We start from the raw sequence: 72,089 nt of genomic DNA, 5'->3' as shown, positions 1-72,089 counted from the left end.
GACATCCGAGATTGTGGGCTCCACCGCCGTTGTCGCTCTTCTCACCACCGATACCATCCTCGTCGCCAACTGCGGCGACTCTCGCGCTGTTCTCAGCCGCGGCGGAAGGGCTATCCCTCTCTCTACCGATCACAAGGTTCGTTCGTTCACCGATAGACGTTAACCAACCAAATAATACTAATTAACAAGTTTAAGACTCGACTCGAGTCCATAAGGTGAACATGGTGAGAAGTATAGCTTCGCAGAGCTTAATACATGAAACTCTGAAGCTCTCTGGATTTTGCTCATGGCGAACGAACATGAAACAGCACAGCAAAGGATGCTCCATTCTCAATGACTCTCTCATGGACGAGAAAGGACTTTTCCGTGACCTTTGCTTAGTACATGCACGTGGCACACATGCCGTGTTAAGATATAAATTCCTTGTCTTCATCATGTGATCTTAGCCATCTGATTATGGACTGGACTGTTTATTAACCGCACGTTATGTTGACTTCTGACACACCTACTTGGTAGTCCTCAGAGATTCGTCACCCACCATGTGGTCGTACGGTCTGATATTATTATTTGAATTTTGACAGCAGAAATGGGCTTTAGCTTCGACTCGGTGTTACCTTTCCTGGCCCGTGGGCTACCAATCCAGATCCTCTATGGCGCGCTGCCCCCAACGGCCCTGTGCTGAGCGCAATAATGGCCTTACCCCCACCCGTTGGGGCATCCCACATCGTAGAGGCTTCCACCACTATGGGGTCTTGTTTAGGGAGGATCATAATGTACGCAACCTTACCCTTGCTAAATTCGAATCTGTGACCTCTTGGTCAAAATGGAGCAACCTTAACCATTGTACCAAGCCCGCCCTCTTGATTTGCTAGGTAAGAAGGCACATTTCAAAGGGACTGCGTTTTTGTTGAGGATTGTAATCCGCTTTGTCACTTATATTGTTGTGATGCAATTTTAATTTTCAGATACGGGTTTTTAATTTTGTGACAGCCAGACAGGCCTGATGAACTAGCAAGAATTGAAGCAGCTGGTGGCCGTGTTATCTACCTAAGTGGAGCTCGAGTGCTTGGAATCCTTGCCATGTCCCGTGCTCTCGGTACTCCATCCTTTCTACCCTTTCCTTCATTCACAATTCAGACTTGACTTAATTGATATCATTATTAATTTTGTCCAATGGTTTTTAGTTTCTATTTCCAAACCTTCATTCTTGATGGGCCCCTTTTTCTCTGGAATACAACTGTATGGTCATTGAACACATATATGGATACACTCACAACCACCTGAGAAAGAGAACACATAACCCATAACCCCAAAGATGTTATTTGTTGGTTTGTAGTAATGCCATTTAGAGCTCATACACATTATATGCCATGTTTTGTCTGCTCTTCATTTCTGTTAATTCTTCAAAGGATATGTGTCACTCTTTCATGGCATCACCTAGTTGTTCTGATAACAGGACCACTGTCATTATTTTTGTATTAATTATGGATTTATGCGGTCCCAACCCAATGGTAGGTAGGCTGTGCTTGATGGTTGACACATGGGTTCAATATACCGAAACACCTGTCATACATCGGTTGGCATAGATGGAATAATTATATTTATATATTTGGCTCTTTTCAATATGACTTTTTGCCACGTTGTGTTGACATGGCCGATCCAGACCATCTCTCTCTCTCTGGTAGACCACTTTCACCTATGTGTAAAACATCCATCTGCTATGCCCACATCATTCATCTTGGTCTCTCTAACCGTCTTATGGTTACTTAACTTTGTTGTGTAGTTATCTTGGTCGTTACTTCTTCAATATTTCAGCATTGGAGTGTTCTAGTTTAATGTTTTAGGATGATACAAAGCAATTGTATATTATTTAAAATATGTTAAAAAAAGGTTCATGAAGATTCTTTCAAAGAAAAATAGATGGCAAGTTTAATAGTGATAGGGAGATACAGTTCATTATTTCTTATTTTATTTTAATGATAATACATGACAGTTTGTAGGCCTAACATGTATATATAATGCCATTCAAAAGCTATAGCATTCTTCTTGAACACCTTACTACAATTCCATTACCTTAAATATTTCTCCACACAATTCCTCATGGTAATCTTATTCCATAACCAAGTTCTCTTACCAAGTTGTTTTAATGTATCGAGGACGTAGTAGCCTTTCTCTGTCCTGTTTTGCGTATAACATATATCCTTCTAAATTTATTTTTGTTCATCACTTCATTGAATGATTTTATTGTATTTTATTTTTAAAATCACACTCCAATTTCTTTGTCTTTTTTTGTTCCCTATTTTTGGTTAGGAGTTCAGATGGAATTATTTTGTCTACCCAGACTTTCCAAGTGCGGAGAAGAACTTTTGTTGGGATTAAATCTATACAGGTTTGGGTTTGGCACTTCAGACAAGCTAGGTCCCAGGTTTCCAATTAGAGCATCAAATGTAATAAGTTGATACAACTGGCTTAGCATCCTAATGCCTGAAAGATCACCTTGGATGATGATTTTGCCTCCCCCTTTCAAATGTAACAGCACAGTATATGCCCTTTTTGGAATCTTGACAATCTCTTCTGTTCAATCATTTAGATCTTCGATCAAGATTTGGACATCCACCTTGTGTCTACTCGAGACTGCGGCTCCTTTTCTGACTCAGTGGCTAATTTTTCCATTACATGTCTACTTGGCTCAGAATCTGATCTCTTAACTGCTCCGTGGAACATATATCTTATTTTTTTGAAATACAACGCTGAATTCAAAAGGAAAAAGAAAAAAAAAAAAATTAAAACCCTAAAATCATGTTTAACTTTGTACTGAATAAAGATTGTTTACATGATAATGAATGTTTTAATTTGTATGCATCCAGTTAGACAGGGAGAATTCAAACCAAAACAGGTTGGACTTAGGAGTGGATACCTATCTCAAATCCTGGTTTGGTTAGGCAGTCATGGACACCAGCTCACCATCCAACACAGACACAATCCATCCAATTTTATTCCACCCCTATTTGAGAGGAAAGCATAAAATACATAGAGCTCAGTCAGGCTCAACACTGCCAACTCACTCTACCAAAAGGTCAGCTTAAATGACATTATAAAATAACATCAGGTGGATTGCTTTACTATGGGCTGCAATTTCGTTTGCTGCTTCTTGCACCTTTCCTTCATGTAGACCAACTGAAAACACTCAAAACATTCCATAACCCTTCTGATATCTTGAATTATGACATCCACTTCCAATTATGGTTTTAAACTCATATTGGATCATCTAGATGATGTTCACATCACCTCCAAAATAGCTCCTTTAATTCCTACATGTGTTGCCATCATACCTACTGTCTGCTGCGTTCCACTTCAATCACAGAAGAGATCTTAGAGAGTCTATCTTGGCATTCCCCACCATAAAACTCCTACTATGATCCCTGGTGATCAAATATCTGCCCAAAATTCTCTTTCTTGCGCGACCCACTTATGGGTTTAGTGCCAACAACCTGGACCGGCCATCAACCCAGTATGGATTCTGGGTTGATCGCTTCCATCACTCTGTCCCACAGTTTGAACCATGACATCCTGAACAAAGTATTAAATCAAATCAACTCAGCCTTATCACAACTAAATTGTCGACTACATGGATCCTTACCATCAAATCAGCTCCATTCAAAGTTCTACTTGATACAAGGCCTAAGCTATGCATGTCTTTACTCACCACTTCTCTCATAGTGGTGGTGAAACTTGAAAGACCACCACCACTCTGGGAACATATCAATTGAACAAACTATTAAATGTTTGAGAATCTTCATATCAATTGATTTCCTTTCAGATGCTGGGCCAAAAAGCAACCGAACAGTTCGAGGCCTGATTTCCAGTCCCTGCCCCAGAACAGGTGATATCTTTTCTAACAAATTCCTTCTATTTTTTTTGGCAGGGGGGAACAAGGTAAATACTTAAAAGAAATTCATGGTGTGGATAATCTTTTGAAAATGATTTTTGGTCTTGGTAATTACTTAGGCGGGGCCATCCTAAAGTGGGACCTGATCCGCATATGATGAGATATGGCAAGTACAAGGGTCCCAAGTGTTCCATGGGTCTTTATCTCATATCCAAGACATTACCATTAATTCAATGACAAATCTTTAAAAAGATTTTGTACTTCTATTTCTCTGTTCCAAAAAAATAATGTTGACTCTGTTTATGAGTTAATAATGAAATAAAACCCTCAGGGAGCCATTAGTGTGCCAAGAGTATCCTCTGTGGAGTTTCCCTTGTGGTGTGTCTGAGATTCCAACCATAAAATATAGGAAAACATCTCTATGGGTATTTGAATATATTTAGATGGACTAAACAAACGGGGGTGCCAATTTTTTTTGTTAATTACCCTTAAGATGCCTATTTCTACCATGTGATTTGGGACCCTTGTGGGGCTCCACAGAGAAGTCTCCACTAGAAACACTCTGCTTGATGGAAATATTCAATGGTACCAATTATTGATTTTTGTGTTTTCACCCATGACAATATTATGGGCAAGTAGAAGTGGAATGCCACATAGTGGAAATTGGGGGTGCAGAACTGCCTTTGCTATCTGTATCTCATACTGCTTTCTTTTTAGCTATGTTAATCCATTTAAGCTGTATTGGCTCTGTGGACTTTTAGTTCAGGGATTACAGTTCAAATACTTAGTTACTTACATGTTAACTACATTCAGAGAGTGAAAATTAAGCTGGAGGTCTAAACTATTCAAGGGAGTAGGAGTCGGGAGATAAGAAATGTGATGTTGTGATGAGAATGATCTCCACAATATTGTGTATCAAATGATGGATTCTGATAGCTAGTGGTGTCATTAATAACTGATTTCATATGAATTTTAGACATGATATTACTAAAACATCGCTGCTCCATGTGGTTTGCTAATTTGCCTATTATTCGCAAATGTGTTAGTAGGAAAATAACTCCATAGTGTTAAACAATGAATAACTCCTGATTGAAAATGTATCATGCTCCATAATTGGCTGTATTTTTTCATACTAAATTTATATATGGACAATGGACATGCCTTTCATGTGGCAGAAATAGGTCTGCCAACCAGGGATTCCTTCCTGGTTGGGCCAACCACAACCTGCTCCGTGAGCAAAAAATTTCATTGTATTCACACTTCGAACCTGAACTATACCCAAACTTTTTCCATGTGCTGAATTGTCAACCATACTACAGATTGATGTGAATTCATCAGTGGAGTCTATCCAATCCAACTTTTGTTTCTTGGATTTATTGGGGAAATGACAATAAGGTACAAAGGAAGGACCAAGAAATCCCCCAAGATAGAACCAAGGAAAATTGTAGAAAACAAGGGAAACAAATTTACAATTTTAGAATGGAAAACTAGCCCCAATGCATAATCTTGAGCAAACTCTCTTTTGGTTTGCTAGATCATCTGCCACATCATTTGACTACCTCAATTCAATCTAATGTTAATTGAGTGATTGATTCTGACAGCTGCTTAGACTCTCAGGTTCAAAATCCAGCTGCATCAGCCATATTGAGTTTCATGTGAATTTTTCGTTATGCAATAATTATCAAAACATGGCTTTCGCCTTGCTTTGTGTTCTTCCCCATCTGTTTCAATGTATCCTGTGATTAATTTTAACAGCTGTTTTGATTCCTATAATTCAAATACAGATGTATAAACAATGGTGTTGCATGTGAATTTTAGGCATAAGAATCATACTCAAATATGTCAATAAGGGCCATTACCCAGCACAGGTCCCTCTTCTGCAGGGTCCTGGGTAGGTTGAGTTTGGAGACGGTCCTAACCTTTAGCATTTTTTGTACGAAGTGATCGCTCTCAAGACTCGAACCTCAGCATTTGCTTTCAAAGACGTTTACTTAAAAAAAAACAAAAATAATCCTCACGCAGTACTGCATACTATATATCAAGAGGGCCTAAGCTTGCCCTGCTCCATCTCGAACTTTGGCCCCTGCTGGGACCCAACATGAGGTTTGAGCAAGGCTGTGCTCTGCCCAGAGTGAAGTTTAGGATGGAATTGGACATACCATACCCAAACTCAACCCAAAAGCAATACATTCAGATTCTTCTTTTGGTGGAAAAATACATTGAGACTTGACTCTGACAACATTAGCACCTGGAAGGCTCACCCAAGATTTAATGTAGTATAAGCATCTTGATCCGATAAACATAAAGGTTGTAGTTTGTTGCTACATGTCATAAAACAAGTGTTGTATTATAACATATTACCATACATAACAAAACATAAACTAAGTTTTTGCATCTTTGGAAAACTTTTCCCAGTTCTATGAGGAAATTAGTTGGCTATAAATATGCAATAAAGAAACTAATCACGTTTCACTAAAATAGGAAACCTAAATGACAAGGGTTTAGATATAAGAACTTACCTACTCTGCAAAGGTGCTCTAACACATTCTTCTAGTTTTGGCACTGATTGCTGGTATAGGTGACTACTCATGTGCCACCTACTCATTTCATCTTTCACCTTCTAGTTTCTACTTTCATTTTAACTGCATACTTAAGGGTGTTCAGCATTGATGATGATTCCAGTTTGGACGATTAACTACAAACCAGAATTGAATTTATTCCATATACATCGCAAAATGTGGCCTCGCTTGCTAGTGGGGCTGTTAAAGACTTCCAGTTCACCCCTCTTTCTGAGTAGTGATACTGAGCTTGATTTTGAGATCTTCAAGTTCTACCATTGCATTCGAATGGGAGGATATCTCTATCAGAACAAGGTGGCTATGGTCTTATTTGGTTCCTGTCTAAAGGTCGAACAACTATAAGGTTGCGTGTGGATCAAATTCTTTCCTATTATTATATGGCTTGCTCACAACAGCATGGAAAGAAAATATTTCTTTCACATATGTTCTGATAGTTCAGACTTTTTGACACAGACACTGCTGATGTTGTCTCTAATTATATATCATTTCCAACCACTAATTATTGGGACTTGTCATGTTTTTAACAGTTTGCTCCCATCAATTGTGAGTGCAGGGTTTTAATGTTTTGTTCTATTATTTGTTTATTCAACAATTTTCACCAATTACTTCTATTCAGTTACTATGAAAGTTGTCCAGTATATTCCACGGGAATGTGGTTGGTTTTTCATCTCTGATATCCACCTCTGGTTGGTTTTCCATCTCTATCTTTTTAATGTTGATCCCTTATCTTTGTTATTGAGATGATGTTTATTTAAAAGATCTTCCTATATACTCAGAATATTTGTTATCCTATGCCTTTGCCTTGTAAGGTAGTCTAATGTACTACATTGATCAACTCACTAATTGATGGTGGGAGATCTTTCAGGTTTAGAAAAGTGTTTAAGAACGTTAAAGAAAAAGCTGTATGCTTTGTCTGAGCTGCTCATCTGATCATTTAGTAGATAAATTTGTCTCTAATCAACAGCTTCTTTATTATAGGAACCAATGTCACGGTCAATTATTTTCGTGCATATGATACTCTATGCTTTTGAGAATCACTTGAAGCAAATGACATTTATGTTTAATATGTGAAAACACACTGTTCATGTTCATTTTTTACGGGCAACACATTTGCATTATGTTAGAGGAAAAAACCATTTAAATTTGGAGTTCCAATCTTCTTCAGTTTACACAGATAGAAGATTATTTTCAATTCAAATCATTTGGACCTCAAGCACATCTGATATAGATTCTTTTGTCAATTCACATGGGATGACGAAGGGTGTGTAGTAATTATAAAAGCTATTCCATATTGTAGGAATGGGACAACAAATGCTCTTGTCAGGTTTTTTTCCATGCTGGTTGGAAGTAGAGTAGTAAACTCTCTAATGTGAAGTTGTTATCTTGACTTTTCAATAGATTGTCTGCATGAGAAACTTTCATAAGATAGAAAACTTTGATTATGATTATGCACCAAATGTTGCTATTTGTATAAAATTACCAATTAATGTTTTGCTCTTCTTTCTGCTCTAATATATGCATTTTCAAATAGGTGACAAGTATCTAAAACCGATAGTAATCTCAGAACCAGAGTTAACAATCACAGAAAGGACCCCTGAAGATGAGTGCTTGATCCTTGCAAGTGATGGCTTGTGGGATGTCCTCTCAAATGATTTGGCTTGTGAAGTTGCTCGCAAGTGCCTCCACGAGGAAGGTTCCTCCTCTACTGCAGCCAGAATCCTCAATGCAGAATCTCCGGATGAAGATACTGGGACAGAACAAATGAACCAATCGAGATGCTCTCTTGCAGCTGCGTTACTTACTCGCCTTGCGCTGGGACGGAAGAGCTCAGATAACATTAGCGTCATTGTCATTGATTTAAAAAGAGGTTGAGATGGAACGAATTGGAGAGGTTCACTACCCAGTTCCAACTTTGAGCGAGAAAGAGAAATAGAAAGCTGTACAGGTTTACAAAAAAGCAGAGAAAGATAGATGGGGGTGCGATATTTAAATGCAGATGAAGTGGAGGTTATGTTCTCTCGAGCTCTACTATTTAATGGATCCCCATTAAAGGAAAGTGTTTATGTTTGGTTTATTAATGACATTCAAATAGTTGGAAATAATTTAATCGATTAGAAGGAATTTCATGCAACAGCAAACATGGTTTCAAAAGGTTTCGCCATTGCTGATGCATTCTAGATTGGGAGTTGGGAGTTGAAACTATTGATGTGTCAAGGTCCAAGACTCGAGAGAGGAAGGCTTCTTGTAAGATTAAAATATCATGGGCAGCAAGTATAAGACTAGAAACAATAAATAAATAATAAATACAAGACTTATCTGATTGGTATGACAAATAGTATCGCACCGAGTCAACAATACACGTCCTCTTGTGTAATCCGAACAATAAATGGTAGAGTTGAGTCGCATCAAACGATGCTCTCCTTAAGGTTTTTAGATGCCCCAATTCGCAAACTGGGTGACCATGCATCTATACCTTCAAGATGAAACAACTCTCTAATCACATAGGTTGCGGTTCCAAATGTGATTACAAAGGGTGTCCAAAGGCTATATTCACTAACTCATCGACACTAATCGATTACATGGAAAAAACTAAAAATGCTTCTAAAATTAATTTCAAAAGCAATTGTTGGAGAATGAGCAAGACCCCTCTCTTTATATAGGAGAGGAAGAGACACCACTAAGGGATGTCTCCAAGAGATATGTCCGAACTCATGTCTTTTCCCATAAGGCTTGTTTGTTAGCCACTCAAACAAGTCTTCCAATAGGCACCTATTAGCTATTTAGGTGTCTATTAGGAAAGCACTCAACCCTCCAACAAAACCGTATTTTGAATCTTTAATTTTAAAACAATTAAAAATCCAACAATCCCCACGATTCAAAATACCGATAAAACAAAACACCGAGTTAGTGAATATATTAGACCTAGTAGGACACATCGTTGCGGTGTCTTTCGGACTTGAACCTACACTAGGTTTGATGAACTTCGCTACAGAGTACGGGTGAAGTCGACTTCTTGAACCTTTCCTCATTGGCGTAGCCGCAAGCTCACCATCCATATCCTACCACGACCTTACGTGACTTAACCCGTTCATGACAAAATTGGACATTTTTAACCGGCCTTGTCCCCTATCTTGGTCTCATGGACGTTTAAAGAGTTCGCCTTTAAAACTCTCATCGGTGGGCGGCCTCACCTCCTACATCCACTAAGGTCAACCAATGCGCACTACGTTAACACACCCCCACATTTCGTAGGATTTGGCTTGATTAAGAGTATCTAACTCATCCTCATTTCATTGTGGTGGTACTACTTTCCCATGTAATCGAATGAGTAAATTTTAGTAGTACTAGTCGGTCATCTGGTGACTTCGCTTTGTACCCTTTGAACCTAATTCGGAGTTAAACCTCTTCACATAGGTTGGGTGTCCATCACATGACCTATGACACAGCTTTAAACTCATTCCTTAAATGTATACCACAATAATGGTCGAGGCTATATAATAGTATTAGTCATTTTCTGTCCCGACTATACTGAGGATAATGCTACCTTCCTTAGCCTCACCGGATATATGTAATCAAGACATATTAGTCTTTATTTCTCTACCATATCCTTTGTATTTCGTAACACAATTTGGCTTTGGTCATCACCATATATCTATCATTTATATTCATAGCCGTATGGCTCCAAATCCGACTTTCTTACGAAGCCATAAAAATAAAATCATGGTGGAACCTATAACTTAGGCTTATATTACCGATTCCATGAATCACACCCACTAACACATGTTTGTACATGCCACCTTTGAACCAAAGTGTTGTTTCAAATACGTTCCATATGTACTTGACTTCCTTTCCAAGTAGAAATCAAACATTTTACTTGAACTATCTCTTTGAAAAAAGAGAGACTTTGCATACGAATACACGCATTCTCATAATAACCCCACATTTTGGGTTTATCACTTTTAGAGATATAAGCCAAATTAATATGAGAATGTCCTTGTGAGAGAACCGTGACCCCCACACTTCCATACTAATTCAACCATGCAACTTTACTTGCATATCAAATTATAGCTTATCAATAAACAATCATGAAACCATGCACTTATATATATATATATATATATATATATATATACATAATTACATGCACAAATACTTGATAGAACAAGCATTCAACCAACATGTATCATATATTGTCACTTGTCTTAATAGACAACCAATTAAGGTAGTCAATCTAGTACATGGCTTTATTAGCCAATACATACATAGACTTTCCATAATCCAATCTAATATCAAATATAAGAACCAAGCCTTCAACTTAAACATCCAATTACCGATAACATATGATGCAACATATTGAAGGGCTGAATAAATCAATTTCCGACATATAACGTTGTCCATTAGGCCCATAAGTGAAAGTATCACGATCCCTCTCAATAAAAAAAAATTTGCATCTTGTAACACAATAATCGAGCAATACCGATTGCGTGTTCACAATATTATATGCATACAAATACTTGCAAATATCCATATAAATGAGACTTACGATCAACTAACTCAAATAACTTAATTACCCATTGGCTTGAAAAGCCAACAAACCAAACCAATAGACGAATCCACATGGTTTGAACCGCCAAAGATCGCTTAAACAAAAATTGGTCAGTCTTATGGAATTTCTACCCCATAGAATATGCCCATACAACCAATAAGAAAAACTCAAAAATTCCATGAAACATTTTATCAATGACCATAATGCAACACATTGGAATTAAAAACAATCCAATCATTTATTAAGACAAGAGATCGTGAACTTAATCCATTCTAGGAGACAGAATTGTAGTGAAATTGAAAATCAAACCTTCGTGATTGCACTTCTCAAAGACAACTAGATACGGTACACACGCTATGATTTACCAACACCACATGGTGACCAAACTTGTCAACCCAAACATGTGAGACCAAAGAATAGTGTACTGATAAAACCAAAAGGACCAATTGGTGTAGGTGTGAAACCATGCATCCTTTACAATTATTCCAACGGTTGTCATGACAAAGAGTCACATATCAACCGATCATCCTTTTATATCTCTAATAAAGAGGAATTTAAACACCACCTCTATTCCAAAAGTGGCAAATTTGCTCACAACTATGACGCCCACATTCCACAATCTTCGATTACAGGCTGCCCATGTAAAGCATACATGAACTACCGATCGAGCGTAATCGACTTCTTCTCATATGGCTGTCCACACGAATGCTGTGCCAAACACAAATCAAGAGGAGGGACTGGTCGCTTCCCACATAAGCAAAGATATCAATCTCCTTTGCCGTGAGCAATCGCACACGGCGGCGCAGGATAGCGCCAATTCCCTCCTTGATTCCTTTCCACGACAAGTCTACTGAAGTCCTTCTTGATTTGAAGGCGGCACAGCGTATCTTCGTTGAACGGCCTCCTCTATGCCGATTCTAAGCGGGCCCGAATCGTAATTTAGAGTTTCCATCATTTCCGTTGAGATTGGAATTGAAGCTTGAACGTGGAAGAACATAAGCCGGCACGCCTCCAATAATTCTAGTATACATCTCGACGCCCACATAACTTTACCGATTCTCTCTTAGACAAGAAACAATCAAGCACCCTCTTTCTTTTGAAAAACCACCACAAACCAAGTTGATTTCAACCGTTTCACACATAGGCTTTTGGGTAAATGCCATTGACTCGCATTTCATGTCCAATGAGAATGATACATGTGAAAAATCAAACTTCACAAATACTTGTGTTGTTTGCTATGTTCAGTGTATGTAATAGAGACGCTCTCCCTTTCAATCCCAATAAATATAGAAGAAATTTTTTCACATAGGAAATCAAGCAATTCTACAGTCTTATACCCATCTAAAAACCTTAAGATTGTAAGATTAAAATATCATGGGCAGCAAGTATAAGACTAGAAACAATAAATAAATAATAAATACAAGACTTATCTGATTGGTATGACAAATAGTATCGCACCGAGTCAACAATACACGTCCTCTTGTGTAATCCGAACAATAAATGGTAGAGTTGAGTCGCATCAAACGATGCTCTCCTTAAGGTTTTTAGATGCCCCACCGCAATCTGGTGACCATGCATCTATACCTTCAAGATGAAACAACTCTCTAATCACATAGGTTGCGCCAAATGTGATTACAAAGGGTGTCCAAAGGCTATATTCACTAACTCATCGACACTAATCGATTACGTGGAAAAAAACTAAAAATGCTTCTAAAATTAATTTCAAAAGCAATTGTTGGAGAATGAGCAAGACCCCTCTCTTTATATAGGAGAGGAAGAGACACCACTAAGGGATGTCTCCAAGAGATATGTCCGAACTCATGTCTTTTCCCATAAGGCTTGTTTGTTAGCCACTCAAACAAGTCTTCCAATAGGCACCTATTGGCTATTTAGGTGTCTATTAGGAAAGCACTCAACCCTCCAACAAAACCGTATTTTGAATCTTTAATTTTAAAACAATTAAAAATCCAACACTTCTTGGTCGGGGATCAGCGTATGGGTGGTTTCATGCGCTGGCTGGTTGTTTCGTCTTCCAAGTCGATAATGGTGCAAATCGGTAACGGTTTGGGTGATTTAAATTGGATCATCAGTGTGTATGAGAGAGAGAGAGAGTGAGTGTGCCTAGGGTGCAAGGGAGATAAATAGCATATTCACTGTGGGGGTTTATGTGTGGAACTGTCGATGCTCTTATGGTAACAAAAATCTATAGAAATTATCATGTCATTATTAAAAGATAATGATATTGTTACTGTTCTTTAACCCTATAACAAATTTCCCATCTTTACCAAAAAAAAAAAAAATTTCCTATCTTGTGGACTCTATTCATTCAATTCGGCTATGTTTGGATGCTAAGAAAAGAAATAACTTGTAGATCATATGGTTATCGAAACTACTACCTTTACCCTTGTTGGGCTTGGGCTTGGGGCTGGGCCTGGCAAACGGGCTCTTAATCTTCAGAATGCCAGCTGCCCAAGACGAGAATTATTGACCGACGGGAAACTCGTATTGTCATTTTGTCCCATTAAAATAACATTAAAAAACAAAAAAAAAAAAACGAAAAACTAGAATATTTTGAAAGCCAGCTCACCCACCTCATTTTGAAAAAGCGACATTTAAATGTCTGTGTCTGTGCATGTGAGGATCAGATGCAAGCGTCTCTGTGTTTTGATTGGATCATCCGTAGATCCAACCTAAACTTACAAAGTCTATACTTTTTTATCACCGAGAAGTGTTGTTGGGAACAGTAATGGAGGTGCCGGCCATTGCGAATCTGGCGGTCCTAGCCCTTCTGATAACCGCAGCTGCTTCTGCAACTACTCAATACACTAACCATACCGTCGGAGGCGACTCTGGATGGTTCTTCAATTCCACCAACAAGTCCCCGTCCACCGACTACACAAAGTGGGCCGCTTCTCAGACCTTTAACCTCGGCGATTATCTCAGTAAGCCAATGCCCCCCCCCCCCCCTCTTTCCCCCTTCTCTTAAATCTTAACAACTAGATACCTTGGTTTGATTATTTCCAATTTTTATGTTTAATTTTTCCAGTTTTCAACACGAATGGAAATCAGACGGTGATCCAGACGTATAACCAGACGGTCTACCACAACTGTGACTTCAAAGATGCAGCAGATGGAGATGCGTTTCAGTACGGTGGGGGGAATACGTCGGCGAATTCGTTGACGGTGCCGGTGCCGTTGACTCAGGAGGGATCCAACTTCTATTTCTCCGATGCATACGATGGCGTGGATTGCCATAAAGGAATGGCATTCGAGATCACAGTGGAGCACGGGCTAGGACTACCTCCTAGTCTCAACCAGCCCCCACCACCGCCTTACGTGGCGCCTCCGTCCCCCGATGCTCAGTCTCCGTCTTCTTCAACTTCGACCCCAACCAACCAGCAAGAGAACTTCTACAATGGCGGCTTCAGCTTCTCCAGCTCTCCGGTTCTCCTCATCCTCGCCCTTTTATCTGCGTTTGCCCTAGTTTGATTGACTTTGGTGGAAGGAGACAGACCGTGTTCCCTTCCCTTCTGTGTTCTGATTATCTTAGATCCTGAGACCATCCACTGGCCTGGCGATTCGGCGAGTGGCGTGGGAAATTTTTTTTTTTTGCATTTTTGTTCCCAAAAATTTTTCCCTTTTAAATGGGAGAATATGTTTATACATCACGGTATTATTATTATTATTCTTCACGGTTACACTGTTAACTTGGGCATCTTATTGGATTTCTTGCCAAGGCGCATGGATTTTCAACATCTTGGAAAATCTAAACACGCATTGCGTCAGTTTGATTACAGCTAAAATTTAGGCTGTGTTTGGGATGCATTTCCCTTTGAGAATGTGAATTCTTATTCTCAAAATGCAGAATGCTGTTTGGTACTCTATAACAAGAATGCATTTGAAACCATAGTAAAGACAAGAGGAGATAGGAATTTTGGGGTTGGGGTTGGGGGGGGGGGGGGGGGGGAAGGAGAGGTGTTTGGTGGAAGAGGAACAGAGGAATGTGCTTGTAAGGTAAATTAAATCTGTTGTTTTCAATATTGGAGGCTTGGAGCCTTTAAGGCACCAATGCTGGGATGTGATTAAAAATTATGTTTTTTGGCTTTTTATTTGAACCAAAGCTTATTATCTAATCTCTTCCCTCCATCTGTAGTAATTGAAAATTTGAAATCACTACTATCCCCCTTAGTTCTAATCCTTTAATGGACCATCTTTCACCCCTATACCAAATCCGGTGTCCTTTCCATCAAAACTATTGCAACCTTCTTACTCTTCAGAATACACATCAGAATCCATTGGATAGGAGGGTTTGGAATGATATTTGGAATCTATTGTATCTGGGGAAGGTTTTTTCGAGTGGGCTCATCACTAAATCACGTCTTAAACCAATACTTCAAGTTGAGGACAAGTGTTACTATTATAACCTCGAGGTAGAAACTAATTGATATTTTTTGCTATCGTGTGATTTTTTCAAAAAATTTGAGCAATAGGTTCTGTAAGAATTAGAAGAATTAGAATTGAAAATCTTTATGGATTTGGTCTCATGGACTTAGTTAGATCTCTTGTCTGTAAAAGATTTTAATAACTATAAATATTCCCCCTCTCCCTCTCCTATCAAAACAAAGGATATCAGTTTATAGTTTCTCTGCTTCTACTCGTCTCCTTCTTCCTCCTCTGCATTCTTAGTTAATGATCTGGTCAAGACCGAGTAATCTCCCACTTCCAAGATGCTTGCCTTCTCATCCAAGTGATTCTTTGCATAAGCGCCAACCTTGGAATCTAAAAGAGAGAGTACCAGAGGATTGCAATGTGATCGAGCTTTTTAGTCACTGGAAATAAAGATAGAGAAGGGAGCTGAGAGAAGCTTCGAAAAGGCTGTTGCCTCCATTGCTCTATAGATCCGCACTCATTTATTGGCACATTCCAAGACAAGGCTCGATCTTAACCCCATTCTAGGATTCGGAATGGGAACATCAATCCAGATCCTCTATGGTGCGGGCTGCCCAACGGCCATGCTGCGCAGACACAAGGCGGTGCGCAATGATCGCCTTACCCCTGTTAGAGCGTCTTGCCCGAGTGGGGGTAAGGTGGTCATTGCCCACCATCTTGTGTCTACACAGCACGGCCGTTGGGGCAGCCCGCGCCATAGAGGATTTGGATCCATGGGAACATATACCAAACTGTGTTTTTATAACTTCAGAATGCATTTGACTTAGAATCCATTCTAAGAATGCATTCTAGACTTAGAACTCATTCTAAGAATACATATTAAAAAAGAAATTTTTGTAATCATTATTACCCCATGTGACTATATCACTAAATCCAAATCATTCTATATTTGGGTATTAAACTTCATTTTACGTTCCATCCAATTTCCTTTGGTTTAATAAGTAAAATAAATTTTACATATAAAATATATCATCATTAAATATGGTAAGGAATTTAAGTAGTTTATACAATCACATGAGGTAATCATTACAACTTTATTAGGTGTGAAAATTTTCACTTACCTTCCCTTCAATTCCCCTTGCAACCAAACGTAGCCTTATTAGTATATTGTAACCGTTAACGTATGCATTAGTTAAATTTTAAACAAATTTGACTTCCCATATGTGATTATAATGTCCAAGAGCCGTAATTTATCCAATCGATGAAATCATTTTTATGCTTTTTGTTTTTCAGTTAAAAAAAAAATGAATGCAAGAAGTGAACCCAAGGTAAATTTAATATGAACCTTTAAAACTGAAAGGGGAAAACAATACACTATAGTCATTTGGCTGTGGATATCTTTCAGGGAGATTCTAAATCTATCCAACTATCATTTTATGAAATAATCAATCCATCAGGATTGAAAAGTGGCAAGCATGATTGAAAAGGTTCATAGTGCAAGCACAAAAGTCTACTAAGCGTTACCTTTTCAACCTGATTCGTTTAGAACTCAAACAATGCTACTAATCGACTTATATAGGGAGAAAATTTTGTTGAAAAGCATTTTAGGGACAAGCAAACATGACTATAAGGACAAAAAACAATATAGGTAGCATAGTTGGAAAACTAGGTTTTTTGAATTGAATTGTCCTTTCAAAGACTTGGAGTTGGGCAAGTCATGTTTTATTCTAATTTTTTTTTAGGATTTTTATAATTATCACTCTCAAATCTTTCCTATCTACTATTATCCCTCTCAAAAACTTTCAAACAACTGTTACCCTCCTCTGTTGCATGTTAATGACTAGTGACCCCACCGTTACAAACCCATAATGGAGGAGGTTAGTAATGATACTTCACTGTTGTCACGAAATATATCGGATCAAAATGCCCTTCATCCAAACCCTTCCTCTTCACTTCCTCTTCACTAGAACATCGTCGGCTTCCTTCTCCGGCGAACACCTCCTTGCTCCATGACGACTTCCTTCTCCGACGAACACCTCTTGCTCCGGCAGCGACCATCTGTGCAAATAACTTCTTTTATGCTCCTTCTTCTTCTCTGCTCTTTCTCTGGTCCTTCAACTGTCAAACCTTGATACATATGGAAGCACAAAATAATCGTGGAATAGGTGGTTTGGAGAGGTCGTCTCCTACCTCTGGAAACACAACAGTGGAAAGGGAAAGAAGAGTGATGGTGGGAGAGCTCTCTCAGGAAGGCTTCGATGGACCAGAAACTGAAGGAGATGTTGGTGATGATGATTCCTTCTGAATGCTAATCTTCAACAGTCCAATCGGAGAGAAAGGAAGACAACCCAAACTCCGTAAGTAATTCCAGGTGGAAGGGTTTCAGACCAGATCTGATTTATGGGTTTACTCACAATAGGAAAGCCGAATGGATGGGGGTTTTACTGTTTCAAAGGGCTCTTTCAACCCTAACAACACGGAGAAAATAAAGGAGAGGAGATAATGAAGGCCGAAAACAGGACCTACTCTTACCACCAGAAACAAGGGAGAAACCAGAAATGAAGAAGAAATGAGATAGAGGAAGAGGTCACACGACCATTTCTATGTTACCAATCTGGCACCATAAACAACTCATTAAAAATTTCATTCATTATCTCTTCTCTCCTTTAATTTCCCAGTTTCGGTTGATTTCTTTTATGGGTTTGTTTTGCTCTTGATTTATACAATTTCTTTCAGGGTTTGTTTTGTTCTTGATTTGTTCCTGAAATATTAGAGTTTGATGGATGTTGTGGGTGCAGGAGGACACATCAACCTAGCTATGACCTTCGGTTTATTCTTGGCAAGGAAGCTATCTTTGACCAGGGCACTATTCTACATGGTGATGCAATGTCTTGGAGCCATCTGTGGTGCCGGTGTTGTGAAGGCTTCCAAAAGACTCAATACCAGATGTTGGGTGGTGGAGCCAACGAAGTCAGCCATGGCTACACAAAGGGTGATGGTCTTGGTGCTGAGATCGTTGGTACCTTCGTCCTAGTCTACACCGTCTTCTCTGCAACCGATGCCATGGAAGAAGAAGAAGAAGAAGGAGAAGAAGAAGGAGAAGGAGGAGGAGGAGAAGGGTTGGTGATTGAGTGGGGGTATTTTACAATTACTACCCCAAAAAGGCATTTTGCTCCTAGAAAATTCGTGACAACGGCGCACTTTCACGACTAACCCTCTCCGTTATGAGAATGTAACGGTGGGGGCCAATTAGTTATTAGTATGTAATAGGAGAAGGTAGTAGTTGTATGAAAGTTTTTAAGGGGGTAATAGTAGATATCAAAGTTTTTGGGGTGAGTAATTATAAAAATCCTTTTTTTTTTTTTTTTTTTTTAGGAAACAAAAATTTTGAAGAGGAAAGAGATAGAAACATGATAGCGTTGACGTAGACCATTCTCTTCGAATTGGGAAATAGTAGAGAAAATTTTTTCACTCCGATTCAAATTTGGTCTAATAATTTCTTAAACCTAGGTGAGTGATGCGAGCCTTCATGACTCCTAACTAAATTTCATGTGTCTTGTTTTTTGAATAATGTTCTTTGTACCGGAGGCACAGGAACACCCAGAGACATTGAGTGAGCATAATGACCGGCTCACCCCCTGACGCCACCACCCCGCCCCATGTGTTTGGTGCAACCAATGCTCCGTATGCTCTTGAGTAGACAAAATCAGGATCCAACTCCTCTCTAGGGAGCCCAACTCCCAATGAGTGCCCTAGGGGGCAACCAAGGGCTGGGTTATGCCGCACATATCTCATCGCACGTCCAATCAACTATTGAGATGTGTGCGGTACAATCCAACAGCTGGATGCCCCCTGAGCACTCTTTGGGCGTTGGGCTCCCTAGAGGAGGAGCTCAATCCACAAAATCGAGATTTTTTTATTTTATTTTTTATTTAAAGGAATGAAAAACCTGATCTTCCAAGTTCGAACCATGACAGGTGGGGTGGCACACGTCGTTGTTGGAGGAAATCATTTGGAAAAGCGTATGAGAGGAAAGTGGATGACTGGAAATTGGAGAGTCAAGGCATCAACGGCCTCCACTTAAGGATAAATAGTGAACTAATCATCAATAAAAAGGGCAGAAGAAGACAAGTAGTAGATTGTTTTTTTCTGGTAGTGAGAAGACAAGTAGTAGATACTAGATAAAGAAGAATAGAAAGAAACAAACAAAACAAACCGAACCGAACGGACATGTAATTTAAGTAGCAATTATTTAATTAATTAATGGATTGAAGTGTCCACTGTAGGATATATATTAAGTAGCATTTGATTTCACTTCTTGACGCACTCTCTCTGGAGTAAATGCAATGGCAATACTTCAATTTGCAGAAGGAACTGAAGTGGAGCGTGACTGATTGTTTCAGTTTTTGTTCCTTCCTCCATGATCCTCATTTTACTTTGTTTCTTCTCCCTTGATTTCTTCTTCTTCTTCTTCTGACGATGTGGTCTTAATCTCTGAGATAGAGATTCTCTACTTCTTTCCTGTGTCTATGGAATTCGATTCTACTGCTACTTTTGTTCGAGAGTTCTGTTTAAACATCTGAGAAAGATGGGTTTGATTTCTGCAATTCTAATGGGGATGGTTGTAGGCATCGCTTTGATGGTTGGCTGGCGTCACATGATGAGGTACCGCAGCTCCCAACGTATCTCCAAGGTGCCATTTCTTTTCTTTTCCAAATTCCTTCAAAGTTCTCGTAATTTCAAAGGGAATTGCTTGAAAATTGCGTTTTCAGTTGTTCCTCCAAGTAGTCGAATTCTATTTTGGTTACACACTTGACGCAATTCTCGCTTATGAGATTGAATGGTTTGAGGTTCTCAATATTGTGATGTTTGAGACTGATTTGAATTTGGCAATGTCGGGTCCTTAAAAGAACCATTACAAAGGACCTGCAAATGATGCTTATACTACTCTGTTTAAATGTAAATCTATTGAGTTTTTTCATTGTATGAACTGTATATGTATTGTTGGGCCAGGTCGGTCCTTTGTTATAGTATTTCTCTATAGGCTGACTGTAGTCTTTTAATCTTCCTCTGCCCTTTTAGATTCTTAGTTTGCATGTCACCTATTTTCGAAATGACATGAAATGTCTGGTAGAACTTACACTTGGTTTCTTTGGGGTTCTCAAATTTGGTTCCAAATTCCTTCATTTGCTTGATGCAAAATAGTGGACTATTTATTGCTTATATAGTTCTTGGCCTGTAGATACTAGATTCAAATGCTTGTTATGGAATTGTGACCCGTCCGGCCATCCAAGTTTACCTTTTAACTGATACTTTCAACTTATTCTCATGTTGTGTATTTTCTTCATTCTTTATCTATGGCAACTTCGAACCACTTCTTTCCATGGGGAAATATATCTATGGAAAGGTTCATTAACCTATTGCGTCGGGATAGATATTTTCAAGCTTTAGCATTCCCTTAATTGATGCTGAACATTTAATGCAGCTATGTTATTGGGTTTTTTTCTTGGGGGTACTTTGTGAAAATATTCAAGCTTTCTGATGTTTCTCTTCAACCATACAATTATTAATGATGATTGAATAAAATTATTATTTTGCACGATTGTTGTAAAACATTCTTGATGCCATTGGTCATATTTCCTGTCATCACCAGGCCGTTGATATAAAACTTCTTGCATCCCTTAGCAGAGATGATCTGAAAAAGATTTGTGGCAACAGTTGTCCTGAATGGATATCTTTTCCTGAGTATGAACAGGTCAGTTTTCCCTTATTTTATCTTCGTGCTGGGTTGGTTACTGGTTTTTTTTTTAATGCCAAACTTACGTGTAGTTTTCTCTTCTCAATAAATCATCTCTACATAGTTTATGACCATTATTTTTTTTTGCTTCTATGAATATGTTACCTACTTGAATAATTAAAATTCAGTACAGATATGAAGTAACAATTAGTGAATTAGTAGGGTACCTTTTATACATTTGAAGCACGCCATTTATACAATATATGATAGCTTTCTCATTCATAGAATTCTTTATTTTAATTGTTTTTTCCCCCTTTCATATGCTTGATTCTTTCTTTTCTCAGGTGTACCAGTGTTTAATATGCATTTTCAGGTTGATATTCTCTTCATACCTGTGTTTCAATATACGTTCTCATCCCCAATTGAAGTTTCAGCTTTCCTCCACTGTATATTTCTTTAGGAAATTGTATATCTCTGGTTTGTAAAAATGTAATCACGTTAAGGCGTTGAAGGTTCTTCAAACTTTCAGTTGTAGATTTCTCCTGGCCAAAATATGTAATTCCTATAACTTGACTCTAATACAAGTTAATGAATGTTAAATTTTTTTTTTTGAATGCTGTTGTTTGACTTGTGAACTGGTTAGTTAACCTATTGCTTTCTCATGCATGAAGTGTTATTGCCTTGAAATTATTTTGAATCTATTAATTCTTGTTCTTCATGTTTTTGTTGTATTTGTTTGATCCGTATATGTCATTTCTTTCAGGTGAAATGGTTAAACAAGCAACTGGCCAAACTCTGGCCTTTTGTTGCAGAAGTAAGCTTCTCTTCCTTTTTGCTGAATGTTCAACAGTTTAATTTTGTTACCATTTGCTATTTATTTAATGCTATATTTTTTTCTCAATTACATACATTCCCCATGCTTTTCTTTATTCAGTCTGGTATAGTCATTCCATTGTTGGTTATGTTCTTTGACTGATTTTGGAGCTGTGGTTTTGTTTAAGTAAATATTTATGTCAGTGTTTCATCAACATTCCTTCCATCAATAGTGTTTAAGAGTATTGCTATTATGGTTATTGTGTTAGTGTTACCGCAGGGAGTATTTTGGGATATAGTTGTGAGTTTGATATTTGTTTATGTACTGTTTAGTAGTACTGCTTAGTTATTAAGAGTATAATTGTAATTGTTGTTTTATTATAATTTATATAGCATCACAGGCGTCACGGCTTGGAATTCCTGACCAAACCGCGACCCAGTTTTCTTCTCAAGGCTTGTGGCTCTCTTTCTCTCCTCTCCTTCTTCTTCCTTCTATTTCTCTTCTTGTGCTAACACTGGTTTCCAGTATTTTTACTGCTTCAAATAGCATTTCTATATTCTGATTGCATTTGTTAGGAGTATTGGCAAATAGGTTGTTTTGAACATAATTTTTTATTATTATATAGCAATTGACATGGAATGAAAGGCTTTCAGGCAGGGAAAGAAAAAGGGAATTGGATTATTAAGAACTTCATGGTTTCTTCCTTCGTATTTTCTTGCAATATTTCTATTAAAGTGGCAGTTGAAACTATATTTCTGTGGAGTTCGAGTTTTGAATATATTGGGGAAGAATCGTTGTTGCATGTGCATTGTTTTGTTGACAGCCTATTATATTTGTGCTAGCATGGCATCAGTTTCCAAATTTAATTTTTAGAATGTCCTTGTTCCCAGGCAACTACAGTGATCATAAGAGAATCTGTTGAACCATTACTGGAAGAATATCGACCTCCAGGAATTACATCACTGAAGTTCAGCAAACTCTCTCTTGGAAATGTAGCACCCAAGATTGAAGGTCTGAATTCACAATTATTTTTTAGTATTTATGATGGTTAATTAACCATCCTAGTCTATATTTTGAATCTTGTTAGCTGTGACTTGCAATTAAGGAACTTGGGGGGGAGACAATCATTTAAGTCTGCTTAGTTTGGTTCAATTTTACAATTGCTTCATGCCTATTTAATACTTTTCACTGGTGAGAGTGAATAATAATGCAAGTATGTTACATATTGGGTGGAAAAGGTCATAAATCTCAGAAATTTTAATATAAATTTGAGGGAGATAATGGAAGACCAACCGGGATTAGATAATGTTTTGTTTATTTCAATAATCAAGAGAACAATCTAAGACTTATTTATACCACAAAAATTCCACTAAGTAGGATTTTTGATAAGGACTTAAATTATACTTAAAGTAAAATGCTTCATGGAAGGACTAGGTACTTGAAGTCAGTTATAAGATAGGGCATGTTATTGCTCAATGGATGCAATATCTCAGCATTGAAGAACTGAATTTGAGAGAAGGAAGAAATGAATGATTGTGATCAAGGGAGGTACGGTTGAGGGTGGTCCTAGCATTAAGCTGATGTAGAACACTCAGGTCTCTGATATGGAGCTGTCAATGAAGTGTTCAATTACAATGTCCCCCTTTAGTTTTCTTCCCAGAGACTAGGGTGAGATATGATTTGAAGAAAAGTTCCTTCCCCTTCATTTTCTTTATTTTTTTTTTGGCAAGGATTTAAGACTCAGGGATTTCTTTCCTTATTGAACTCCACCGATCCAATACAGATGGGCTCATACTGCCCAATTCAGTCTGAATTTTGAGTGATACACTATGGTATTGGTCTGAGATTGGCCAATCCGTGTTGGCGATTACAATACGGTTTGGCTGATATGCCTGATGTGATGCCGATACCTGAAGCCATGGTTTCTGGTGCAGCTTTGGGAATTGAAGAAAAGTTCCTTTCTTTTTTCTTTAATCATCCTGATATAGCTCGGAAACCATATCATCCATGACTATGTCTTGATTATTTTGCTTGCTAACAGTGTGCATCTACTACCCTGCATTTGCACAGTTGTCTTTTATACTATTCACCTTCGGCCGAGATTTTACACTAAATAATGAATTAATTTATGCAGGTGTTCGTGTTCAGAGCCAAAAGGAAGGTCAGATTATAATGGATATTGACTTCCACTGGGGTAGTAATGCTAGCATCATTCTTGCTGTGGAGGCAGCAGTTGTTGCTTCTTTACCCATTCAGGTTGGGAAATTAAATGTCTTGAAAGCTTAGGTACTTGGAGGGATGGGAAGAGGTTGGATTCAGTATGAATTGGGGTCATTTCAAGTCTGTGTAATTGAACTTAACCTGAAGAAAAAGATGAATAGAATAGAGGGAGGATAGGAACCACTTAAAGCAGTTTAGATGTTATCACTAGTTTCTTTGGTTTGCTTGTAATCTAGTACCGATGTGTGTTTGTGATCTCTGACCAAATGTGACCTGGACAGCTGGACCTTTGTTAAGATATACCAAGACCTCCTCAATAAGGGTGTGAGGTCTCTAATATGGTGTTTACAATCTACCCTATATGCATGGAAGGACCCTTTTTATTGAATATTGGCAAGTGGACACTAGGTTCTGTAATATAAGTGAAGAAGAAGAAGAAAGAAGAAGAGAGGAGAAGGAAGGAGAGAAGCTGCACAATTGGGGCTGCAGTCATTATTTTGACTGCTCCCAAAACAATATATTAAATAGGGTAAAATAATAAACAAAACAGAGACAAAAATACCCCTATTAGAGGGATCGTGAATAAGAGCTGATGCTAGCTCCCTATTCACGACTCCTCCCCCTTACTCCTAACACTCCCCCTCAAGCTGGAGCATAGATGTTAATCATGCCCAGCTTGGTACAAATATAATATACTCTCATACTTCCCAAAGGCTTGATGAACAAATCAGCAAGCTGCTCCCCAGTGCAAATATGACGAGGAGAAATAATCCCTTGTTGCAGCTTCTCACGAACAAATTGACAATCAACCTCAATGTGTTTCGTTCTCTCATGAAACACAGGATTCTCAGAAATATGAATAGCCGCCTGACTGTCACACCACAATAGCATAGGAGAATCATCACCAAATCCAAGTTCAGTCATCAACTGTTTAATCCACATGAGTTCACAAGTGCCATGAGCCATAGCCCGATACTCCGACTTTGCACTAGATCGAGCTACTACAGTCTATTTCTTGCTCTTCCATGAAACTAGGTTCGCTCCAACAAAGACACAATAGCCCGAAGTAGACTTTCGATTAATAGGAGATCCTGCCCAATCCGCATAAGTAAATCCATCAATCCTTCTATGACCATGATTAGAGTATAAGAGACCACGCCCTGGATCCGTCTTAATATATCGCAACACCCTTATAACTGCCTCCCAATGAGCTGTCCGAGGGGCGGACATAAATTGACTTAGCACACTGACAGGAAAAGAGATGTCAGGTCTAGTCACAATCAAATAGTTGAGTTTCCCTACAAGCCTTTGATACTTCTCTGGATCATCCAGAACATCCCCATCCTCTTCCATAAGTTTCACATTTGGATCCATAGGAGTATCCAAAGGCCTAGATCCCAGTAATCCTATCTCTGAAAGTAAATCAAGCACATACTTTCGCTGTGAGAGCGAAATCCCTTTCCTTGATTGAGCTACCTCAATACCCAAGAAATACTTCAGTCGTCCCAGGTCCTTAGTCTGGAATTGTTATCCCAAATATGTCTTCAAGTTCTCAATACCTGAAGAGTCATCCCCTGTGATAACAATATCATCTACATAAACTACCAAAAATATCTTCCCAGCATCTGACTGCCTGAAAAACACTGAGTGATCACTCTCAGACCGAATCAAGCCAAATTCCAACACAACATCTGTAAAACGGCCAAACCACGCTTGCGGTGACTGTTTCAGCCCATACAAAGATTTCCTCAACTTATACACCTTACCAGACTCCCCCTGAGCAACAAAACCAGGAGGTTGCTCCATATACACCTCCTCAAGGAGGTCCCCATGCAAGAATGCATTCTTGACGTCTAGTTGAAACAACTGCCAGTGATGTATAACTGTTATACCCGCACCCCGGGAGTATAATTAATTATTAATTCTTCCCCGTGACGTGTAGTTATCACTACCACGTATGCCGGTGAGTTGTTCTCCTTTGGTGGTCAAACCCACTATATTGACCATAGTACGAGTTTGCTGTGGAAACTAGTCGGGATCACGAGGTTGCACCTTGACATGTCGAGGGTAAGTAGTTGACCAAATTTGTTGTGTGCTTACGCCTCTCAAAGCCCTCGAAGTGTGGTCCAAAGGCCACGACCTCTTATGTTGGGAACCACCTTCCTACTCGCATCGGAGAGCGAGGTTCTTGGCCGCCTCCGACCACGCATCCAATGCTGCGACAAGGACCCTTGTGGGTGAGACCTGTGGCTAAGGTGCTTTTGGTGCCTGCCATGTTTGACCCTACCCAAATAGACCTAGGTTACACTTATGAGGCCTTATCCAAATAGGTCATTAAAAGTGATTTTTATATGAGAGAGAGGGGTAAGACTATTCCTTAGTCCTTTTTTTCTTTCCTAACCTAATCGTGAGGAGAGGAGAGCTTTGAAGAGAGGAGGCGAGCGGGGAGGAGAGCTTTGAAGAGAGGAGGTAGCAAGGGAGGAGAAGAAGGAGAAGGAAGGGAAGAAGAAGAAGGAAACGGCTGCTGGGTTTGGAGCTTTAAAGAGGGCACATCGTGTGTACCTCAAACTAGGTAAGCCAAGTGCCATTTTTCCCCCTTTTTTTCTCTCTTCCCCCTTGCTCGTTTGAGCTTGGGTGGTTCTTTGGTTGCAGCCCCAAGATGGGGATTTCTTTTTGGAAACCCAAAGGGTTAGCTCGAGCCATGTGTAGTTTCCCCTTGTAGGATGCTATCCCATTTTCATTACAATCCTATAAAGACCTCTATTTGACCTCTTGCTGAATATATTTGATTCTAAAGCTTCAACCACCAAAGAAAACCCCAAATCTGAATTTTGAGTTTTTGATCCTTTAAACCCCCTTAAATCTTTGGATGTTGGGTGTTTCTAAGACCCAAATAGACTCAAGACACCCCCTCCCTAGTCCTTTGAGGCTTAGAGAACCAAATGGGACAACCCCGGGCTTTTAAAGACCTTGAAATCACACTTGGGTTGCATCGGAGGCGGAGTCTGCGTGAGTCCGATGTTGCCTCCGATGTGTCCTGAGCTGCAGGGAAGGTCGGAGGCAAGGTCGGAGGCAAGGCTGCGTGAGTCCGATGTTTGCCTCCGATGTGGCCTAAGCTGCGCGGGAAGGTCGGAGGCGAGCCTCGCTGAGTCCGACGTTGCCTCCGATCGCTTTTAAGGCTTATAACTTATGTAAACGTGGGGTTTCTCTATGAGGCCTCCCTACACTCTCTCACTCTTATTCACTTCCATAGGCGCCAACATATGTGCATGGAGTGATTTTGAGCGGGAATCGTTGCGCTTATACAAATTCCATTTGAAGTAATTGGTGAGTGGGTTTGGGTATTGTTTGAGCTTGTTTACTATTGCTTATTCATGCATTTATGAATTATATTGTGACATTATCATTCAAGCATGATTGCATATTTGCATTTATTCTTATTCGATGATGATGATTTGGATGATATGGATTTGTGTTGGAGTTCTTGTCTGGAAATCTGCACCGGAACCCCGTATTACGTGGAATTGTATATTGCATCTCATTCTTGCTGTCGCGCCGTGTTGTCTTTGGTACCGGTGTTAGATGGAATGGGACGTTGACACACCCGGATGTACCTCTCAACACGATAGGATTCATGTAGTATATCCGTGGTTAGGCTCGGTTCCCTATGCTACGACCTTTACCAACGGGGTTTAGGTGTTGGGTAGCGAGCACCTCTTGCTGTGGAGAGTTAGAGAGGCCAGGCTAGGGGTAGTAATGGTTATCGGGTCTGCCTGCGGGTGGTGATGACTACGACCGGCGCGGGCTCCATAGTAATAATTGAGGTTGCATTGTGGTGAGAATGGAAGGATCCACATGTCTTCCCGAGTTATTGCGATGGCATATACCCATTGACTTAGCATTGTGTGTTAGGTGGTAAATGAATTAATAATAGCATGCACCATGGACTATTTGTGATTGTGTGATTGTGCATCCCCTTTTCTCTCTCACTAGCTCGGTGGAGCTAACCCCGTGTACACATTCTTTTTAGATTTGGATGCGGATGATTCTTGTGGAGCCGAGGCCGTGGCGAGGATCGTGGCGATGGTTGCCCACAATGATTGTGCTACGGGCTTCTTATTACTTGGGATCGTTCCGTTTTTCTTATTTTTTTAGAGCATTGTGCTTTGTATAAACTTTTATGTTTTACCTTTTTGGTATCTACTTGATGGTCATAGGAATTTTGTAACTATGTTACTTATTATCATTAGCTTGATGAACATCTTATAATCATTTCATTTACGCTTCATGAAACTCGACTGTCTTGGAATGTAATATTCTTTGTCTTTCGCACTCTAATATTATTGTATTTTAATATTAGTTTATGGTATGAGTTGGCATGCATCGAGATCCTGGCGGTGAGGTGGGATGACGCGTGTTACCCCAATCATACCCCGATATTGTATTTTATCCCTTGTTGGGATTGGGGTGTGACAACATGGTATCGAGCAATGATGCTCTGCCGCCATCTTGCGGACTCTTGATTTACTCTCCACGAATTAGGTTCTAAACTAAAAATCTTGAAGAACATAAATGATTGTGTGCGGACATAGGAGAAGGCTGATTGTGGTGAAACAAGGACTTAGAAGATAATAGGTAACATGGAACTTAGGACTTGAACCTTAGGTGTTAAGCTACAACTATGTAATTGCTTGGTTGAGTCTTAAGTAGGTCATAGATGGACAGTTATATGCTATAATTCATAAACACTAATGAATCAATCATAACTAAGCACAAATATCGGAATGATTTAAGCAAGAGATAATTAATCAAATACATCGAGATACATATAAGATTAATTACAAATATCCAATTGTTTAAATCTTCTTGGGAGGCGATCATATTCTTCCTATTTCAACATTCATGATTTCATCTATTCCAACAAAAACATATGATTCCATCCTGCTTCAATCAAGAGATACCAATCTAAACACCATAATTGTTCCAGATTCTCTGTTTGGACATAATCGCTGCCTTTCCCAACTCGAATGCAAGACCCCATTTGTTCCAATTCGAAACATTTGATTACGGTTATCTCGGATTAAATATACAAGTCTACCCTTTCTAAAAGTTCCCGTTGTTCATCCTAAGACAAGAACTAGAAGAACGATCCGGGATAACTTCAATTTGTTGAGAGAAAGTTGGGATAGTCATTTGCACCACCACCACCATCGTGACCAAGAAAGGTGTTGATGTCATCTACCCCTCTCTCGATACCCTCAGGCGCCGAGTCCGGTTGAAGAGTTGCTTCGTGACCTCATCGAAGCATCCACCACTCGCAGTTCGATCGCTTGATGGTCGTCGAATGTCGATACCTCCCACCGATGAAGGTATAGGGATTCCTTCTAGGTGAGCAGTGGTCTTCTCTTCCCAATGAAGACATTGATAATGCCGCCAAGTCTTGCAAGTGAAGGCTATAGGAACCCCCTTTACATACGAAACAACCCGATAGTTTTGTGTACCCGTTCCAGTGTTCAGACTTGCATAGAAATGTCGGATGAGTTTTGGGTAATATGGTTCGGGGAGGTTGAGAATGTCGATCCACCCCATGCCTCGAATCTCGCTCCACATTGTATGCTTTGAGATCATCCAACACTACATTTCGCCCCTTCCACTATATTTTTGAAGCGGAAGTAGTCTTGATAAAGCTCTTGGTCCTCTATTTTTGAAACCAAAGTGGATCTAGGACGGTTGGTGCAACTTGTTCCACGCATGCAAGCCGTGTTCTTGGAGCCATTGATTGTTTTAACTGCGCCAAAAGCCAAGTGGATAGCAAATTAATACCTTGAATGCTAAGGCCTAAGTAGATGATCAATGTAAGGTTATGAGGTTTAAAATCTAGCCTTTGATTCTTTTCCCAAAGCAAATTAAATTACAGCAATATTCTTAGGCTAGAAAATTCTGATTTTTATCAAATTGTGATCTAAAAAGTTGGGGAAAAAGGAAAGGCATGGCCATTATGTGAATGACATGATAAATAATGAAGATTCATGGTCATAATATGCCTAAAAAGTAATATTTTATACAAAATAGTGGGTTCAAGCAAGAAATGGGTTTATTCAATCATGGAGCATGCCTTGAACTTCAAAGAAAATTTTCAGATTTTGTGGTTGAAAGTTTGAATCTTGGGAAACAAGTAAATATGATTTGTGACAACTCAGAGAATGTAAGCTAAGCCCTATCTAGTAAGACCGAATCAAATATGGCAAAAGAGAAGAGGAAAGATTCTAAGGATTTTATCAACAATCATGTATACAAGGAAAATATGTTTGAAGATAAGACAATGTGATAATTTTCTATGAGATTTTATGGCATGTAAAAGAATTAGATTTGAACTTGGAGAGTTTTCCCAAAATATTGTGAATTGAGGACTTTACCACAACCAAAACCTGAACATAATCCTAGTAAAATTCAACTAGACATGACAAACATAGCAACAATCTCTAAAATGTTTACAAAGACTTGAAAATTTATAAAAGATGCAATAATCAAACAAGGATCCAACAACTTAGTGTCATTGATCAAATAGGGCTTGATTTACACCTAAAAACCCTAGTTTCGGCCAATCGATTTTGGCATGGACTTAGTGTACATGGCTATGGGATTACAAGCAAAATCAAGACATGATCACAACTTGAGATGATTCATCCCAAATCCAAGAAAAGAGGAAGTAGAAATGGGAAGAAAGCCATATCTTGAACAACGAGAGTTGAACCTTGAGGCTTGAGATTACAAGAAAATCACCTAAGGGAGTTTGAACGGAAGTCCACAGTAGAGCTTTTTCTCCTCGGTTATGTCCTTTTCTTTGGAGCCAAAAATGAGTTTTAAAACTCGTGGCTCTGTTTTGTTAAAATTCCACGAGCAGACGAATGAACGGATCCACTTGTCGTGAATCCGCTCCACACAAAACTTGAAATTATCATTTTAAAACGTGCGGATCAACGAACGGATCCACACTCATGCGTCCATCCGTAGATCCGTTTGACTTCAACTCTCTCGGCCTTTGAGACTTCGAGACCAGGACGAACGAACGGTTTGCATTCCACATCCGCCCGTTAGTCCGCTCTACCTATTTTCACGGAGGAGCCACGAATACACCCGGAGGGCGTCGCTCGTGAGTCCACCCGATTTTCTTTTAAGATTTTGAGCCTATTTTGGAGACCTTTTGACCACACCTATATGTGATGATCTTGTGCCTATACCCTAGATCGGACACCCTGTTGTGTGACCCATTTGTGGGGACCACATGAGTCTAGTTAATACCTAAAAAATTGAAAGAGGTTAGGACTTGTACCCGATGGGCGTTAATAAGAACTAGCAGGCATTGGTAGCTGCTGTGACTCCTCTCTTACCTAAAAGGAGAAGAGTTACCCTTGAGGATGAAGATCCTTAGACCCTATGAATGTAAGGACTCAAACCTTATGGATAGGGAAACCTAAATCTATGCGGGTAGAGACCCTTAAGGGGTGCGTAGAATCTAAACCTGTGGGTAGGTACTAGGAAAGGAAAGTAATAGGCTGGTTTGGGCTGTTTATTTGAGTAAGCCATGAAGGTCACGTGTATTTGGAAGCCACTCATAACACCTCAAGCTAGTGACGACTCTATTTGAACTTTACTTGGTCCATCCAAACCTTGTTTAGACTCATAGAGAAAGTCCTACACCGTGATTTGACTTTCCAAAGAAAGGACTTAGCGAACCGTGCACGAGAACTTCTTGTTCCGTGGATTGACCTAGATGCAGATATGTCCATAGGAATTTGAATGTAATTATTGAATCTATGCCTACATATTGGTGTGATATATATATATAGTTATTCCTTAGAACCTTGGACTTGTGTGACTAGAGTGATTCTCTGGTACTATAAGTATGACTTACCTCGACCTTCTTTGTGAAACTAGTTGGAGCCCGACCTTGGTTGACCAAACCTTAGGGTAATGAATAATGAATTTAATGATCGAGTAGGTTAATTTATTGAGACTGCTTGAAGAGTTGACTTGGACCAAAACTATTAAAGGGTTATTGGTTCTCGAAGAGGACTGATGTGGACTCTTCCTTGTGGGATAACTGTGTAGTAGGTTTAAAGGTTGTGAAAGTTGAAATCGAAGGATGTACAGACCTTCTCCAACGAGATATGAATGGGGTAATGGATCACCAAATCGTTCCCTCCGCTCGGGAGTGAACAATAGGAGATTCCATCAATATTCCAAATCATTCTAAAGTTGGGTTAGGTAATGAGACAACCAGGATGTGAAAGCCTTGAATGTAAACCCTATGTTGGGTCATGGACGAGAGTTAAATCCTCGTAACCCAAGAATGACCAGAGATCAAGGCTAGAGTGGTATCACCCGATCCGGAAGATCTAGGGAACCTTTGTTCCTTGAGACTTAACTTAGTAGTTGGAACCCTGTTTTCCTAGGGTTATTGTGAACCACACCCCGTGGTAATGTGACCTGTAAGAAAAAGAGAGTTGTGGAACCGACTTGCGTGACATGTAGGCACCGCCTCATCTTGACCCGACCTTTGACTTAGTTTAAGATGTGGGTGACCGGGATGTTGTTATCCAACAACCCTTATCACTGAGACCCTAGTCCTTCAAATTTCGGGGCGAAATTTCTTGTAAGGTGGGGAGAATGTTATACCCGCACCGGAGTATAATTAATTATTAATTCTTCCCCGTGACGTGTAGTTATCACTACCACGTATGCCGGTGAGTTGTTCTCACGGTGGTCAAACCCGACTATATTGACCATAGTACGCAGTTTGCACTGTGGAAACTAGTCGGGATCACGGAGGTTGCACCTTGACATGTCGGGGTAAGTAGTTGACCAAATTTGTTGTGTGCTTCTTGCCCTCTCAAAGCCCTCGAAGTGTGGTCCAAAGGCCCGACCTCTTATGTTGGGAACCACCTTCCTACTCGCATCGGAGAGCGGGTTACGGCGCCTCCGACCCCGATCCAATGTCTGCCGACAAGGACCCTTGTGGGTGAGACCCATGGCTAAGGTCTTTGGTGCCTGCCATGTTTGACCCTACCCAAATAGACCCTAGGTTACACTTATGAGGCCTTATCCAAACAGGTCATTAAAAGTGATTTTTATATGAGAGAGAGGGGTAAGACTATTCCTTAGTCCTTTTTTTTCTTTCCTAACCTAATCGTGAGGAGAGGAGAGCTTTGAAGAGAGGAGGCAGCAAGGAGGAGAGCTTTGAAGAGAGGAGGTAGCAAGGAGGAGAAGAAGGAGAAGGAAGGGAAGAAGAAGAAGGAAACGGCTGCTGGGTTTGGAGCTTTAAAGAGGGCACATCGTGTGTACCTCAAACTAGGTAAGCCAAGTGCCATTTTTCCCCTTTTTTTTCTCTTCCCCCTTGCTCGTTTGAGCTTGGGTGGTTCTTTGGTTGCAGCCCCAAGATGGGGATTTCTTTTTGGAAACCCAAAGGGTTAGCTCGAGCCATGTGTAGTTTCCCCTTGTAGGATGCTATCCCATTTTCATTACAATCCTATAAAGACCTCTATTTGACCTCTTGCTGAATATATTTGATTCTAAAGCTTCAACCACCAAAGAAAACCCCAAATCTGAATTTTTGAGTTTTGATCCTTTAAACCCCCTTAAATCTTTGGATGTCAGTGTTTTAAGACCCAAATAGACTCCAAGACACCCCCTCCCTAGTCCCTGAGGCTTAGAGAACCAAATGGGACAACCCCGGGCTTTTAAAGACCAAATCACACTTCAGGTTGCATCGGAGGCGAGTGCGTGAGTCCGATGTTGCCTCCGATGTGTCCCGAGCCCGCAGGGAAGGTCGGAGGCAAGGTCGGAGGCAAGACTGCGTGAGTCCGATGTTTGCCTCCGATGTGGCCTAAGCTCGCAGGAAGGTCGGAGGCAAGCCTCGCCGAGTCCGACGTTGCCTCCGATGCAGTTTTTAAGGCTTATAACTTATGTAAACTGTGGGGTTTCTCTATGAGGCCTCCCTACACTCTCTCACACTCTTATTCACTTCCATAGGCGCCAACATATGTGCAATGGAGTGATTTTGAGCGGGAATCGTTGCGCTTATACAAATTCCATTTGAAGTAATTGGTGAGTGGGTTTGGGTGATCGTTTGAGCTTGTTTACTATTGCTTATTCATGCATTTATGAATTATATTGTGACATTATCATTCAAGCATGATTGCATATTTGCATTTATTCTTATTCGATGATGATGATTTGGATGATATGGATTTGTGTTGGGTTACAGTGCTGGGAAATCTGCACCTAACCCCGTATTACGTGGAATTGTATATTGCATCTCATTCTTCTGTATGCGCCGTGTTGTCTTGGTACCGGTGTTAGATGGAATGGGGCGTTGACACACCCGATGTACCTCTCAACACGATAGGATTCATGTAGTATATCCGTGGTTAGGCTCGCTTCCTATGCTACGACCCTTACCAACAGGGGTTTAGGTGTTGGGTAGCGAGCACTGCGCTGTGGAGAGTTAGAGAGGCCAGGCTAGGGGTAGTAATGGTTATCGGGTGCTGCCTGCGGGTGGTGATGACTACGACCGGCGCGGGCTCCATAGTAATAATTGAGGTTGCATTGTGGTGAGAATGGAAGGATCCACAATGTCTTCCCGAGTTATTCGATAGCATATACCCATTGACTTAGCATTGTGTGTTAGGTGGTAAATGAATTAATAATAGCATGCACCATGGACTATTTGTGATTGTGTGATTGTGCATCCCCTTTTCTCTCTCACTAGCTCGGTGGAGCTAACCCCGTGTACACATTCTTTTTAGATTTGGATGCGATGATTCTGTGGAGCCGAGAGACCGTCGAGGATCGTGGCGATGGTTGCCCAGATGATTGTGCCTACGGGCTGTCTGTTACTTGGGATCGTTCCGTTTTTCTTATTTTTTTAGAGCATTGTGCTTTGTATAAACTTTTATGTTTTACCTTTTTGGTAGCTACTTGATGGTCATAGGAATTTTGTAACTATGTTACTTATTATCATTAGCCAATGAACATCTTATAATCATTTCATTTACGCTTCCGCAAACTCTGACCTGTCTTGGAATGTAATATTCTTTGTCTTTCGCACTCTAATATTATTGTATTTTAATATTAGTTTATGACTGTGAGTTGGCCACTGCATCGAGATCCTGGCGGTGAGGTGGGATGACGCGTGTTACCCCAATCATACCCTGATATTGTATTTTATCCCTTGTTGGGATTGGGGTGTGACAATAACAGCCAATGAAATCAAAATGCAAACAGAAGTAAGTTTCGCAACTTGAGAGAGAGTATCCAGATAGTCCACACCATAGACCTGGGCATAGCCTTTAGCAACAAGACGGGCCTTCAACCGAGCCACAGACCCATCAGGATTAACCTTCACCACAAATATCCAGCGACAACCAATAGTAGACTTACCAGAGGGTAAAGAAATAAGATCCCATGTCTGATTGTCCTTCAGAGTAGATAACTCCTCACTCATGGCAGCCCTCCACCCAGGGTGAGCTAAGGCCTCTACCACCTACTTAGGAATAGGATAACTGTCAATAGTAGACAAACAAGCAACAAAAGAAGAGGACACACGAGCATAGGACACAAAACGATTAATAGGGTGTTGGGTACAACTCCGAACCCCCTTACGGGTAGCAATAGGAACATCAAGATCAGAAATAGGAGGTACAGTAGCAGAGGAGGAATTACCAGGAGGGGGATCTGAAGGCGAGGAGGATGTGGGAGATGGTGCTGCCTGGGTACTGTATCTCTCCATAGGTGTAATGCGATGTGGCGGCTCATCGGGTGGGCGACGGCGAAAAACAACCAGTGGTTGTGTTGGAGGTGACACATGAGGCAAAGGAACCTGCACAGGAGAAGAAGTATTGACAACATAAAGAGGGAGATCATCGTCCAACTCTGAAGTAGTCAGCGAGGATGCAACAAATGGAGTAGATTCAAAGAAGGAGACATCAGCGGTAACAAAGTACTTTCTTAAATCAAAAGAATAACAACGGTAACCCTTTTGGGTTTTAGAATACCCCATGAAAAGAAATTAAGAGCTCTAGGATCCAACTTAGAGCCACCAGGACGATGATCCCGAATAAAACAAACACACCCAAAAACACGTGGTTGTAAGACAAACAATGGATGGGAAGGGAACAACAAGGAATATGGAATACCACCACTCAAAACAGAAGAAGGCATGCGGTTAATAAGATAACATGCAGTCAAAACAGCATCAGCCCAAAAAATTTTAGCCACTTTCATCTCAAATAAAAGAGATCGAGTAACTTCCATCAAATGTCTGTTCTTCCTCTCGGCTACACCATTTTGTTGAGGTGTATCCGCACAGGAGGACTAATGAATGATCCCATGCTGACCATAAACTCATTAAAGGGGGCAGAAAAATATTCTTTTGCATTGTCACTTCGAAGAACTTTCAAAGAAGTAGTAAATTGATTCTGAATTTCAAGCACAAAAGTATAAAAAATGGAAAACAATTCAGAACGATCTTTCATTAAATAAATCCAGGTAACTCTGGAAAAGTCATCTACAAAAGTGACAAAGTAATGAAAACCCAGCACAGAAGTAACAGGACATGGACCCCACACATCAGAATGAACTAAAGAAAAGGGTTGGACAGCCCGGTTATTGACTCGAGGGGGATAACTTACATGGTGAAGTTTCCCAAACTGACAAGACTCACATTGTAAACTAGACAAGGACTGAAACCGACTATCTAAAATCTTCAAACTCTGCAATGAAGGATGACCCAAACGACAATGAATCTGATGAGGAAGTGCCACACTCGAACATGCCACAGTGGATGCGTTGTCAAGAAGATACAGTTCCCCAGATACGTGACCTCTACCAATCGTCTTCCTCGACTGGAGATCCTGAAACTCACAATAATCAGGAAAAAAGGTAATAGAACAATTGTTAGCTTTGGTAAATTTTCGAACAGATAATAAATTAAAAGGAAATTTGGGCAAGTAAGAAACGGAGGACAATGATATAGAGGGGGTAACTTGTATAGTGCCTATACCCCGAACTTTAGCAAGAGTTCCATCGGCTAACACAACATTGGAAGAAGACTCATGAAATGAAGAAAAAATACTTGATGCTCCAGTCATATGGTCTGAAGCACCTGAATCAATGATCCAGGGACGAGAAGTAGATGATAGGCATGCAATAGCATCACCTGGCTAAACTAGGGTAGCAATGGAGAACTGAGATGACTGAGAATTCTGAAATTGAGTGAATCGCTCATAATCTTCATCAGACATAGTCACTGTTTTACCCTCAGGCTTGGAAGGAGGGGTAACCACCGGATCACTGCTGGCTGAATTTGCAAACTGAGGTGGTTTACCATGAGGCTTCCAACAAAAACGCTGAATGTGACCAGCTTTGCCACAATGATGACAAGTGCGCACCTGTCCTGAAGTCTCTGAAGTACCAGACGTGGGTGCTTTACTGTTCCCTGACCCACGACCACGGCTACCACCACTGCTGCCCGTACCTGTCCCACCACTGGACCCACTGTTGGGAAAGGCTGCAAGTGCTGAACTCTCATTACCATGGGTGAAATCTTGGCTGTTCTCACGAGAAACCCGTAAAAGTCGAGAAAAAGCTTCTGGAAGTGTGGTGACTCTATCCCCACCGAGGATTTGAGACCGTACTGGCTCAAATTCTTTTCGAAGTCCAACCAAAAATACCATAACAGCCAGCTGCTCTCGCTGTTGTTGCATCTCTTTCACATCAGACGTGATAGGAAGAATGGAATTCAGCTCCTCATATAGTCGCTTGAATTCCGCAAAGTATTGGGTTACAGCCAGAGTCTTCTGATCCACTTTATAAAAAGCTTGGGACAGGTCATAAATCCGAGACAAGTTGCCCTTCCCAAAATAGAGGACATTCAAGTATTCCCATAAATCCTTTATTGTGTCAATGTGAGTAACAAGGTCTGCAATCTGATTATCCATTGAGTTCAACATCTGACTCAATATTCGTGCATCCACCGTATCCCATGTCGTGTCTCCTTCAGGCTTTGGCTTTGTGAGATGATCCTGTTGATCACGCCCCGTCAAGGCCAATCGAACCACCTTTTTCCATTGCTGAAAATTAGAAATCCCTTCAAGTTTCCTTTCGGTAATGCGATGAGAAGAGGAGGATAGTTCAGTCACAGTAGTCTTTGCATCACCCATGCTTAACTAAACAAATTGAATCTTCACAGAGAAGTCACGGACAGAATGAAACTGATGGACAGCAACCACTTCTGAAATTATAAACAGTTCTGAAACTGTAGGACAGCAAAGAGATATGACCTTCAATCAATCACAACCACTGCTGAAATTGTTTCATAAAGAAATCAATACACCAGCCAGCAACAAACAATCACCACCAATAACTCGATCCAGATCCAAATCGTAAACAACACCTGAATTGATCTCAACCTTGGCACATACCAAAAACCGAGACCTAGTTCTTTTGTATAGTCATGAACTAGTCTCAAATAAAACCACAAAACTGCAGCAAAGGGTGCTGCATCCCCTTTAAGAGAAGATCACGAGAATTCCCAAAACCTTAGGTCTTCAAAACCGCAAGCTTATTCAAATCAAAACGCAGGAACAGAGACAGGATTAAGGATGTTGGATCGACTCCTACAGTCCTTGCTCTGATACCATGTAATATAAGTGAAGAAGAAGAAGAAAGAAGAAGAGAGGAGAAGGAAGGAGAGAAGCTGCACAATTGGGGCCGCAGTCATTAGTTTGACTGCTCCCAAAACAATATATTAAATAGGGTAAAATAATAAACAAAACAGAGACAAAAATACCCCTATTAGAGGAATCGTGAATAGGAGCTGACGCTAGCTCCCTATTCACGACTCCTCCCCCTTACTCCTAACAGGTTCCACATAGAACCTAAAGTCAATCTCCCATATTTTGTTATTTATGTATTGTTGTCCTGCTTTCTTGAATATTATAGTTGTACTACTGGTTGCAGTTGAAGGATCTTCAAATTTTCGCTATTGTGCGTGTCATCTTCCAACTAGCTGAAGAGCTCCCTTGCATTTCTGCTGTGGTAGTTGCTCTCCTTGCCGAGGTATGTCCAATGAAGAAATTTCCTTGCCTTACTGATTATAGGAATAGTTTTCTTTTGCTTGTTAGTATCCTCAATCATTTAGTACTTTAGTTGTTTACTGTCTGACAATGCAAAACCACATAACTCAACTCTCTAAGCCTCATGCAGATCACTTGTGGTTGGCTTCACAGATCCTTTTTCGCCATCCTATAACGCTTAGGTTGAAATAGAGAATTGTCAATATCCATGCTAAAGGGTTAATCTAAGTTTTTTATGAATGTTGGTTGTCAAACCGACACGCCAAACCTCATCCTTTATTGGGTGTGGATCAGCTATGCAGAAGCACCCGAAAAGTATTTGGAAGCTCTGGGGTAGGTCCACAATGAGAAGCCATCTGTTTTCAAAATCTCTCCTTGAATGCTTTACAATTCTGGTGAGGTAAATGTCCAATCAATGACAACACTAGCATCTTTAAAGAACCTTCTGTTTATGCTCTTCCAAATGAAACTGTAAATGGCAAAAGTAAGAATAGTCATAGACTTCTAGAGTTCAAAAGGGGGGCCACTACCAAGAAAAAAACACATCTGGAACTCCCTGTGAAGGGACATCAGTTGTGCTAAAAGGAAACTACGAAAGAAGTTTCTCCTTTTTCACATAACGCATCTGTGTGAAAATGCATCTTGTTGTGAGCCAAATTATCCTAGAAAATTTTCCAAGTGTGATCTTATCCTCTTCTCTTATACTATTCTTCTTCTTCTGATTCCAGACCCGATTTCTTTCCTCCTTCTGATCTGCTTTTATCAGGTGTGATCTTACCTCCTCTTATACTCTTCTTCTTCTTACTTCTTACTTCTTATTTCTCTTGATTCCACACCCAGTGAACCCCGTTTCTGGTTCAATTTTCAGATTGCTAAATTTGGTCATCTCCCTTTTTCTAGTTTTATTTCATCCAATATTTGTCTCTACTCTGTCCTATTGATTCTATATAGATCTGATATAATTGTAATTCTTGCTTGTAGAACCCGGAACTGCATTAAGGATTTTCTTTAAGGCTACATTAGCTGAGTAACTGTTGTCATGCGTCCTATCAAGTTTTAAGTGCATATGGATAAAAGAGATGGTGTTCATTCTTACCTTGGCGCAACGGTAAGGTTGCTCCATTGCGACTTAGTGGTCACAGCCTCGCAGGTTCAAGTTGGGAAACAGCCTCTCTGGGAAGCGGGGGTAAGGCTGCATACATTATGACCCTTCCCAAACCCGACAGTGGCAGGAGCCTCATGCACTAGGTACGCCCTTTATTGACTTAGTATTTAAGGTCATGTTTATTCTCAACTTCTTTAAAGGCATTCAAAAATATTTCAGGATTTGGATATTCTTTGCCTTGTTAATTTTAGTAATAGTAATTTAAGTCAGAAAATCTTACATTGGGATAAGAGATTATATTCATTTGCTTCATGAACAAACAACTAGTAGATATTCTCGGACCATTACCTTGTGCTAACTACAATAATTTTAAGACAACTAATAATTATATATGTTAAATCAGCCAAAGCCTAGAATAGATTACACATTGAAGGCTGTTGGAGGAAGCTTAACTGCAATTCCAGGGATTTCAGACATGATTGATGTAAGTCAAGACTTGTATTTTGACTTTTATCTGTATATATGCATCTGGATTGAAAATGGTCTTGGTAGAACTTTCATATGCTCACATACCAAAAAAAAAACAAGAACACTTATCTTCTATTCCTGGGTAGGAAACTGTCGATGCAATTGTCACAGACACACTCCAGTGGCCCCACCGGATAGTTGTTCCAATTGGTGGTATTCCTGTGGATTTGAGGTAATATAAATTTTTTTCATTTCTTTTTATTTTATTTTCTCTATTTTTGATAGAGTCCGGATGTGAGGTTAACTTGATAAAATCTCATTTTGTTCTATTTTCGTCCACCAGAATTTAATCTTTCATGCTACTGATCAAATTTGTTGGATAAACTCAATATTCGCATTTTCCAATTTGCATGGTTTCCAAACAGTTATTAACTCATATATTTTCATTTGGAAAAAGGTCAAATGTTCTTGTGGTACCCAATGAGTTTATGAACTTCAATCATTGTTGAATTCAGAGTTTATCTAGTCCTTTAGGTCAACTTATCCAGCGCCTGGTTTTGAATGAAAACTTCAAAATGAGTATCTGTTCCCCCCCCCCCCCCCAACACACAAAAAAGAAACTTCTAGTCAATTTCCGAGTTCATAGAGCTATTACTTTTCTAAGTTGGGCAGGGGTTGTTATGTCTGTTAGTATAGGGTGTGATCACCTTTTGCCAGATAGTTCGTAATACTTTGTAGTTCATTTTACGGGAAGTTCTCCTCCATAAGAGAGGTGTCCATTTTTGTTGAGTCCAACTACAATTATTTGGGTAAATCTTACTCTTACAGTGTATTGTATACCAGAACTTCTTCTTTATATGATATAATGTGTTTTTATAATGACAGCACCAAAGTTTTGCAAAAGCATCGTTCTTGTTACTTTCCTATTTATGTAGATAGGACTCATCCTCATAATTGGTAGATATACTCAAGGATTTAAGTATCGGTATTAGGTATCGTATCGAAAGGGTGATTTCAAGAGACGTATTGTATGGTATTAGAGAGGCGAGATACACTAAAGATACACATATAAATGGTCAAGAAATACATAGGAATGCAAAGGATGCATACAAAATACAGTTAAATCATATAACACTATAAATAAGCAACATGTAAAATATATCGTGTAAAAAGGAGAACAAAGTATGAGGAGCCAATTGTATTCAATTGATTATGTATAAATGATGAGGTTTTTTACATGTATTAATGTCAAATACCATAGAGAGTTGTGAACTGGTTCAAACTCAGAGTTGGAAGTGGTCTCAGACTCTCAGGTAAGGTGCAACCAAGATGATGTGCATTACAAAAATAAAAAAAATGAAGCAATGTATTCATAATGTGAGTATCGAGTGTACCGATTAGTATAGAGCCATATCGACTCATATCAGGTTGTGTCGATTGATACAATGCGATACATTTTTTTTTAATTAATAAGTATCACATTGGTACCTTAAAGATATGATACATATCGGTCAGTATTGAAGGATGCTTTAAATCTTGGATATACTTCCTTTTTTTCTATTAAATCATCTCTTTGCATGTCAAGGCTCTTGTTTGAAGTTTATTGGGGTCTCAGCCCTTCTGTTTTTCAGGCCCCTGCGCCTCTCCCTCTGTAAGGCAGGGTCTTGTAATTTGTTTGTTCCCTCCCCCCCATCTTTTTCCTTTGGTAATAAATTTTTATTCATCCAAAAAAAAAATATTATTCTATGATGCCCTTTTCTGTCTTTGGTATGTGTTTGAGTCTGTTGCATGCATGTGCATGTCTGATTCAGTGCAAGGGTGAGAGACTACCTCCAAAGTCCACCCATTACAAGGATCCGATGATGGTGAGGTGATATTGTGTTCTTCATATGGAATTAGGGTTTTCTAGCTTTGACTGTGGTGTTACCTTTGATATGATATGTGTGTATCATTCTGTTTAAGCTAATGCCATTTTTTCATTAATATGTGACATTGTCATTCTTTGTTTTGTTGCTTGTTTAGTTATCATTTCATCTATGATAAAGCGTCCTAGATCACTATGACTGAAAGTTGATGTGTCTTCAACTTCACATCTATTTTATAAAGCATGAGTTAGAATGTTTCTTTTTGTTCATTATGCAGTGAATTAGAGCTTAAACCACAAGGAAAGGTTGTAGTGACTGTAGTTAAAGCAAACAATTTGAAGAATATGGAAATGATCGGTAAATCAGATCCATATGTGGTGTTATATGTTCGACCTCTATTCAAGGTTAAGACAAAAATCATCAACAACAACCTCAATCCTGTATGGAATCAAACATTCGAGCTGATTGTTGAAGACGAGGAAACACAATCACTTATCCTTGAGGTTTTGATCAAACTCACTCTCATTTCTGTTCTTGGATCTTATGTTTCTGTTTTTTCAACCTAGGATGGATATTGTGACATCACTTATTTCTTTGTTCATCCTTCCTATGTTATGTTTATTTTGATATGTCAGATTGATATATTGCAACTTGTCAAGAAAACTCAATGTTCTTGTGGGACTGAATCCATCTTTTATGAGTAGCAGATACTCAATTCAAAAAATCTGGTTAAGGTGTTATATAAATACTGCTGATCGTCCTGGAGGTCACCAGATGTATATTTTAAGATTCCACTTATGCTATTGCTCCTTGTTAGGCATGACAAATATATTTTATACAACCATCATTAAAAATTGTCTTTGGTGTGTATATGGACATCATTCTGACAAGGACTGAGTATGAGTATGAGCATGGGTATGAGTATTATGATTATTATGATTATTATGATTATTATGATTATTATGATTATGATTATGATTATGACTATGATTATGATGATGATTATGATTATGATCATGATTATGATTATGATTACCATAATATGGTTATGATTATTATTATGATTATGATTATTGATTATTGATTATTGATTATTGATTATTATTATTATTATTATGATTATGATTATGATTATGATTATGATTATTATTATTATTATTATTATTAGGGGAATTATTATTATTAGGGGAATTATTAACGTAACAAGGGTCTGTTATTTATCCAAACATAACAAGACACCAAGTACCCTCTTAAAACTACACTTATAGAAAATCGGAAAAACCCAAAAATTTTAAATAGATTTTTTATCAAAGGATTAAAATGTAATTGGGCAACCATCTTCCCTAAAACATCAACCCAACATCTCTCTTGTCCCACTCCCCGCCATGATCCAACCCAACCTCTTTCTGTTGTTTTCGACAGAGCTGTCCCTTCAAGTGGCCGGCGTGTAGTGCGAAGAACTCTGCGGCAGCATTCTAGGTCGTTGGCTGGTGAATGATCTGTTCACGTTGTTCTGGATTTTGGAGGTTAAGAAAAGAAATCCATTCCTTTTCCTTCACCCTCATTGAAGATCGCAAAACAGCAGCAGGAAAAGTAGAACAGTGAGTGAATGCTCTGGTTTTCATCTTTTCCTTCACCCTCATTTTGGAGTTAGTTACTGAAATTTTTTTGTTGAATTTGATGAGAATCGCTTGTTTTGATTCTCTCTTCAGCTTGAAATAATTTATTCCTGTTTCTAAGTTCAAATTTGTTCTATGTAATTTGTAATTCTCCAAGGTTTTAATTGTCTTATCGTTTAAAAGCTTCAATACTATCTGGGTTTGCAGTGATGAGAGGGTTTCCCTGGTGAGAATTATGCCTTCTTCTCGGAGCAATTTGCACTTTGAAAGTGCTCCGGTCAGCATATCTACAGCTAAGCTTGGTAGGTGCCAAGTAGTATCTAACAGCCACATCTTGCCTCTATCTTCTTCCCCTAAAGCACAAGATTTGTTCTTCTCAAGTTGGTACAAAAGACATGGATTCTAAAAATTGGACCTAAATAATGAGAAACAACGGAAATCAAACCTCAAATTAACCAAGGGGATAAAAATTAAATAAAGAATCTTAACCAATTAGGTTTCAGATTAGACAAGAAATAGAGGAAGACACTCGAGCGAAGGGTCATGAAGAACGGCCGGCCGCTGTCGTGTGGGGTTAGAAAACAAGCGAGAGAGAGGAAGATGATGACGAAATGGAGAGCCACACCATGAAGGGACTATGTTGTGAAAAGACAAAAATGCCATTTTAAATGTCAATTTTAACAATATAATCATAAATTTTAATAAAGAAAATGAAATGTCTAAATTGCCCCACCTATTTGATCTTTTAATGTTCATTGCTTATTGCATATTGGTCTTTTCATTATTTTGTTATTTTTCCAAACATAACCCACCATTGTTACATGAATAACAACCCTTCTTCTTCTTATTATTATTTTCATTCATTTATTTGTTTTAATAACTACTAAATAGCCTTGCTATAAGGATCAAAATGCTTTATGCAACTGAAAGGCTTCGTCTCGTGTAGTAATTGCCTATTCTGGGAGATAACATTTTAGGCCTCTTCTCTTGTTTAAACAGTTTGAAGTGATTAACTATTCTTTTCAACACTTGGAATAACAAACTTGTTGACTGATGGACAACATACTCAAATGATTTTCGTACATCCTGCCAATAGGTCTTCGATGCAGATGTTGGACAAAACAAAAGATTGGGCATTACAAAATTACCTTTGATTGAGTTGGAACCTGATACTCCAAAAGAGGTTGATCTGAGACTACTGCCATCACTTGATATGCAAAAAATTAAAGATAAGAAAGATAGAGGAACTATTACCGTTAAGGTAAAAATATCTGGTCTTACAATAGCAAATCTGCTCAGTCTTGTAATCAACAATTATTCTTTGTGCAGCATACCATTGTGTTACATTATGTCTCAAGTCTTAGTAGCTATTTCTGAAGATGTTGAGCTCTGTCTCTTTGTTTTTGCGTATGTGTCTATGTTTGCTTTTTCTTTAATGTTGAACATGCTAGGGAAGAGTGCAAAAATATTTGTTGGTGCCACAAGTATTTTTTTTTTCAGTCATTTGAATGGGGAAATGCGTGTAGAAAGGAAACAGAACGTAAATGCCAGGGCCATATACTCTGACAAAAACTGTAGCAACATTATAAGGTGGAGAAGTATATTTCTCAGAAAATCTCGAGTAGTGACAGTAGAGTGGGCTGTAGGGGTTCCTTAATTCACATTCTTTGAAGTGTTAATTGCTTTCAACAAGGAGAACAAAGCCTTCTGCATGAGGTTCCATTGAATCCAACCATTCTTTTAAGTCTTTATTTTAAGCGTATAACTCTTGACCCCCCCCCCCCACCCTACCCAAAAAAAAAAAAGATGTAAATAAGATGGTAGGAAAACTATCCTACAAGTAGTCAAGTAGTGTCCACAAATGAAGGAAGGAAAGGATGAGTTACTGCTGGTTTAACATCCTCAGCAATGAGAAAGTAGGGAAAAAAACTATGGTGCACAATCGATTTTAAGTTTGTACATGAACAGGGGGACTGGAAAGGTTTGGTCATTCGGGCTGATGGTGGTGTATGGTTGGGATAGAATATGCTGCTAGGTTCCTTCGAAGAGGTTACATAATTTACATTCTTTCAACAATTTAATGGTCTCAACAAGTGGGACAAAAGCCTTCTGCATTATATTCCAAACATTTTTTGAAGTCCTTTTTTTTCACCTCTGTTTCAGAGAAATTGCTCACAAATGCTAGTGTGCTACAGCGTGAAAGGAAGGTACATATCTTACAATACAAGAAAGAGAGGAGGCACATAATGTGCAAGGTCAAAGGAAGGATCTGATTTCAGGTGTTGATAACCAAAGGCCCATGACTCAAGGATGTGGTAGTGCTGGTTTGTAATTTCCAATACTACAGAAGCTATTTACTTAGGAGACTCATGGAAAGATTTAGAGATTGCAAGGAGGATCTCCATATGGTGTTTATTGACCTAGATAAGCTTATGACAGAATCCCTAGAGGATTAATTTGGCAAGTACTAGAGAAGAGAAGTGTTTCAAGTGGTGACTAGTATAAGAATGTGGGGGTGGTTCAAGGTAGTGAATTCCCAATTTCAATTGGGATACATCAAGGATCAGCTTTAAGTCCTTATTTGTTTGCGCTGATCATGGATGATTAACCAAAGACATTCAAGATGAGGTTCCTTAATGTATGCTTTTTTTTGATGACATTGTTTTGGTGGATGAGACAAAGCAGAGGGATCAACACCAAATTGGACTTATTGAGATTAACCTTGGAATCAAAAAGTTTTAGGATATGTAGAATGAAAATGAAGGTTATGGTGTGTAACTTTAGTTACACTACGACGGATAATGAGGTGGTGAAAATTGATGACAAGGAGATTCCGCAAAGTGATTATTTTTGGTATCTGGGCTTAATCATAATAAAGAAGGTGATATAGAGGATGTATGTCACAGAGAATTAGAATAGGATTGATGAAGGAGAGATATGTCTTGAGTGTTGTGTGATCAATGTATTCCTTTAAGACTTAAAAGGAAAATTTTATAGGACAATCATACGACCAACTATGATGCATGGTGTGAAATGTTGGGCAGTTGAGAAGCATCATTTAGATAAACTCAGTGTAGCAAAGATGAGGAAGTTGAGATGGATGTGTGGCAAAACTAGGAAGGATAAGTGAAATGATCATATTAGAGCTGATTTGGGAGTAGCTCCAATACATGATACGCTACGAGAAAGTCATTTGAGGTGGCATGGCCATGTTCAATGGAAGCCTTTGGATGCTCCAATACACTGAGGAGTGATTCAGATTATAGGAACTAAAAGACCTAGAGGCTGACCTAAAATGACCCTAGGAGAAGTGGTGAGGAAAGACATGCATAGGTTAGGGCCTTAAGCATTGTATCAAGTATGATCCCGAATAGAGCTGATTGTAGGGAAAGGATCCATGTAGCCGATTCCATTTAGTTGGGATAAGGCTGAGTTGTTTTGTTGTGTAACCAAAGGCCCATGAGTCCATGACATAAGGATGTGCTAGTTCTGGTTTGAAATTTCCAAAAATGAGGATTTGGAAGAAAAAAAAAAAAAGAGCAGGGTGTGTAAGGATACTATGGCTGTGGGTTGTACATGAACAGGGAGATTAAAGAGTTGGTCGTTTGGACCTTTGGAGGTCTATGATTGGGAGAGATTTGGACTCTCCAACCAATTGTTAGGTGTTTCTGATTGGGCACTTGGAGAGAAATAAGTACAGGTCACAGGGTATGAATTTGAGGTATTTCGAGTCAAGATTGAGGACCAGAATTATGTTTTCCTCTTTATTTTTTTCCCTCTCCTTTTTTAAGAGTGGGTTGGCTGGAAGAGTTTGTCTCAGTCCTTATGCTCATTTGTTCTTTCTCCTTAAGTAACTCCAATTCAATTCAGTCAAACTGATTCCATGATCTGGTGTTCCTATACATGTACACTCTCCTGTAAAAGGTGAATAACATAATGGACCTATTAACTAAAACCTCTAAATTGCGATATCTATTTTTAAGTCCTTGTGTACTCTCTTATTATTAAAATGGAAATTACAAGTATAATCTTCAATTAGTCAAAATTAATAATTAAGGAATCACCAAGGTGATGCTTCCTCCACCCCTCTGCTTGTTTTGGATTTTGATAACAGCTTAAAATATGGAACAGTAACTAAAATGTCTTAGCTGTTTTGGTTCCACATCAGGGATCTCGATGTGTCAATCATATGCTATGGCTGATTCTTTTTCTGGTTCATTTTCTGGTTGTCACACCGTCACTGCCTAATGCTAATTGAGAAGATTCTTTTATTCCTACCCACCTCATTCACTTGTTTGCAAGATTTCACTTCATAACTTGAAACATTGTGCCACAAGAAAAAAAGGCAATATGATACTGCAGCTAGCACCGTTGACGGCTTAGAAGGGACAACAACAATGATCCATCTTAATAGCATTAACACAAAAATCCATTTTATTGCATGACATGACATTCTTCATGGATTTTCTTTGTTTGCTTCCCCTTGGGCAAAAATTAATGAGTTTTGGATGTGGATGGGGGGTGTACAGGTCTTGTACCACGAGTTCAACAAGGAAGAGCAGTTGGCAGCCCTTGAAGAAGAGAAGAGGATCCTAGAAGAAAGAAAGAAACTGAAAGAAGCAGGTGTGATAGGGAGCACAATGGAAGCAGTTGGGTCTGGGGTTGGGATGGTGGGGAGTGGCATTGAAGCTGGAGTAGGGCTTGTTAGGAGTGGTCTCGGTGCTGTGGGCAGTGGCCTCAGCAAGGCTGGAAAGTTCCTGGGCAAGACCATTACAGGGCAATCAAGCAGCTCCTAGCAGCCCTCCAGTAACACAGGCACAAGAAAATGATGGTGCAAAGCCGACATGAACTTTCCTATAGAGTCTTAACTTTTTCATACCCTGAAGTTGAACTATGCCCTAACTACACCTTCTCCCCTGTATTTTCTAATTGGAGAATGAATTGAAAAAAATTATGATATTCTGAATCTTAGAAATTGTCTCCCTCAGACAGCCAAGATGATGATTAAAAAGCAAAAAAAGAAAAAAGAAAGGAATGAAAGAAATATTACCTTAATGATTTGGGATCGAGCAGACCCCTGTTTGTCCTACCAACTCCACCCATGCTCATCCTCCCGCTCCACCCCTGCACCGGCTGATGCTACCCAGCACTCCCAAACACTCGGTTCTTGACTCTCGAACTCCAGTCTGGGCAGCTGACTATAATCCCCTAAAGTTTTCCCTGTTTCGTCCAGTCTGCCCTCAGCTTGCTGGCCTTGTCTTCAATAATGGCGATTTTACTAACGATTACACCTAAGTTACCATTTCAATGAATTCTGTAATCCGTACAAGAGGAATAGAATTAGGAATCTCTTGTTAAGTTTCTTTTGCCCAATCATCTCTTATTCTCAGAGAATGGTGGAAGTGATTCAGATTCCAACCCACCTACGAAGGAACAGCTCAACCCTGTCCCACAGCATCTCCTCCCCCTTCTCACTATTTCCCTCACACCCCCAACTCCACCTGTAACTCTGCTCCCTTCTGGTACGTACCCAGGCTGAGTTCTTCGACCACATATCGTGGCGGATGGCGAACTAGTGGCTTAATCCAGGTAGCCAATCCTCCCCCTTAATTATCTCCACTCAAATGACCACATGACTCAACATGATTTCATTATGCAACAACTATGAATCCATCATTCCATCTAGGATCCAAATTGTTCCATCTACTACTTGCACTTCAAGAACAAAACATGAAAGAGTGAGAAGAAGGCGGGTCGAAGAAAGGTAGTTGGTCATTGGTCTGCCACGCGTCAAAGAATCACTATACGAGAACCGAAAAATCAGGTTTTCGGCTTAATGACTTTCCCTCCACCCTATTAATGTTAGGAGTTCAGTTGCTCGGCACGTACATGTGAGAGAGGCAACCACATGTTTCATTTTTGCTATTTACAAAGGGAGGGGTACTTATGGAAGCAAAAAGGATATGTGGTTGCTTCTGAGATATACATTCACTTGCATGTACGTGCAGATGATCCATTGGGTGTAAGGTTGTCAAATTCAAATCAAATTGGAAACCAAAATTAAATCGATCAAGGGAATGGAAACAGTTTTTTGTATGGGAGTGTGGCCTACACCAACAAGGGGGTAGAGGTGTCTTTTCACATGGGGAGGAGAGAGATAGACTCATGGGAGTACTGGCCGTATGCCACACTCCCGAACAGAGATCTTTTTCCCATAAATCAAATAAGCTAAATCAAACTGAAAAGAATAAAATGCGGTTAGGTTTGAGTATAAGATTTCAGAACCAATTCGGTTCTCAGTTTGGTTTTGGATCAAGCATAGGAATCAAATTTCATAATCGAAATCGAACCGAATTTGGATTTTGGGTATATACTAGCATTTTTAAGTATATTACAATACTATAATACTAATATATTATAGTATATATTACTATTGTTTGTATTAGATTACTATAATATTATAGTATAATAATATATTATGCTATAGTATATGGACCGAGTACAAGAACCAGAACCAGACCGTGTAAGGATTGAATAAAATTGAATAAGAACCAAAACGAGCAGGTTTGATTTGAGTATTGAATTTTAGAACTCATTCGGTTCTCAGTTTGGTTCTGGATCACACTAACACTCTTTGGAATTAAGCCGAAACCGAATCGAACAATCGATTCTAAACCGATTTACACCCTTAGTCGCATGCGTTCCTATTGGTCCTCATGCACGCACATGTGCCACACTCCCCACAGAGAATTCTTGTGCAAGAAAATTACAACCTTGTGAAGATACGGTTAAATATTGTACCTTTCAACATTTTTTACCTCTCTCTCTCTCTCTCTCTTCAATTCTCTTCTAGCGTCACCACCTTCTCTCAGCCTCTACTCTTCTCACCATCGGTGGTGATTTCCCTTTTTGGTTCCCTTATGATGTGTTGAAGAGATCTTAGGGTTTCTTTCCAAGACCAGTGATTTTTGTGATGTTTCTTCGGGATCTTTTTGTGTTTTGAAGATTTTGGTTTTACTCTATTGTTGTTATTAGAACCTTTTGTTCGTGATTCTTTCTGACCAATAGCTATGTTAGACATTACTATTGTATCAACTATCCAAGACGGAGTCAACGATTGTGCCTTTCCTTTGTTCCCTATCAACTCCATCAAACTTGATGGGAGCAAATATTTGATGTGGTCTCGCTTTTGCTTCCTTTCTATTGATTCCTGTAGTTTTTCTAGTTATCTTACCAGGGAATCTGAGAAGCCTATTGCTACTGGTTTGTCTCAGAGAAAATGAAGTCCAAACAACTCCATTGTCATGTTTTTTCTCATCAACTCCATGAACCCTAACATTGAGCTGATTTGGTAGTAACTCTGATACATGATATGCTACGAGAAAGTCATTTGAGGTGGCATGGTTATGTTCAATGGAAGCCTTTGGATGCTCCGGTACGGAGGAGTGATTTGATTCAGATTATAGGAACTAAAAGACCTAGAGGTTGACCTAAAATGACCCTAAGAGAAGTGGTGAAAAAAGACATGCATAGGTTAGGGCCTTAGGCCTTGTATCAAGTATGATCTCAAATAAAGTTGATTGGAGGGTAAGGATCCATGTAGCCAACCCCATTTAATTGGGATGAGGCTGAGTTGTTGTTTTCGTTGTGAAACAAAGGCCCATGACTGAAGGATGTGGTAGTGCTGGTTTGTAATTTTCAGCAATGAGGATTTGGAAGAGAAAAAAAAAAAGAGTTGGGTGTGTAAGGGATTTTATGGCTGTGGGGTGTACATGAACAGGGAGATTAAAGGGTTGGCCATTTAGACCTTTGGAGGTCTATGATTGGGAGAGATTTGGACTATCCAATCAATTGTAAGCTGTTTCTGGTTGGGCACTTGGAGTGAAATAAGTGGAGGTCACAGGGTATGAATTTGAGGTATTTCGAGTCAAGGTTGAGGACCAGAATTATGTTTTTCTCTTTATTTTTTTCCCTCTACTTTTGTAAGAGTGGGTTGTGTGGAAGGGTTTGTCTCAGTCCTTATTGTCATTTGTTCTTTCTCAATGAGTCCAATTCATTTCAGTCAAAATGATCCCATGATATGGTGTTCCTATACATGTACTGTACACTCTCCTGTTAAAGATAAATGACATAATGGACCTATTAACTTAGACCAGCAACTTGTGATATCTATTTTTAAGTCCTTGTGTTTACTCTCTTATTATTAAAAAGGAAATTTCAAATATAATCTTCAATAACTTAAAATTAATAATTAAGAAATCACCAAGGTGATGCTTCCTTCGAATTAAAATCCTCTGTAGTATCGACGGGGCGATGGTGCACATCCGGCAGCACAACAGAGGCCGTGGATGGAACCAGCTATAGAAGGGGATATAAGGGGATAAGGCTCACATCCTCGAACCCAAAAGGTCTCACCACTGAAGTTAGGCTTGTCACCAGGCTCCCCTTCCAACAGTTTCAAGCATTCTATGAAATCCTTCTTCGCTGTCTCTTGTTCTTCTCCTCAGGTCTTCTATACCTTTGCCCCCAATTCAAAATCCTGCATTTTCAAAGCCCAGTTCTCAAAAGTTAGCTAATCAGTAGAACAATCTGATTGGAGATTCATCTATAATCGATCCCAGATTAAGAAAAATTCGAAAAGGGCATCTGAAAATTCAGTCCTAGATGAAAAGCTGGACCCCAAGTGAAAAAATTGCATGCAAATTAGAAAAACAGAGCAGAAGAATGGTGACATAAGTGATCATATCCGCAATCATGTCCATTTGACAAATTGCATTCATTTGAGGAACCATATGCACAAGCAGAGCCCCATATTGACCGAAAAGGTCGCTTATGTACTGGCAGTCTCCTTCTATTGCTGATTCATCGTGTAAGAGACTTGAAAAGGATGATCCAATACATGAGGGAAGAAGTTCTGTAAGGATTGAAAAGAGTGGAAGGGAAGGAAGAAGATTATCAGGGAGCTTCCCACCTTTTGCAAGTGAAGGGGCTGTTACAATTTGCAGAAGAAAAACGAAGAAGAAAGAGAACACACAACGCACAACGCAGAGATTTACGTGGTTCACCTCCAAGATGGAAGCTATGTCCACGGCCGAGCAGTAGAACAGGTTTTACTATTTCTCTGAAATGTTACAAAACCCTCATCTGTCTCTCTCATAGAGATGAGAACAATAAATAAGAAAACCCTAACCCATAAAGTACACAAATGCCCCCAGTTAAAAAATACCCAAAAATTGGGCCGAACCAAAAACATAACACATGGCTCAAAAGGTACTCATTTCGAAGATCTCGACGAGCCCAACACCAGCCCCTCTAGCTTTCGGCATTTCAGATCGTTTCAACGCCGAAACGGCCCTCCGAAGGTCTCAACCGCACTTTCTGGACCAAATCAGGCTTCACCATCAACATGGGCACCAAAGGCTGCTGCTGCTGAAGTGAGCAGGGGCAACACAGGAGGGATAGTTAGTAGTATCGGAGGAGCATAGGTAAAGAACTTGTGGAAGGGGAAGGATCGTCAAGATTTGCAGCTGTCACTACTGTTGCTTCTTCTTCTTCTTCCTGTCCTCCTTCTGCAAACCCTAAATCAGAGAAACACAGTTGTTCTGATTTTCTCCCCCTTACTTCTCTTTTACTCTCTCTAAACTGAGGATGGAGAGACATTCATGGATTTTCTTTGTTTACTTCCTCTTAGACAAAAATTAATGAGTTTCAGATGTGGATTGGGTGTGCAGGTCTTGTACCACGAGTTCAACAAGGAAGAACAGTTGGCAGCCCTTGAAGAAGAGAAGAGGATCCTAAAAGAGAGAAAAGAAACTGAAAGAAGCAGGTGTGATAGGGAGCACAATGGAAGCAGTTGGGTCTGGGCGTTGGGCTCCCTATGAAAGGAACCGCACAACCGTACCGATCAGCAAACCTCAGGGGATAAAGGTCCGTTGGGAGTGGCATTGGTATAGGAGTTGTCGGCTTGTTGAGAGTGGTTTTGGTGCTGTGGGCATGCAGTGGCCTCAGTAAGTCTGGAAATTAAGTTCATGGGCAAGAAGTGCAAGACCATTACAGGGCAATGAAGCAGCTCCAAGAAGAGTGGTAGCAGCATTCCTGTAACACCGGCACAAGAAAATGGTGGTGCAAATTAAGCCGGCATGAACTTTCCTATACAGTCTTAGCTTTTCATACCTGTTTTATGATCTTTTGATTTGTATTAGTTTTAGATCTTAGACGATATATTAGTTCCAAGATTAGAAATATATATTTTTTACCTACCCCTCTTTTACGGTTACCTCTCTTAGATCGTTGTTGTTTATACTTGGTAATCAATTAGTTGAGCTTCAAGTTGTTTTATACAGCCCTTAATTACTTTTATCGTTTGTTAGAAGTGAAATAATTGGAACTAAAAAAACAGTGTGAATTTTTATAATCATTACCAAGACCAATTGTGTAATCAACTCAAAATTAAGCATACCAAATATGGTAATAGGGCAAGAGATCTCTAATTGGTCGCATGTCTCTACCCAGGCGGTGCCGAGAGAACATAGAAAACACCACCAAATAGAGATCTTTTTCCCAAAAATCGAATTCACTTATTACCAAGAGCAATTGTGTAATCCCTGCGCCATATACGGGGAAATGACCTCCAAGACGTAGGAAACACCACCAATCTTTTTCCCAAATATCTAATTCACTTATTATCAAGAGCAATTGTGTAATTCCTGCGCCATATGCGGGGAAATGACCTCCCCATCCCGGGAACATCTTCTTCCCTTCTTTCTATAATTCCGTTTCCCACCTTAAAACTGAAAATTTTATGTACTTTTTTTGTCTTTTCCATTGATTTTTAACCAAACGAGTTTAGAGAGTACAAAAATCTGTGTGAATGTAATCCAATCAACAGGCGATATGGTATATTGTATTAGACTCTAAGTATTGTATTGGTAAACCATGGAACTGTTACATGTTTTCTTTTCACTTTTTGAAATTATACCCTTATTACACTTTCATGAAAGAAATTATACTATTCTGAATCTCAGAAATAAAACATGATAAAAGATGCCCCAAGAATTGAAAGAAATTATACTTACTCCAAATGTCAGAAATTGGAAATGATAGACAATGCCCAAGATGATGAATGTACCCACCGACGAAGGAACACCTCTACCCCGCATCTCAACCATTTCCCTCACACCCCAACTCCACCTGTAACTCTGCCCCTTTCTGTTACATATCGGGCTGAAGCCAATCTTCATCTCGCAACTCGCAAGATAGTAAGACAAGAATTATGGAAGAGATATTCTAGGGAACTAGTGGCTTAATCCAGGTAGCCAATCCTCATCTCGCAACTCGCAAGAGAATTTTTAGGAGATCAAATATGTCCCCTCCCACTTAAGTAACCACATGACTCCCCTATGCAAACAACTACTAACCCATTTACTCAACTGATCCCACTAACCACATGACTCCATTATGCAACAACTACTACTAACCCATCTATTACTTGCACTTCACGAATAAAACATGAAAGGGGTAACCTCATCTTCCATTTTTGCCCCAGCCGTCCTATTAATATTGGAGTTTAGTTCGTTACATGCTGGTACACCTACATGTGAGAGGTAACCACATGTTCCATTTTTTCCATTTACAAGGGCAGGAGGGGTATTTATGAAAACAAAAAAGAAATGCGATTGCTTTTTAGATGTACGTTGACTTGCATGTAGGTGTAGATGATCCATTCGAATTGGAAACCAAAATTGGATCGAATAAGTTAAACCAAACTAAAACGAATAAAATGCGGTTAAGTTTGAGTATCGAATTTCAGAACTAATTCGATTCCGGGTCAAGCATAAGACCCAAATTTCAAAACAGAAACTGAACCGAATTTGGATTTTGGGTACTAGCATATTAAGTATATTACAATTCTATAATACTAATATATTATAGTATATATCACTATTAGATTACTACAATATCATAGCATGATATATACTATATCATGCTATATATTGTATATTAAAGCATATGGACCGAGTACAGGAATCGGAACCAAACCGTGTAAGGATTGAATAAAATTGAATAAGAATCAAAACCGAACAAAAACCGAGAACCGAGTCGAAACCAAAATGAATAACCGATTCTAAACCGATTCACACCCTTAGTCACATGCGTACCTATTGGCCTTCACGAACATATAGGTGACACTCTCCCCTCCCATAGAGAATTCTTGCCCAAGAAAATTACAACCTTGTGAAGATACGGTCCTACAATATCAAATATTGTACCTTTCAACATTTTTTACACAGCTCGAAAAAAAAAAAAAAAAAAACCCATAGTAAGTAATTTTATACAATTGTTTATCAAAAAAAAAAAATAATTTTATACAATTCAACCAAAACACATGATTGTCGGGTTTAGGTTCAATTTGCCTCTTTCTCTCTCTTCTCTTCTAGCGCCACCACCATCTCTTGGCCGGCCTCTCCTCTTCTCACTCTCGGTGGTGATTTTCCTTTTTGGTTCCCTTATGATGTGTTGAAGAGATCCTATGGTTTCTTTCCAATATCAGTGATTTCTGTGATGTCTCTTCAAGATCTGTTCGTGTTTTGAAGATTTCAGTTTTACTTTATTGTTGTTAGAGCCTTTTGTTCGTGATTCTTTCTGACCAAAAGTTATGTCAGACATTACTATTTACTATTGCATCAATTGTTCAGGACGGAGTCAACGATTGTGCCTTTCCTTCGTTCCCTATCAACTCCATCAAACTTGATGGGATTAATTATTTGATGTGGTCTCGCTTTTACTTTCTTTCTATTGATTCCTGTGGTGTTTCTGGTTATCTTACTGGGGAATCTGAGAAGCCTATTGTTGCTGGTCTGTCACTGAGACAATGAGTTTATTTCAATTTTTGAACTTTGTGTGTTTTTTGGACTGGTTACCAAGTCTTTCGTTATTAATAAAATTTAGTAACTAGGAAATACATGAAATAGAAACTAAATATTGCATAAAAATAGAAACTAAATTGAATCTTCTATAGTCTTCAAATCTTCTTCTAGAAGTGCAGCCAACTTCCTCTTCTTATGGATCCCACTAGAAGTTCTTTTTGTCATAACTTAAGTCATGTGGTCCCCATCTTTATAAGTAACCATCGGCCAACAATTTATACTCAAATATTGATAATATAAATAAAAAATTATACTTTCCACTTAAAGATTTGAATTATTAATAATTAAAGGGTAAAGTACACGTATCCCCCTATAATACACCCAATATTCCTTGTACCCCCCCTAAGCGGCTCAATATTCCACGTACCACCCCTCAATATTCCACATACCATCCCTGTTTTACACCCCAACTGCCAGATAGGTCCAATCTGTTAAATACCACCGTTAGATGCCAAAATTTTGACCATTTTACCCTTTGCTCCATTTTCTTAAATCTAAAAAGACTTAATTACCCTCGCTTATTTGTTGCAGTAAACTAATTGAAAATGACCATTTTACCCTTTGTTTTATTTTTATAAATGAAAAGACCTAATTGCCCTCACTTATGTATTATCCTAACCTAATTTGAAAAGACTATTTTACCCCTAAATATTTGTTCCTAAAAACCAACCCAACCTAACCGACGAAAAGCTTGGGAGGACCTACTGCTCCGGCGAGGCGTCCAGCTCCTTGCTCCGGCGACTTCCTTTCTTCTCTGACTATATGTATTGGTGCATAGCTGAACAGCCTGAACCGGGACCCAGCAAGCCCAACTGGCTGTGATCCTCGGCCCCGATACGGCTCCATTCGAAACCCTGATTTCCCATCTCATGTCATCTGGGAACGAACAGCGATCGCAGGCCGAGGCGTTATTTAATCTCTGCAAACAGAATCAGCCCGATGCGTTGTCTCTCAAGCTCGCTCATCTTCTTCAGTCATCTCCTCTCGTCGAGCTATGGGCCATGTCAGCGATTCTCCTTCGTAATTAGCTCACCCATGATGATCCTTACATTTGGCCTCGTCTTTCTCGTTCTACGCAATCGGCTCTCAAAACTCACCTTCTTGCTTGCGTTCAACAAGAAGTTGCCAAGACGATATCCAAAAACCTCTGCAATACAGTCTCCGAGCTCGCTTCAGGTATCCTTCCTGATGGTGGGTGGCCGGAGCTTCTCCCCTTTATGTTCCAGTGTGTCACCTCCGATAACCCTCGGCTTCAAGAGTCTGCTCTTCTGATGGAAACCCACCTCAGGAGTGCTTCTTTGCGATTCTTATGAAGATGTTTCTTCAATCAATTCCTTTACAAATTTAGCCTAAAATATCAATCAAACCTTTAGAAACAGAATGCTCTGATAGATTGGACCCGGCAGGGTATAGAATTGAGCATCATTCAACTAAGTTTTAAGAGTCAGATTCAAGTTTCATTGAAACAAGTTTTAAAAAAAGGAAGGATTGTCGTCGTTTAGGGTTAATCCAAGTTTATCATCATTCTCGGTAGATCCGCACAGTTCCGGTGACTCTCTGTTGGAGCTTATAGAGTTTGCCAAGGGGAGAATTCCGAAGGATTATTGGGGAGTTACCATCCTGGTTCGGCTATACGCCAATACGTATAGTCGGAGAAGGAAGTCGCCAGAGCAGGGAGCTGGACGCTTTGCCGGAGCAGTAGCTTTCTCTAAGTACGGAGCCGCTCTAAGTGAGTTGATTCGGGGAAGATGAGGGCATTTTGGGAATTTTAAGGAACAAATATTTAGGGGTAAAATAGTCTTTTCAAATTAGGTTAGGGTAATATATAAATGAGGGTAATTAGGTCTTTTTATTTATAAAAATAAAACAAAAGGTAAAATGGTCATTTTCAATTAGTTTAGGGCAATAAATTAGTGAGGGTAATTAAGTCATTTCAAATTTAAGAAAATGAAGCAAAGGATAAGATGGTCAAAATATTGACATCTAACGGTGGTATTTAACGGATTGGACCTATCTGGCATTTGGTGTGTAAAGCAAGGGTGATACCTGGAATATTAAAGGGTGGTACGTGGAATATTGAACTATTTAGGGGGTATGAGGAATATTGGGTGCATTATAGGGGTACGTGTATTTTATCCATAATTAAAAGACTATTCTACCCTCATGATTCTTCTAAGAATATTCTCAGCAAAGGCCTGTGACACTTTTCATGTGAAGTGTTTTGGCCTCTTTTACTTCATGTTCTGTCCTACATCACCTTTCCATCCTTCCTGAATGATGTCCTGTGCATCTCTTAATTGGCGCTGGTGTGGCGCTGGTGTAGGTCCACATAATTGGGCAGTAATCTTCCTCCCATATTTTTGTTATATTTTATTTTGCTTCACCTATTTTATTTATTTATTTATTTTTTCATTGCACTCCCAACCAAACGGGGCCTTAGGGAGTACAAATATCTGTATCAATGCTTTCTTTCATATTACAGAGAATTTTACAGCCTTGCAGATGTCAAAACCCCAACATGGTGTAAAGAATTGGTAGCGATACCAATATTTGCCAGATTCTCTCCTATTCAGGGGTAAATCAGTCCCAAAAAAATCCACCAAAAGTAGAGCGCAAAACAATCCAATCGATACCATACCACTAATGACATTTTTAACCATGAGCCTGTGAGATTTTTTTTTTTATTTTTTAATGAAAATTACTACCCCTCCAATGAACTATGCCCTAATTACATCTCTTCCCCTGTGTTTTTTAAAATTACACTCATACACCCTAAAGCTGATGGTATTAATTAGGTGTTGTGACATGTAAAAGATCATTTTACCGTGAAACCAAAACATCTCAAATCAAAAAGACCATTTTACCTTTTTATTCATCTTCAACCCAAACATCCCCATATTCTCTCCTCAATCCTTTCCCTGCAACCCTGCCCCCACCCCTGCTGCTGGTGCGAACAACCAGTTCATCAAATAAAGTTGGGTCAAATTTATCTCTTTATAAAGTATAAGGTAAGCATACAAATCTTACCTGGATTAGATCTGGAAATTTTTTCCTTTAGAACATTAATATATATTTTTTTGAACAAAGAATATGTGTCCAAGACATGGACCCTCTGCCTAGATACAGCTGGGCGTGAAATGACCGCCATGATACCTGGAAATTTCGCTTTTCTATGGGGTTGGGCAGTCATTTCACGCCACAAGAATACATTAATCCACTTTTACATGGCAAGGGTTACAAAAATTAATGAGTTTCGGATGTGGATGGAGATGTAAATTAAGGTCTTGTACCGCGAGTTCAAGGAAGAGCAGTTGGCAGCTCTTGAAGAACAGATCGAAGAAGATCCTAGCTAGAGGAGAGAAAGAAACTGAAAGAAGCAGGTGTGATAGGGAGAGCACAATGGAAGCAGTTGGATCTGTGGTTGGGATGGTTAGGAGTGGCATTGAAGCTGGAGTAGGGCTTGTTAATTGGGAGTGGTCTTGGTGCTGTCGGCATGCAGTGGCCTCAGTAAGGCTGGAAATTAAGTTCATGGGCAAGACCATTATTACAAGGCAATCAGGCAGCTCCAGGAAGAGTGGTAGCAGCACTCCTGTAACACCGTTACAAGAAAATGGTGGTGCAAAGCCGGCATGAACTTTCCTAGCTATACAGTCTTAGCTTTTCATACCTGTGTTATGAGTGATCTTCTTTCCATGATTCTGTTTCATTTTATTTTACTTCACCTTAAAATTGATAATTTTATTTACCTTTTTTTTTTTCATATTACAGACCCAAAATTATACTATTTTGAAATCAGGTCTGAAGACCGAGTACTTGAGTTTTTGACTTTAATTTCGTCCCAAGAACATAAAATCCAAATAAAAAAATAAAAAGAAAAAGAAAAAGAAGAATAAGCTCCCCACCCCCCTTTTGTACTCCCAACTCCACCCATGCTCATCCTGGAGCCCAGCCACTCCCATCACTCGATTCCGCCCCACCCCCTTTTGTACTCCCAACTCCACCCATGCTCATCCGGCAGCCCAGCCACTCCCAAGCACTCGATTCAGCCCCACAGCATCTCCTCCCTGGTCTCACTATCCCCCAACTCCAACTATAACTCTGCCCTTTCTGTGGCGGATGGTCTAGGGAACTAGTGGCTTAATACAGGTAGCAAATCCTCATCTCGCAAGAGAGTTTTTAGGGAGTTCAAATAATTATCTCCATTTAAGTAACCACATCCATCCCATTAACCACATGACTCCGCAACAACTAGACCCATCTACTACTTGCACTTCACGAATTAAACATGAAAGAGAGAGAAGAAGGCGGGTCGAAAAAAGGTACTCGGTAGTTGTCTGCCATGGGATTGAGCTCCTCTCCATGGAGTCCAGGCGTTCAGCACGCCCAGGGGCATCCAGCTATTGGGTTGTGCCACACATATCTCTAGGTGTGTACCGAGATGTGTGCGGCACAGCTCAACCCTTGGATGCCCCCTAGGCACTTCTTGGGCGCTAAGCTCCCAGGAGAGGAGCTGGATCCTCTGCCATGCTTTTTTTTTTTGGTAACTTAGTTATCTGCCATGCGTCGAAGAATCATTGTACGAGAATCGAAAATTAGGTTCTCGGCGGAATGACTGCCCCTCCGCCCGATTATTGTTGGAGTTCAATTCCTATGCACATACACATACATGTGAGAGGCAACCACATGTTGCATTTTGCCATTTACAAGGAGAGGAGGGGTATTTATGGAAGCAAAAAGGACATGTGGTTGCCTCTGAGATGTACATTCACTTGCATGTACGTGCAGATGATCCATTCAAACTGAAAACCGAATTTGAATCAAATAAACTAAACCAAACTAAAATGCGGTTAGGTTTGAGTAATCGGATTTTAAAACCAATTTGGTTCTCGATTTAGTTCTGAATCAAGCACAATAACTGAATTTCAAAACCAAAACCGAACCGAATTTGGATTTTGGGTACTAGCATATTAAGTATATTACAATACTATAATACTAATATGTTATAGTATATTAATACATTATATCGTATATATCACTATTGTTGGTATGACCCAGAACCAAACCGTGTAAGGATTCAATAAAATTGAATAAGAACCGAAACCAAATCAAAACCGAGCAGGTTTGATTTGAGTATTGAATTTCAAAACCCATTCGGTTTTCAGTTTAGTTTTGGATCACACCAACACTCTCTAAACCGAACCAAATAACCGATTCTAAACCAATTTACACCCTTAGTGGCATGCATTCCTATTGGTCCTCACACACGCATAGCTGCCACACTCCCCACAGAGAACTCTTGCCCAAGAAAATCGATTTAAATCCTCTACTGCGCGCTGCTTGTCTTGCAGCCATGCTTCCTCACATAGGCAACGTGCAATGACTGCCCTACCCACTGCCCAAGCACCTTGCCCGGGTGGGGTATGGCGGTCGTTGTGCGCCTGCCTGTGTAAGGAAGCATGGCGGCAGGACTGGCAGTGCGCAGTAGAGGATTAGAATCCCAAGAAAATTGTAACCTTGTGAAGATACGGTCCCACGATGTCAAATATTGTATCTTTCAACATTTTTTACCGAACTCAAACAAAAAAACAACCCATTGTAGGTAATTTTATACAACTCAACCAAGACACATGATTGTCACGTTTAGGTTCAATTTGCCTCTTTCTCTTTCTTCCCGCATTTCTTCTAGCGCCACCACCATCTCTCGGCCTCTCCTCTTCTCACCCTCGGTGGTGATTTCCCTTTTTGGTTCCCTTATGATGTGTTGAAGAGATCTTAGGGTTTATTTCCGATATCGGTGATTTTTGTGATATTTTTTCAAGATTTGTTCGTGTTTTGAAGATTTCAGTTTTACTCTATTGTTATTAGAACCTTTTGTTCGTGATTCTTTCTGACCAATAGCTATGTTAGACATTCTTATCGCATCAACTGTCCAGGACGGAGTCAACGATTGTGCCTTTCCTTTGTTCCCTATTAGCTCCATCAAACTTGATGGGAGCAATTATTTGATGTGGTCTCACTTTTACTTCCTATGTATTGATTTCTATGATTTTTCTTGTTATCTTACCGGGGAATCTAAGAAGCCTACTGCTGCTAATCTCCCTCAAAGAAAATGAGTTTATTCCAATTTTTTAATTTTGTGGGTATTTTGGGACTAGTAACCTAGTCTTACATTATTAATAAATTTAGTAAGTAGGAAAGACATTTAGAAACTAAATTGAATCTTCTAAAGTCTTCAAATTTTTTAGAAGTGTAGCCGGCCTCTTCTTCTTGTGGATGCCACTGGAGATTTTTCTTGTGATAACTTAAGTCATGTGGTCCCTATCTTAAAAGTAACCATCGGCCGACAACTTGTACTCAAATATTGCTAATACAAATAAACAATTATACCCTTCACTTAAAGACCTGAATCACTAATAATTAAAAGACTATTCTGCTTCCATGATTCTTCTAGGAATATTCTCAGGGCTGTGACACTGTTCACATGAACAGTGTTTTGGTCTCTTTGTCTTCATGTTTTGTCCTACATCACCTTCCCAACCCTCCTGATTAATGTCCATATGCGTCTCGTCACTGGCCCATGCGCTGGTGTAGGTCCACACAACTGGACAACGATCTTCTTCTCATAATTCTATTACGTTTTATCTTTCTAACCTACTTTATTTTTTTTTCATTGCACTCCCAACCAAACAGACCTTAGCAAGTACAAAAATCCGTGGGAATGCTTTCTTTCATATTACAGAGCATTTTACAGCCTTACAGATGTCAAAACCCTGGTTAAAAGAAGCGAAAATTACTGGATTAGCTACTTCCATATGTGCCAGATTCTGTATCTCCTATTCAAGGGTAAATCAGTCCAAAAAAAACCACGAAAAGTAAAGGGCAAAACAATCCAATCGATAACATACCACTACTGATATTTTAAACCATATATGAACCTGTGAGATTTTTTTTTTCTTTTTGGGAAAATTACTCCCCCTCCCCTTAACTGAATTATGCCCTAATTAGTAATTACACATCCTTCATCCTCCTCTGTGTTTTTTAAAATTATGCTCATACCCTCTAAGGCTGATGGTGTTGTCAGGTCCAAATCAAGAAGACCATTTCACCTTTTTGTTTATCTTCAACCTAAACATCCCCATATTCTGTCCTCAATCCTTTCCCTGCAACCCCACTCCCACCCAGTTCATCAAGTAATGTTAGTTCAAATTTATCCCTTTGTAAAGGGTAAGGTAAGCATATGAATCTTACCTAGATTAGATCTTGTAATTTTTTCCTTTTAACATTATTTTTTTTTTGGGGGGAATAAAGAAACTTGTGTGCAAGGCGTGGACCTTACGCCTAGACACAACTGGACGTGAAATGAATGCCCAGCCCTTACCATGGCACCTAAAATTTCCATCTTTTTATGGGGATGGGCAATCATTCCATGCCTAGTTGTGTCTAGACGCAGGGTCCACACCTTGCACACGATCGATTAGAGTTCTTTACCCCTTTTTTTATGATTAATTTTTTCTCAAGTGGGAACCTGAGAGGGGGAGATTGGGGAGATCTTAGCATGTTTATGGATCCTCATATTCTAAGGGAATCACTGGGATCCAAAGGCACAATCGCTTCGCTCACTTGCGGAACCTTCCCCTCCTCTCACACTGACAAACAAGTGAATAATCAGGTTTCTTAAACTTCGGTTATCCAAGTCGATCTCTACGTTGAATTTATGTTGGACACCATCAAACAGAATCAAAGCAGATTGTCCATGCACTGATCATGTAGATGTAGAACCTATGACCTATAACTGGAGGGAGTCGATTTAGAAGTGTAGCTCCGTTTGCCAACATACAAGACTTTCTTGAAAGTGAATACAAAGCCACATAAGATTTAAACTCACTTTTAAGCACTTCACATGATCCATGTTGAAATGTGATATCCTGTATCACATGGAGCCAAGTTTCTTTGTCATGTCTCCCCCATAGAATGGTAGCATTCAGCTTTCCCAATATAATTAATCCTAATATATATATATGAAGCATCCAAAGAAAGAAGGAACGGGATAGATTTTGATTATTCCATTTCCAAAGGCAAAAAATGGGTAATAAACCACCAAAGTATATATATGCTATCCATAACGGCCATACCAAGAAATGATCATATTTTCAAACATTCACACAAATCCTATAAAATAGCAAGATTTATGACAAAAGAATGTCTTATAGAAAAATTAAAAATCCCAAATTAAGGGGAAAAAAATTCTTCATAATACTACTACTCCCATTACATTCATCTGACTGTTAAATGATTCTTGATCGAAATATAGCCGCATTTAACACAAGAATTATGCAAGAGATATTCTTCGGAACAAGTGGAGCAACCCGCGATGATGCGTGATCTTTCTTCTAGGCTACTTCTGGGCATGATGGGCCACAACTAATTCACACTGTTCATGGGTTTTTATTCTATCCGTGTACCTCGCGCTCTGCCATGTGGCCATGTATCTCGGCCTACCTTCACTGACAAAGTAAGAATCAACAAACTCCATTACAGTTGGTACAAACCAAAGATAAAAATTTAGCGAACATGATTAGTGAACCCAGATAAAAATTGTTTGACGCAGGGAATTTACCCTTCTTTCTTTAATTTTTTATTCCTTCCCTACTCATCCTCCCATCCTCCCGTTCCACCCAATTTCGTATTCCCAACTCCACCCATGTTCATCTTCCCGATCTACCCCTGGTCGATTCTCCACACCTACTCCCAAGCGAGCTAGTCTGGGCAGCGGACTATAAATCCCAAAAGTTTTCCCTCTTTTATCGACTCTGCTCTCTTCTCGCAGTCGCAGGTTGTTAGCCTTGTCTTCTTCAATAATGGCGATTTTACTCACGATTACATCTAAGCTACCATTTCAATGAATTCTGTAATTTGTACAAGAGTAATGGAATTAAGAATCTCCTGTTAAGTTTCTTTTGACCAATTTATTTGGGAAGTTTTCTGCAATTCTGGCCCCCTTCTGCTACGTAAAGAAAGTTTTTAGGGAGTTCAAATATTCCTCCTCCATAATTATATTCACTTAAATAATACAACTCACATACAATAACTACCCATTTACGTAACTGATCCCACTAACCACATGACTCCAACAACTACTTGCGTAAATGTATGTCAGTAAACGAATAAAACATGAAAGAGAGAGAAGAAGGTAGTCCACATGTGAGAGGCAACTACATGTTTCATTTTTATCATCTAAAGGGAAGAGGGGTATTTATGGAAGCAAAAAGAATGTCAAGGCCTTACGGGCAAGGGTATCTGCTACATATCATTTATATATATCCCTTGAAATTAACATAATGAGAGGAAATAAGATTGCAAGCTATTGATGTCCTGAATTATAGGAGTGGTCTAAATCGGTGGTGCAACTTCTGGGGAGGATATAAACCCAATAACATCTTAATTTGCAGTACAACTCCACCATGATCTGATCAAAGGCTTCAGATATATATAGCATAGAGTACGCTAAATAGAATTGCCACTGCTTCACCCAGAGTAGGAGAGTAAAATATTATGCTATATATTGTATATATAGTATATGGATCGAGTATAGGAATCGGAACCAAATCATGCAAGGACCTAATAAAACTGCATATATAAGAACTGAAACTGAACCAAAATCGAGTAGATTCTATTTGAATATTGAATTTCAGAACCCATTTAGTTCTCAGTTTGACTCTGGATCACACCAACACTCTCTGGAATCGAACCGAATAATCGATTTACACCCTTAGTCACATGCACGTCCATTGGTCCTCACACACGCATAGGGGCCACATGGGACACAGAATTTTTGCCCAAGAAAATTACAACTTTGTGAAGACATTGTCCCATAATATCAAATATTATACCTTTCAACATTTTTTACACAACTCAAACAAAAAAAAAAAAAAACAAACACCTATAGTAGGTAAATTCATAGAACTCAACCTAGACAAATTATTGCCGGGTTTTGTATGATTTAGGTTCAATTTGGTTTATATGGGTTACATTATATTCAGTTTGGTTCGATTCAAATTGACGATTTTAGTCTAAAACCAAAATTGAACCAAATAAGCTTTCGCTTTTTCAATGCTAAAATTGAATTGAATTTTTTTTTTATTCGATTCAATTCGATTTTAAACAACCAATTTCAGTTCCGGTTTTCAATTTTGTTTGACTATCGGCTTTAAATCGACACCCTTAAACAATTGACCCCATGTTAGAGGATTTTAAAAGGCTATAAGATCCAAATTGGATGGGCTAGACTACAGGATTTTTTTTTTTTTTTTTTTCGGTGCAAAGCTAGACTACAGTTTGAATTTTAGGCCCAATAGACAAAATCAGGTCAAGTCAGCCCATTGTCCACTTAACATCGGGTACTTTGAAGAGCAAAACAATCAATTTGAAGTCATGTGACTGGTTTTTTGGATCATATAGTATTGCGTCAAGAACTGAAGGGGAGCGTGTTGTTCCCGCAAAGAAGAAGACAATAATAGAGGACCGGGCTGAGCCGGTTTGGTCACTCCGGTGCTTAAATCAAAACTCTCTAGCAACAGATGATAGTAATTGAAATCAGATAAGCATAGAAGGAGGTTACCCAGTTATTTATAGGTGGTTGACAGAGTTCTGCAGGTGGTGACGTGACTTAATTAATAGGAAAGGGAATCCTCCCGGCACGAGTTTAGGTGGTTTGGAACCTTTTCAGGGATGGGGATAAGCTTTCCAGCCCATCACGCCACGTCAAGCTAGATTAGTGTGCTGATTTAGGACCGTTAAGGCCACTCTGCATTATTTTTAGGGCATGATTCTATCGCCCTATCCAGATCTGGCGTCGGGAAGAGGTCGGCCCCTCTCAGGGTTGGGTCGCTATCTACTCTAGGTCAGTTCTACCTCGCCTCGTCCTCGATGGGACAACTGGATCACAGTCAAGCACCATCCTCGCTCACATGGGGTTTCACGTGTCAGAACTCTATTGGATGTCAATTTTATGACGTATCATATAGATTGCCTGGATTTTAGGCCGCCAGAATTTATTACTGGATCCAAGTCCAGATAAAGGAAGAGGGTTGAAGCATCAAGTCTCCAACAGTAGATTTAGGATATTGTCATCCACCCATGATGATGATGACAACTAAGACACAGACAATATGGGAGCATCACTCACACTTGAACCCACCAAAAAACCTCAAGAAAATAGTCAAAAAGGGTCCAAAGATCCAAAAAAAAACCCCAAAAAGTGTCATTAGGTGGTGCCGCGAAAGGCCCTCTGTAGTGCCGTGGTTGGATTTCCACGGTGCCACCGTTTCCCAAGTCCCTCCATAAATAAAGGGACCCGCCCCATTCAAAGGGAGGAGTCCTAGCCTCGGGAAGAGCATTTTTTTCAAGGTTTAGGTTTACACGGGTCGTTATCCTCTCCTATTACTGCACGGTGCAGTGCTGATTCGTGCGACACTACAGAGACCATGTGGCATAGTGGCCCCCACATGGTGCACATGGCCTCTGTCCACATGAGAGGTCCACATGGTGCACATGGCCTCTGCAGCCACCGCACGATGCAGCACTGCACCGTGCAGTAACAAGCTGATAGGATAAAAATTCAGGTTTACACCCCATGACACCCTAGATCTTTATCCCCTCAATTTCCCTGCCCCTCAATTTCCTCAATTCCATCTAATAGATGGATAGAAATGACCACGTTACCCCCTGTCCGAACACATTGCCCGAGGTGGGGTCCACCTCCCTCTATTAGTGGGAATTGAGGAAATTGACGGGCAGACAAATTGAGGTGATATTTTTCCATGACACCTTTGGCCACCTCTCACATCCATATTTCGATTTTTACTCCCTGACATTCTATCCGTATCCCGAGTGATCCAATTTCATATTTTTACCCTCATACATTTCATTTTATTGCCTTTTTTTTTTTACCATCCTCCATCCAATATTTCCTAGCACTTTTACTATTTTGCCCTCTAAGGGCATTTTGGTTATTTTACGATCACATTTTGTTTAGGGCCCAAAAAGACACTTATCACTCACTTTGCATGATTCAACTTTCATAAGCATATTTGAAGCATAAATTGTAATTTCATAAGGTTTTCATGCACCTTTTACCAAAAAAAAAAAAAGGGTTTTCATGCATTCTTACATTTTTATCCTTATAGGGGCATTTCGACAATTTTCACCATCTTGAACTTTTTAGCCTTCTAAATATTTTTAGTAAGTCATATACATGTCTACAGTATCTTTTAATCATATCTTAGTAATTTGTGATACTTAAATGTGATTTTACGCATTTATTCATATCTTCGCCTTCTAGGGACAATTTCATAATTTTGTTATTTTTTGCTCTAGATTCCATTATCATGAATATAATGTTTCATCTTTCATTATGTTAAATCTAGCTTAGGTTTTTTCTACCAAAAAATCTAGCTTAGGTTTTTAATCATTTTATATAGTTAACTTAAGCATATTGACTATAGAGTTAGGATTTCTAACTTAAGAGAAAGCATACATTAGATCAAAATTGGATCAGTAATGTACTTAATCATCTAATTTAGAGTTAGCAAATAGAATTAGACATTAATTCTCATTAGTCTAATTAGACTCATAAATCTCCAACAACGATAAGATAAACTATATCAAGATTAACGTAAACTGGGTGCATAATTTGTATAACCAACAAGTGTATAGCAAATAGTGTGGTTTAGGAAGACTGGGTGTCGGCCAAGTGGTTGTTGGGGATCTAATACTTTCCCAGTGTGTAACCTGACACTTACCCAGAGATCTAGGACAAATCAACCATTTGTTAGGCCTAAAAGGTCAACAACTTCTCGCGACTCTGAGACTAACCACCCATCTTGCATATGAAAATAAAATTACACCTTTATTACCACCAATTGGTTTTAGTGTGACGATATGCACTCGATCCGAGACTAATCATTTGATATCGAAATCAAAGTTGCAGGTTCGAATCACTCAACAAACGATAAGGGAGATTGTTAGGGTTAGAAGGTCGCCACTGAGACTTTGTAGGATGACTTGTACAACTATTACAAGTCTTCTTGATAGGTCAATCAAAAAAAATATATGCTTTATTGAATGCCTTGAAAGACTTGACGGAACAAATAGAAAGGCGTATGAAAGGATTGCCGTGTTTTTCTTTGGTTTACGCGTGTGCTTATGTGGAGCACATGAAAACCGTGGTCTCAGTCTATTTTACTCTGTTGTGATTTGTTTCACGTGACAGATAAAACCTTCCCAGAAACTCCATGGCTCTCACTTTCCCTCTTAAATCCCAACATTCCATGTTTAATAATCCTTCCCAATAAATATTCTTCAGACATTCCTTCTTTCTATCCAACCCAGAATAACTCAGATTTCTTCTGCTCTCAGAGAGAGAGAGAGAGGGAGAGACTATGTGTTCTCTGTTTTCACAAAAACAAGAAAGGGTGTTAGGGAAGCAAAAGGCCCCTGGAGCTTGTCCTTACTGTGGAGGTAAGGTGCAGGCCATGGACGTGGAGAGAGAATGGAGGTTCTGTTTCGTGCCACTTTGTTTCAGCATTAGGAGGAAGTTCTTTTGCACCTTATGTTCTAAGCGTTTGGTCGTGTATCCTATGCATTGAACATGGAAGAAAATGGCAATTACTGAAACCAGGGAAGAGAAGGCTTTTGCTTGGAAGTATGATTTAAGCATAAAATTGAAAGCATTACTTACATTTTATATCCTTACAAATGTAGATATCATGAGTGGACTGTTATTAGCAAGGAATGAGACATCAAAACTTCCTTCCCTTTTGGGATCACTAATTTATCATACACAGATTTTACAGTATTTGTGAAATTTCATTTTTCCTGCCATCACTTTGTCCCTGTAGACACCACAACAAAGTCTGTGTAAAATTGAAATGATGGCCTTAATTACATGGCAATTAATCTCTCTTTCTTCAAAAGAAAACAAAGTTATTTATATGAAATGAATGATGGCTTAATTCATAATACAGATGAGTTTAGCAAATACTACAACATAAAACCTCCAAGGTACTTGCAGAAGCCTTACCCAATCTCTATGAATGGCATCTGAAAACTGTCTAGGTTTCAATTTCTCAGCTCCTTGGCAATTAAGTGCTTCTGATTGCTTAACCATCCAATTTATACTGTTACGCAAGTCTTCCTGCAGTAAAATGCCTGATCAGATATAATGATTTGTGAACTTGTCCACACACATACACGCATTTCATATTGAACAAATTATTGATGCCATTTCAGGTTCATCAGTATTATATCAGAAGTTGGGTTATGTAAGTGTTGTGCCTTTGATCCCATGGGTTTTCATTGTGATAGGCCACTTTATTTAATGAGCCTATAATATGGGTATAGGTTAGGTATACGGGATTAGTTAAATTAGTATCTTTATTTCTCTGTTATTTCAGTTCTTAGTCAGTTTAAGTTACCTAGTTAGTTAAGGATTGGATTATGTCTTTCTATTTTAGTGACAGAGTTTGTTTTTGAGTTTTCTACATAAGTTTGTAAGGGGGTTCAGCATTGTACATGGATTTTCATTAATGAAAAGGCTATTGCTGCTCTCCTTCATGCTGTGAATAAATAATCCCTTGCGTTTGATCATGGCTGCCTGGTGTTTGATCCATCCAACCACCTTGCTGTGTGAAGCCCGTGTGTTTCTCTATCTCTATTCTATTCTTCCATCCTTCTTCCCCTCCATTAACCAGTTCAAATTCTAGTTATTTTCTGCAATTCTTCTTCTAATACATGTT

The 72,089-nt window shown here is 39.3% G+C and overlaps 3 protein-coding genes across 6 annotated transcripts in view; all 3 read left to right on the top strand.

Annotated features, from left to right (window-relative positions):
* LOC122641570 (probable protein phosphatase 2C 75) overlaps window positions 1–8,384 on the top strand; it is a 9,355-nt gene extending 971 nt beyond the window's left edge. The window contains exons 2-4 of the mRNA XM_043834850.1: window positions 1–136; window positions 991–1,096; window positions 8,000–8,384. The exon at window positions 1–136 is cut by the window's left edge and continues 242 nt beyond it. Coding sequence (XP_043690785.1) covers window positions 1–136; window positions 991–1,096; window positions 8,000–8,340 — 583 coding nt within the window. The 3' untranslated portion in view covers window positions 8,341–8,384. The remainder of the gene's footprint in view (window positions 137–990; window positions 1,097–7,999) is intronic.
* A 5,325-nt stretch (window positions 8,385–13,709) lies between these two features.
* LOC122641579 (cucumber peeling cupredoxin-like) lies at window positions 13,710–14,532 on the top strand. Its single transcript, XM_043834863.1, has 2 exons — window positions 13,710–13,956; window positions 14,061–14,532. Exons 1-2 carry the CDS (start codon window positions 13,761–13,763, stop codon window positions 14,501–14,503), a joined length of 639 nt encoding a protein of 212 aa, XP_043690798.1. The 5' UTR covers window positions 13,710–13,760; the 3' UTR covers window positions 14,504–14,532.
* A 5,375-nt stretch (window positions 14,533–19,907) lies between these two features.
* Window positions 19,908–60,962, top strand: LOC122648907 (calcium-dependent lipid-binding protein-like). 4 transcript variants are annotated; one of them, XM_043842214.1, is made up of 13 exons: window positions 19,908–20,096; window positions 21,057–21,158; window positions 21,904–21,954; window positions 22,845–22,965; window positions 24,089–24,210; window positions 39,196–39,294; window positions 40,820–40,900; window positions 41,031–41,116; window positions 43,027–43,252; window positions 45,465–45,629; window positions 48,898–49,078; window positions 55,004–55,005; window positions 60,732–60,799. In XM_043842214.1, the coding sequence occupies exons 1-13, from the start codon at window positions 19,992–19,994 to the stop codon at window positions 60,738–60,740; spliced, it is 1,350 nt and encodes a 449-aa protein (XP_043698149.1). In that variant the 5' UTR covers window positions 19,908–19,991; the 3' UTR covers window positions 60,741–60,799. The 4 variants fall into 4 exon arrangements, with proteins under 4 accessions (XP_043698149.1, XP_043698146.1, XP_043698147.1 ...); XM_043842211.1 differs by lacking the exons at window positions 55,004–55,005; window positions 60,732–60,799 and adding an exon at window positions 60,854–60,962 and having other exon boundaries at window positions 19,909–20,096; window positions 48,898–49,153; XM_043842212.1 differs by lacking the exons at window positions 55,004–55,005; window positions 60,732–60,799 and adding an exon at window positions 54,441–54,610 and having other exon boundaries at window positions 19,909–20,096; window positions 48,898–49,160.
* Window positions 60,963–72,089: the final 11,127 nt, after the last annotated feature.

Source organism: Telopea speciosissima, chromosome 1 (genome assembly GCF_018873765.1).
Source record: "Telopea speciosissima isolate NSW1024214 ecotype Mountain lineage chromosome 1, Tspe_v1, whole genome shotgun sequence".
In the NCBI taxonomy this organism is placed as follows: domain Eukaryota; kingdom Viridiplantae; phylum Streptophyta; class Magnoliopsida; order Proteales; family Proteaceae; genus Telopea; species Telopea speciosissima.
The sequence above is the reverse complement of the archived record's forward strand: the minus strand, read 5'-3'. Positions and strand labels throughout refer to the sequence as shown.

Coding starts and splice junctions, on each gene's coding strand:
- LOC122641579 (XM_043834863.1), top strand. CDS start 13,761: ATGGAGGTGCCGGCCATTGCGAATCTGGCGGTCCTAGCCCTTCTGATA. Junction 13,957..14,060: donor TAACCTCGGCGATTATCTCA/GTAAGCCAATGC, acceptor TAATTTTTCCAG/TTTTCAACACGAATGGAAAT.
- LOC122648907 (XM_043842211.1), top strand. CDS start 19,992: ATGGGTTTGATTTCTGCAATTCTAATGGGGATGGTTGTAGGCATCGCT. Junction 21,955..22,844: donor TCTGGCCTTTTGTTGCAGAA/GTAAGCTTCTCT, acceptor CCTTGTTCCCAG/GCAACTACAGTGATCATAAG. Junction 24,211..39,195: donor TTGCTTCTTTACCCATTCAG/GTTGGGAAATTA, acceptor TACTGGTTGCAG/TTGAAGGATCTTCAAATTTT.